The 72,089-nt window shown below is 38.6% G+C and overlaps 3 protein-coding genes and 2 pseudogenes across 3 annotated transcripts; all 5 read right to left on the minus strand.

The window, feature by feature from the left end:
* Positions 1-11,364: 11,364 nt before the first annotated feature.
* On the minus strand, positions 11,365-12,585 carry LOC110642015 (ankyrin repeat-containing protein NPR4-like; annotated as a pseudogene).
* A 5,299-nt stretch (positions 12,586-17,884) lies between these two features.
* Positions 17,885-21,251, minus strand: LOC110641996 (uncharacterized; annotated as a pseudogene).
* Positions 21,252-25,421: 4,170 nt separating this feature from the next.
* LOC110673695 (serine/threonine-protein phosphatase 7 long form homolog) lies at positions 25,422-31,866 on the minus strand. The gene is made up of 6 exons (XM_058129435.1): positions 31,331-31,866; positions 31,152-31,239; positions 30,639-31,037; positions 29,749-30,525; positions 25,599-25,739; positions 25,422-25,475 (listed from the first exon to the last, which is right to left on the minus strand). Exons 1-6 carry the CDS (start codon positions 31,864-31,866, stop codon positions 25,422-25,424), a joined length of 1,995 nt encoding a protein of 664 aa, XP_057985418.1.
* Positions 31,867-34,097: 2,231 nt separating this feature from the next.
* Positions 34,098-34,787, minus strand: LOC131170387 (uncharacterized). The gene has a single exon (XM_058129436.1). The coding sequence runs from the start codon at positions 34,785-34,787 to the stop codon at positions 34,098-34,100; it is 690 nt and encodes a 229-aa protein (XP_057985419.1).
* A 32,336-nt stretch (positions 34,788-67,123) lies between these two features.
* On the minus strand, positions 67,124-69,932 carry LOC110653058 (plastid-lipid-associated protein, chloroplastic). The gene is made up of 3 exons (XM_021808676.2): positions 69,136-69,932; positions 68,112-68,307; positions 67,124-67,668 (listed from the first exon to the last, which is right to left on the minus strand). Exons 1-3 carry the CDS (start codon positions 69,609-69,611, stop codon positions 67,354-67,356), a joined length of 987 nt encoding a protein of 328 aa, XP_021664368.2. The 5' UTR covers positions 69,612-69,932; the 3' UTR covers positions 67,124-67,353.
* Between the last annotated feature and the right edge of the window lie 2,157 nt (positions 69,933-72,089).

Genomic DNA, 72,089 nt, shown 5'->3' on the forward strand with positions numbered 1-72,089 from the left:
CTATAGTCCACACCACATCACACGCACGCCAACGCACGCACACTGCTCCAAATTACCACAACAACATCCATGGCACTTTAACAGTTATGAATGCAACATAAATCGTGCCTAGAGTTTAAATACATAAATATATGCATATAAGTGATGCATGGGCATGCTTGAACATATAATAATATCGAAATTACAATTAAAATTAATATTTTACTCACAGACTTGACGGTGGTCACTGAGGCGGCTGGGCGGAGGAAGAAGGCTGTCCCGGCTCACCTGACATTTACATTACAATTATTTAATACAATTGACTCATTACAAATCAAGAAAAGACCAAATACGTCCTAAGTCGTGCCGAAAATCCGGCAGAGTCTCCCCTATACTTAGGACCTACCCAACCTGCAAAAGGGCTCAAAACACACTTCTATATTCGTAATCCATATATCCACAACTCAATCACATCACACAGCCCCTCCTGGGCCCATCAAATCAGTCATCCATCACAGTATGTAAAATTTTAATTTAGTCCTTATAATTGATCATTCTTGCAAAAACTGCCCAAACAAACTCTAAAAATTCTAAAACTTTGCCCCGCGGTCCTTAGCAATATTACTAGGCTATTGCAAAAAGAATCATAATTTTCTGAGCTACCACAAATATTTTATGGATTTTTAATCCTATTTAAGCACTAGAAAATTACAAAAAAGCAATGTTCGGGTTTACCTTTGCCGATTCCGACTTCGGGAACGCGCTCGAGACGTCTGACAATGGTGGGGTAGGCAAAACCTCAATCCAATTCGGAGACTTTTCCAGAATCAAGTGCATCGTGGAAATTCACGAACCGGACAAGCTGTAATTTTCGCGAATTGAAGATACCTACACGAAGCCCACAACACGGGGGTTAGTACATAAATTTTTTAGAATTTTCTAAGCTCATTTAATGCTCGGAAAAACACTGCGAAGTTCCGTGGGACCCACCGAAAAACGGTGTCGGAAAATTTTGAAATTTATATCCCCGCGAAGCTCTCGACGAGTGGAGCGCTTTGGTACTCTCGGTTTTCTCGTGGGGTTTACGATTTGTGAGAAATCTAGCCCAAAAGTCAAAATGGGCTAAAAACTTCCCGGGCAAAAATTGGACAAACTGCTCGATGGATTTCGGTGTTCTTGGTGTCTATGGAAAGCTCTCGACGAGTAGATGAGTTTAGACACAAGACCGGGTCTGATTGGTGGCCAGATCGGCCGGATTTTGGCCGGGAAGACGAACGGTCGCGCGCGCGTGCGCGTCGTTTCAGGAGCCATTTTCCGGCGTTCCAGGCGGCGGCCGGTGGACTGGGACGGCTAGGGGTGGGCGCCGGCGAGCTGGGGTGGCAGAGGAAGCGGCGGCGCGGCAAGGGGAGAAGGGAGGAGAGAGAAAAACGGGAGAGAAGGAGAAGAAGAAAAATGCGCGCGGGAGAGGAAGAAAAGGAAGAAGAAGGGCCGGTCCGATTCGACCGGTCCGGTTCAATTCGGCCGGTTCGATTCAGGATACAAAATTTTGAATTTTTACTCTACCTCGGGACTGAAAACGAGGTCCAAAAATTCTGAAAAAATTCCTAAAAACTCAGAAAAATTCGTAGACTCCAAATATATTTTTAGTTTTGCCACGTGGTCTTTAAATTAATTTTTAAAAATCATCAAAGTTTTTATTTTCGGAAAATCGAACCCGATTTCTAAAATCCAAAAAATTCCAAATAATTTCCTAAAATTTAAATAAAATTAAAATATCAATATTACTCATAAAATAATAAAATTTAAAATTTTTTGGGGTGTTACATTCTTCCCCCCTTACAGAAAATTCGTCCTCGAATTTTACACAAGGTAGAATAAAGTACATGATTACACATTGAACAGATAAGGGTACTTGCTACGCATGTCCCGTTCTGACTCCCAGGTGCACTCTTCCACTGACTGGCTCCTCCACAAAACCTTCACCATAGGGATCTGTTTTGATCTTAGTTGTCTCACTTGGTAGTCCACTATGGCTACAGGTTGCTCCTCAAATGTCAAGTTCTCCTTTAGTTCTATTACATCCGGCTGTAGTACATGAGAAGGATCTGGAATGTATTTCCTGAGCATGGAGATGTGAAACACGGGATGAACGTGAGAAAGGTTGGGTGGTAGCTCCAACCGGTAGGCAACTGCTCCAACTCTATCAGTAACCTCAAAAGGTCCAATATACCGAGGTGTGCCAACTTGCCCTTCTATCCAAATCTCATGACTCCCTTCATTGGAGAAACCTTCAGGAATACATAGTCACCTACTGCAAACTCCATATCCCTCCGTCTAGGGTCTGCATAACTCTTCTGCCTACTGAAAGCTGTTTTCAGTCATTCCCTGATTAAAGGAACTATCTCTGAAGTGTACTGCACTAGGTCTATATCATGCACCTTCGCTTCTCCCATTTCTGTCCAACACAGAGGAGACCTATACTTTTTTCCATATAGTGCCTCATAGGGTGCCATCCCTATGCTGGAGTGATAACTGTTGTTGTAGGCAAACTCCACCAAAGCTAGCTGATCATCCCATTGACCTCCAAAATCCAAAACACTCATGCAAAGCATGTCCTCCAGTGTTTGGATTGTCCTTTCGGACTGTCCGTCTGTCTGAGGGTGGAAAGCAGTACTAAAGTTCAACTGTGTGCCAAGTGCCTCCTGCAACTTCTTCCAAAACCGAGAAGTGAATTGGGGCCCTCTGTCAGATATTATGGAAGCAGGAACTCCATGCAATCTAACTATTTCTCGAATGTAGAGTCGGGCATACTGTGCAACAGAATATGTGATCTTTACTGGTAAGAAGTGAGCTGATTTAGTTAGGCGATCTACAATCACCCATATCGAATCATATCCTCGTGTGGTACGAGGCAACCCAGTCACAAAATCCATAGTAATCATTTCCCATTTCCATTATGGGATAGGGAGCTCTTGCAGCTTCCCTGACGGTCTCTGGTGTTCAAACTTCACTTTTTGACAAGTCAAGCACTTGGACACGAAGTCTGCTATGTCTCTCTTCATGCCATTCCACCAATAGCTATCTTTCACATCGTGATACATCTTGGTGGAGCCTGGGTGGACATTGTACAGTGTATAGTGTGCCTCTCGCATGATTTCATTTCTGAGATTGTCCACATCGGGCACACATATCCTAGAACCATGCACTAGGGCGCCATCATTGGCAAATCCAAACTCACCATCTTCACCTTGCTATACTCTTTCTATGATTTTCATCAATTGTTGGTCTCTGTGCTGGGAAACTCTAACTCTGTCTCTCAAGTCTGGCCTCACTGAAAAATGAGCCAACAATACCCCCTCATCTGAAAGATCTAGGATTAAACCTTGATCCATCAACTCATGTACTTCCTGAATCAACGGTCTCTTCTCTGCTGAAATGTGCGCCAAACTGCCAGAAGATTTTCTGCTCAAAGCATCTGCTACTACATTGGCCTTCCCAGGGTGGTACTGGATGGTGCAGTCATAGTCCTTTAGAAGCTCCATCCATCTCCTTTGTCTCAAGTTTAAGTCCCTCTGTTGGAAGATGTACTTCAAACTCTTATGGTCGGTGTATATCTCGCACACTTCACCATATAGGTAGTGTCTCCAGATTTTTAGTGCAAAGATTACAGTCGCCATTTCTAAGTCATGGGTGGGGTAGTTCTGCTCATGCCTCTTCAGCTGCCTTGAAGCATAAGCCACTACTTTCCCATTCTGCATCAAAGCACACCCTAGGCCAACTCTGGAAGCGTCACAATACACGGCATATCCTTCATCGCTCATAGGTAGTGTCAACACAGGGGCAGTGGTTAGACACTCCTTAAGCTTCTGGAAACTCTCCTCACAATCATCTGTCCAAATGAATGGAACATTCTTCCTGGTCAACTTAGTTAGGGGAGCCGCTATCCTGGAGAAATCTTGCACAAAACGCCTATAGTAGCCAGCTAGACCCAGAAAACTTCGCACCTCAGTGACTGTTGTAGGCCTAAGCCAATCAGTTATAGCTTCAATTTTCTTGGGATCCACTTGAATGCCGTCACTAGAAACCATGTGTCCCAAGAATGAGATGCTTTCTAGCCAAAATTCACATTTTGAAAATTTGGCATATAGCTGATGCTCCCTGAAAGTCTACAACACCATCCTCAAGTGCCACACATGTTCTTCCTCGGTCCGAGAGTATACCAAAATGTCATCTATGAATACGATGACAAAACGGTCCAAAAATGGCTTGAACACCCGGTTCATCAAATCCATGAAGGCTGCTGGTGCATTAGTGAGTCCAAAAGACATCACCAAGAACTCATAATGACCATATCTTGTCCTGAATGCCATTTTGGACACGTCCTCATTCTTGATTCTCAACTGATGGTAGCCTAAACGCAGGTCTATCTTGGAAAAGAATCTAGCTCCTTGGAGCTGATCAAACAGATCATCGATTCGAGGAAGTGGATACTTGTTCTTCACAGTCACCTTGTTCAGCTGTCTGTAGTCAATACACAACCTCAATGACCCATCTTTCTTTCTCACAAATAGAACAGGAGCACCCCAGGGTGAAGTGCTCGAACGTATGAAACCCTTATCCAAAAGCTCCTGTAGTTGCTCATTTAGCTCTTTCAATTCTGCTGGTGCCATCCTGTAAGGTGGCATTGAAATGGGGTTCGTACCCGGCACAACATCAATGCAAAACTCTATTTCCCTTCCTGGTGGCAATCCTGGAAGCTCTTCAGGGAAGACATCCATGAATTCTCTGACAACAGGAACATTTTCCATGTTGACACCTTCTATAGAGGTATCTCTTACCAATGCCAAATACCCTTGACATCCACGCCTCAACATTTTTCTAGCACTAATTGCTGACACCAAATTATATGGAGCCACACTCCTGTCACCATCAAAATTAAACTCTTCCACACCAGGTATGTGGAAATACACCTTTTTGTTCCTGCAGTCTAAAGTGGCATAATGAGTTGCCAACCAATTCATCCCCAATATTACATCAAAATCCATTACTGGTAAAGGAACCAAATCTGCTGGGAGGATCTTTCCATCCACTATTACTGGGCTACCTGGAAAAATCATAACTACATCTATGTTGTCACTAAGCGGGGTAGCTACAGACAAAGGGCATTCTAAAGTTGTAGGGTTTCTACCCAACCTCATGGCAAACACAGGGGAGACAAATGAGTGCGTAGCACCCGGATCTATTAAAACACGAGCCTCATAGGAACAGACCAGAAGAATACCTGCCACAACTGCATTGGAAGCCTGAGCATCCTAGTGGGTCAGGGTGAAAACCCGAGCTTGACCCCTACCCTGAGTGGCGTAACCACGATCATCGACTTCTACCTCCCGACCGCCTCCAAATCCACGTCCCCCTTGTCCTCGGCCTGTTGTACGAATCGACTACCGCCATGCCGAAGCACCAGGATACAACTGACGAGGAACATTTGCAACAGAACCTTGTGACCCCATCTGTGGCTCGCTGAACACGGGGCATTCCCTAGCAAAGTGACCTGGTTGGCCACACCTGAAGCATACTCCTGAACCCATCAAACAAGGTCCTGAATGTCCTCTTCCACACTGTGCACAAGGTGCCAAGGAGGATCCTGAACCAGACCCAGAACTGCTGTACCCCGAACTGTGACCACTGCTGGATCCGTACCCTGGCCTGAATCCTCAAGGTTTGTGTCTAAAACCACTCTTCTTGTTCCTACTCTTTCCTCTGTAATTACCCTGGCCACCACTATCCGAAGCACCCATGTGGGGAACACCTGAAGAACCCTCTGCTCTGTTTTTCTTCGCTCTTCCGCTGTCATCCACAGCATAGCTAATCTCAATCTGTCTGGCTCGATCAACCACCACATCAAAAGACTGATCAGACATCATGGCCAGGTTTGCATACTTCCTATCAAGCCCCTTTGGGAACCTCTTCACCTTCATAGTTTCTGTAGCAACCATCAGAGGGGCATACCGCTCAACTCGAATTGCAGAGCATATTTATCTACTGCACTGCCATTCGTCTTAAGGCCTCAAAGGCCCACCGCTTCGATCTCAAGCTTTACGCACAAACCGATTGATGAACAGTTCCACAAACTGAGTCCACGACAAATCCTCCATCCGAGGTAATATGTAGTCATTCATCCATTGTCTAGGCATAGGCCCCATGACATGCTGCATACACTCTATAAGTCTTCTATCGACCAATCAGACTACATTTCTGCCTGTGCGAGAATCCAAAAACCGATATGCATCGTCTGACACATCATAAGTACCAGGCACCAACTTCTTAAAATTGATTATCTGTTTGTAAGTTTCCCCTCTTGGTGCGGTGGATTGCTGCTGCTGTGGAGGGTGGACCATATACTGCGCCATCATATCGATGGTCCTCTGCAAACCAGCTAGAGTAGCTGCCATGGGGTCCATGGGACCCTGTGCCATAAAAGACTGATCCTGAACTGTTGGCAGCTGCTCTTCTACTTGAGCAGCTCTAGGCCTCCTACCCCGCCTCTTGGGCGGCGCCTCATCTATGGCGACACCTCGTCGAGCACATCCGGTTACAGTGCGTGCGACTCTCACCTTCTACGCATTTTCCTGAAATTCAACAGCATTAGCCCACAAAATTCAAAACTGCACATTACACAGCTCTATAGACTCATATTTACACATAATATATGAAGCAGAGACTAGAAGCAAAGATGACTATGCAAGACGAATGTGGACCCTATTTTCCGCATGTGACTCCTAGTAGACTCTTCCCAACACTTTGGACAATTATTCCCTATGAATCTGGAGCCTAAGCTCTGATACCACATTTGTCACGACCCAACCTATGGGCCGGACTGGCACTAGGACCTGGGCCAGCCTAAAGCCCCCGAGGCCCGTAGTAAGCCTAACTATTCATTATCCCAACTCTAAGGCCCATTTGAGCCCAATTTCAAGAAATCAACCGGACAGAGTCCGACCATAAAATGGACCTTTCAATGGGGAGTTTTTGACTCATCCGACCTATAAACACAATATATAGTCAATTGGGGAGCTCAGCTCACCCTCCACATACTTATATCATCATAAAAATAAATGAGTGCTCAGCTCCCTCATCCAGTCCATCAACATGCATAAAATATTAAGTTTACAGGTCCAATTTAGCACTTTATATTACAGACCATGATCAAATAAATACTTCTAACACATGCGAAAATTCTAGGAGTAAATAAAATTACACAAATATTGATAAACAACCTGCGAAGGAGAAAAGCAGGTTAACCACAATAAAATCCTCCTGTAGCCTGAAAAAATATTGAACAGGAGTGAGCGTTCGACTCAGAGAGTAAAATATCAATTTTAACCATAATCTCTATAACTATCTAAAACTAATGCACCCTGTAGAGTGAAATGCAACATCAACAACATTTTCACATCATAACATCAAAAAGGTAATTTAGAGCACTCACGCACCCTGTAACATCAATCATAATATATGGGAGCTGATCCCCTATACAGCCCTCTTAAAATCCAACCTGGTGCCAGTGAAGAACTCAAGCCGAACTTTCGCTTAATAAACCAAATCGGGGTCCCAGCGAAGAACTCAAGCCGTGACTACCCCCGAAGGATCGGGTCCCAGCGAAGAACTCAAGCCGTGACTACCCGTCCTGTCCATAGTCCACACCACATCACACGCACGCCAACGCACGCACACTACTCCAAATTACCACAACAACATCCATGGCACCTTAACAGTTATGAATGCAACATAAATCATGCCTAGAGTTTAACTACATAAATATATGCATATAAGTGATGCATGGACATGCTTGAACATATAATAATATCGAAATTACAATTAAAATTAATATTTTACTCACAGACTTGACGGTGGTCACTGAGGCGGCTGGGCGGAGGAAGAAGGCTGTCCCGGCTTACCTGACATTTACATTACAATTATTTAATACAATTGACTCATTACAAATCAAGAAAAGACCAAATACGTCCTAAGTCGTGCCGAAAATCCGGCAGAGTCTCCCCTATACCTAGGACCTACCCAACCTGCAAAAGGGCTCAAAACACACTTCTATATTCGTAATCCATATATCCACAACTCAATCACATCACACAGCCCCTCCTGGGCCCATCAAATCAGTCATCCATCACAGTATGTAAAATTTCAATTTAGTCCTTATAATTGATCATTCTTGCAAAAATTGGCCAAACAAACTCTAAAAATTATAAAACTTTGCCCCGCTGTCCTTAGCAATATTACTAAACTATTGCAAAAAGAATCATAATTTTCTGAGCTACCACGAATATTTTACGGATTTTTAATCCTATTTAAGCACTAGAAAATTACGAAAAAGCAAGATTCTGGTTTACCTTTGCCGATTCCGACTTTGGGAATGCGCTCGAGACATCTGACAATGGTGGGGTAGGCAAAACCTCAATCCAATTCGGAGACTTTTCTGGTAACCGGTCTGTCTGGCTGGAAATTCACAGACCCGGACAACTGTCGAATTTCTCCGAATTGAAAATACCTACACGAAGCCCACAACACGGGGGTTAGTACATAAATTTTTCAGAATTTTCTAAGCTCATTTAATGCTCGGAAAAACACTGCGAAGTTCCGTGGGACCCACCGAAAAATGGTGTCGAAAAATTTTGAAATTTATATCCCCGCGAAGCTCTCGACTAGTGGAGCGCTATGGTACTCTCGGTTTTCTCGTGGGGTTTACGGTTTGAGAGAAATCTAGCCCAAAAGTCAAAATGGGCTAAAAACTTCCCGGGCAAAAATTGAACAAACTGCTCGATGGATTTCGGTGTTCTTGGTGTCTATGGAAAGCTCTCGACGAGTAGATGAGTTTAGACACAAGACCCGATCCGATTGGTGGACGGATCGGCCGGATTTTGGCCTGGAAGGCGAGCGATCGCAGCGCGTCTTGCGTAACCAGCCGTTTCAGCGTTCGGTGATGGCCGGTGGGTGGGACGGCTAGGGGTGGGCGCCGGCGAGTTAGGGTTGCAGGGGAGGCGGCGGCGCTGCAAGGGGAGAAGGGAGGAGAGAGAAAAACGGGAGAGAAGGAGAAGAATAAAAACGCGCGCGGGAGAGGAAGAAAAGGAAGAAGAAGGGCCGGTTCGATTCAGCCGGTTCGATTCAGGATACAAAATTTTGAATTTTTACTCTGCCTCGGGACCGAAAACGAGGTCCAAAAATTTCGAAAAAATTCCAGAAAACTCAGAAAAATTCGTAGACTCCAAATATATTTTTAGTTTTACCACGTGGTCTTTAAATTAATTTTTAAAAATCATCAAAGTTTTTATTTTTGGAAAATCGAACCCAATTTCTAAAATCTGAAAAATTCCAAATAATTTCCTAAAATTTAAATAAAATTAAAATATCAATAGTACTCATAAAATAATAAAATTTAAAATTTTTGGGGTGTTACAGCGCGAAGCTGCAATTTTTTTTATATATTTATTATATTAATATAATTAATAAATAAAAATATATATGTAAAAAATTCAATTTTATTTTATAATAATAAAAATATTATACTTATATTTTATAAATAAAACCATTAATTTTATCATAATTATTAAAATCCTTTAGTCAATTCAATTGAAATATAATTTTAAGCATTCATTATATTGCATAGTAAGTATTAGTATATGATATAGTTTAAGACCAACTGATATTAATAATATAATATTTATTATTTACTTGCAACATATAATAAAACAAAATTTTATACTAAAAAATATTTAATTTTACAGTTTAATTATAAAAGACTATAATAATAATATTACTTAAAAAGGTAAAATTAATTAACTTATCTAAAAAAAGTATAACACTATAAAATAACGTATATACACATTACTTTAAATTATTTTTAATTATTAATAAATAAGTTAAATATATTTTAAATTATATCAAAATTTAAGATTAAAGTAAATTTAATTATTTGTTACTTATAAACCAAATTCATACATTTATTAGACAAACACCTGATTATAAAAAGTATATTTTTTTACATAAATGAACAATTTACAATATTATTATTCTTTTTTGTAATGAGATGAAAATATAATATTTCATTAATATAATGTTGGTGTATAAACTAAAAATTATTTTATCATAAAATAAAGTCATCTTAAAATTATTTTTAAAAAATAATAATTAACATAAATTTAATAATTAATATTCAAATAATTCAAAACAATTAAAATGCCAAAAACAGCCAAATAAAATAGCAAAAAAATTTGAATTCATATATGAACACTTAGGTGGTTTAAAAATTGAAATAAATAAATAGAAATTTAAAATTTAATTAATAAAATAAAACACCTAAATAAAAATTTGTAGGAGATTCAAGGAAAAATAATGAGTTAGCATGTCAAAAAGTTCCAAAATATATCATATATAAAAAAAAAAAAGAAAAAGTCTCTATTTTCTAGTAATAAAAAAGTTTTAAAAATAAAGACATCAAAAATAAGAAAACGCATCAAGGTAAATAATGACAAATTTGTTATTAAAATAGTGAATTACATTTTATAACAAATAAAATTATTTAAAAATTCTTTCAATGCAATTAATAATGATAATTAAATAATTTTAAACGTAATTGAAATTAAAATAAAAAAATTAATTTAAATTATATATATTAAAATGGAAATTAAAAATAAAAGAAAAGATAAGGGTCATGGATAAAGAGGTACTTATAATGTTCTAAATAATAGGAAAACTTAATTAAATAGTTTAAAATAGAAATTAGACAAAAAAAAATAGAGATAAGAGTAATTCAGATATTCTAAGGTTATACTCTTTTTAATATATTAATATAGTATAATAGGAAATAAAATTAATAGTTTTTTAAATATCGATGTAGGAAGAAAAGCTTTTAATTAAAAATAAATGAGATAGATTTTAACACTGACAATTTAATTTTTAATAAAATATAAAAGAAAAATTTTTATTTTTTTTAAAATAAAACATATTAGATATTTATTTTAGTTGGTCGTGTGGGTGTATTATAGAAATAATGCTCAAATTAGTGATCATTATAAGAAAATGACAAATCTAAGATGCCAATTCTGCTTGCCTTTTTAGCTTTTCTAAGGGCAAAAGGGTACTTTTGACTGTTTTTAGTGATAGTAAAAATGTGCTCACTTTGGTATATTAGTATAATAACAATAATTGTACTCTCATAGTTATATAGATCTTTTTACCGCAAGCTGAAATCTCCCATTTATAATACTTGTTGAATTGCAGAACATGCTCTCAATTGACCATCTTACGAATGGATAACTTGGTGTTCCGATACAAACAAAGAATGAAACTCCAAGGTAGAGCCTTTCTGAGGGCTTTGAGAGAGCTCTTGATAATACCAGCAAATGCAAAATACAAAGGGAATTGCAAGATTGCAAATGCTGTCACTGGAAGGAAAGCGACGGTGTAAATGAGACTTCTAGACCACTGTTCCTTCAAATGAATTTCCAGGACAATTGCTGCCGCAAATGCAAGCATGGTGGCTGCCACTGAGATGAAGAGAAATGTGAAGCCAAGTGTTAGTTTCCGAGGGAGAGAGATTAGGAAGTCTTGAAGCCGAAATGGAGATGTAAGGATGGAAAGGAACATCACAACCGAAGTTAACGAGCTGGCGAGGGAGATGATATCCAAAACTGTGAAAACCACAAAGAAAGGATAATGGAGAAGGACGGGAAGCCCAGTCTTTTCATCGGTACCTCCTGGAACAGTGTAGATAGCTGTGAAACCAACGGTGGCGATGAGAACAGCAATAACAGAGCAAGACTCGGATGTCCGTTTTAGCCAGCCTTGTGCTTCTTTGTGAAGCTTGGCATGTGTCTTCTCAAATAATTCGAAGGCAGTCTTATCATCGTTGTTGTGGTGCATGATGTAGTAGGAAGGGATTATCTTCTTTACACTCTGCATAATGATGTAGATAGATATGACTAACAAGAAAAACTGCATATGGGTGCAATTGAAAGAAGAGAAACTGACCTCAAACCAGCGCAGCTCCCCATGCAATTGGGGCACAGGATTAGATTTAGGTCCTTCAAAATGTTTATGCATGTCTTTTTTAAATTGCCCTGCAGCATGATGCAACAAGGTGTAGCCATTATTATCAATTTTGCGGACTAACATAGTCATTGGGATTTTCATCTTTTTTACGCGACGAAATATCTCCCTTTGGCGGTGCCTTATAGCCACGTGTAATATGTTCTGCCCCGTACCACTAACATGCGAAACGGCATAAGGGTATGCCTTAAGCATCTCATCCACAATCTCAATTATACCAGTGCTAGATGCAATCAGCAATGGCGTAGAAATTGGATCAATTGTCTTCTTTACGGGATTGTCAATTGTGTCTTCTTTATCATCTTCAAGTGAGCTATGTCCTCTCCCTTGCGTTGTCGGTCTAAATCTTTCTGCTTTGCCAAGGGAAATTGTACCTATATCCGGCTCTACAAGACTGGTCTCCCATGATTTATCTAACCTCACAAGCAGCTTTGTTAATTTCATAACGGATTCATGCCTTCTCTTTTCTTTCCAGATTCTATCCAAAGCTGGCCATCCTGTGCATGATGAGAGAGTGACCAAGCAGAGCTAGCCAATTAAGAACATGATCAATATATTGCATTATATTTATATACATAAAACAGAACGCACCTTGAGCCAGGAAAATCCATATTGTATGATTCATCTTTGAAATCGCTGCAGTTCATGTGTATTTGGTAATCAATGTCTATTGTTGATTAAAACTAATAGAGTAATCAATTTCAAAATAAAGTTTCCATTGTTTCTTTAATCAAACTTGGAGTGCGCTTAAGATCACACGGAGTGACTATGGTGACTTGTTCTTGATATCGAAAGTATTACGAGATTTATTTTTTTTTTAATTATTAGGGATAGTTTGTTGCATAGATGAGAAGGGTTATTATTATGGTCATGACAGGGCTTGGAATCATGCGATGCGAGATAGGACATTACCTTTACGAAACCTTGGATAGGCGAATGGGAGGAAATGATTGGTTGTGGTTCCACTCTCCATGTCATGCTTTTTACTGAAAGATACGGTATCTTGGTGATCCTCTTCATACTCATTGTCATCAGGAAGACCTGCACATGGATCAACCTTTTATATATATATATATATATCCTTCCAGATTCTAATATATATTCAGCACTATCTCCTATTGAGATTAATTAAAAAATGAAGATTATACAAGCATGAAAGTTTCCAAATTCTGAGGACAGATATGCATACATCTATAGAGAAATCCCTTCAATTTGCCCATGGATTGATTGCTTCTGTAAGCTGAGCGCATCCCAGCTAACAGATGAAGACACGTCCTGCCACTTTCATCTTTCAACTGTCCAAGTGCTTCATCAGCTCTCTGCAGATACAAAGCTGTTTCTGCATGAATTCAAAATCCAAGGAAAAAGTAATTAAGCACTGTTAATTTCACTTCTCTTCATCTAATTAAAGCAGCAATTATATAATAGCAATTACATGTCAATTTTCGCATGGATAGGTATACATGTCTATATGAAGAGAGAGAGAGAGAGAGAGAGAGAGACCAAAGTGTTCAGCTTGGACAGCAATGTGAAGAATGGAGGTTGAATCATATCTCCTGCCATGGAAGCTCATGACAGAAGGGCCTTTTTGTCGATGAGTTGGTAATATTTCTTCTCTATAGCTCAACACTTCACTAACCAGGAACTTCACCATTTCTGTCTTGCCAAACGCCGCAGCTCTATAAAGCGGCGTTTCGCCTAATTTATTCTTAATATCTAACAGAGTCCTTTCATAATCCAGTAAAAGTTTTGCTGCTGTGACATTTCCCGCAGCAGCCGCCTCATGAAGAGCAGTGTTTCCGTACTCATTTCCTATCAATAAAGGACTCTGCTCTGATCCTTTTGATACTTCTCTTGCAATTTTGACAATACTTTCGACCAGACTCGTACTTCCACTGTATATTGCAATATGGAGAACGGTGTCTTTGTTAACTGTCAGTGGAGACACCACAGCTTCTGTGTTTTGTTCAAAGAAGCTTTTCAACCTTTCCCAATCTCCATCTAAGAATGCTTGATAAGGCACAGACATCTCTGCAACGATCACATCTCTCCCGATTTCTTGCATCACCCTCTTTTCCCCTGCAATGCTTACATCTCTTTCTTCTTGGATTCCTTCATTTTCAGTTCTTTCATCGCTACTCATCTTTCCGCTAGATGCTTCGGTTTCTTGCATGTCCCTCTCTCCCAACTTTGTGGATTGGTATTACTTGTAGCTCATGATTACCATCGTTCAAATTAAGATTATATACAAGTAGAAAAATGAACAAGAAGAAAAAGAAAAAAGCAAGAATTAAAGCTGCCTCCCTCATCCGTCCCAAGAGGGATAATAAGGATGAACCATAGCAATCAAATGTTATTAAATTGACAAGTAAAGTACGATTCCTGTTTGCAAAGTACAACACATCGTCTCAGACAAAGAAAAAGTGTCGTTTTCCGGGCAATGCCCGTTTGACTGCTGAGCTGTCACAAGCTAGTAAGGGAGAACTTATTTTATACAACCCTGATTTCTTATCAACGGATTAGCTTTGTCAGGAAAAAATTGCATTTCGTTGCCATATAGCATCCACAAATTTCGTTATTAATTGTTATTACTAATTAGATAATAATAATAATAATAAATAATTGAAAATAAAATAATAATTTATCAATAAAAAATACTATAAAAATATTATTAAGAAACAAATTACTAATACAACTACCAATAAAAAAAATCATAAGTGTATTATAGTGAAAAATTACTAAAGAATGAAATACTAATAAAAATATTATTAATAAATTATTAACAAAAAATTAGGACTAAAAATTAATATAATAGTATTATTATTAAAAACAAAGTACTAATAAAAATTACAAAAAAAATAGCATTATTATATTATAATAAAAAAATTACCAGAAAATAAATTACTAATAAAAAATAGTATAAACACACTATAAAAAAATTTACTAATAAAAATACATTAGAAAAATTTTACTATTTTATTATTAATAAAAATCAATATAAATATATTATTAAATTAGTGTATTAGTTGCTAATGAAATTAGTAATTAAAATAAATTGCCAATAAAATTTACTGCTGAAAAATAAAATACTAATAAAAAAAAGACTATGAAGACATTATTATATAAATAAATTATTAGTAAAAATATTACTAATAAATTACCCATAAAAGAATAAAAATAGTATTAGAAATACCATAAAATATTTTTAAAAATAAATTACAAATAAAAATTACTAACAAAGAAATTATCATAAATATATTATGACAAAAATTACTAAAAATTAAATTATTAAAAAAATATATTCTGAATAAATTATTATTAAAAAATAAATTTCTAATAAAAAAAATGATATTAGCAATTAAAATCTATTGATAATTTCAATTAAGGTTGAAATCCCTAATTCTCCTTTCGCATTTCTTGTCCAATCTTGACAGGGGAGCTCTTCCTTCTGTCATTTCTGACCGATCATCTACTCTTCTCATCGTTGGCAACAACACACGCATGAATAAATGATTCAGTCCTAGTCGGTGTGGTCACCTCATTAGCACGGGAAAGAAAACGCGGAAACAAGAAGACAAAGCTTTTAAAAATATAGGAAACGGGAATTATGAAGGAATGTGTAAATATAAAAAGAATAAAGTGATATTTATAAATATTAAATAAAATAATATATAAGTAAAATAAATATATAAAATTAATTTAAAATTAATAAAATTATTATATTGATAATTTAATTATATTTAATTTATCATTGTTAGCATTTTTATTGTTAATATTAATAGTATATTTAATTTAGTTTATTTAATAATTGAGAAAGAAATTTAAAATGAGTATGGTACAAGTAGACAAGATAATTGCTATTTTATTATAATCTATTATATTTTATTAAGTTTTGAAAATTAAAAAAATAAAAAAAGAAAAGAAATTAAAAAAAAAAACAAATTAAAACCTAAAAAAAAAAAAAAGTATATGGTGCCACCCATCTCTCTCTCTCGTCCTAACTTCCTTACCCACTATACAATACTGGCGAAGTAGTTGGATCGATCCAATAAGCTCTAGTAAAATGGGATTAACGGTGGCTTTGGTCAGTTTCACGATACATGGGTTTTGCGAAAAGAATTAACAAATGCTAATTCTAAGTTAGAAGCCATTTCCGACCATCGAAAACAGGTTTTCAATGTGGAAACGCGTTTCCAGATTTTGGTTTTTTTTGTTAAGGCTCTAAAATGTGTCATGAGTGTGTGTGTCCTGACGAAAACGTTTTTGAAAATGGGGAAATGCCAGTGATCAGAGTTTCCATACTTCACATCAAAATTATGAATAGAGAGAAAAAGGGATGATCTAAGTAACTGCTGGAGATGATTCCAAATGTAATCTAGATTTTAAACCGCAAATATAGAAAGAAGAGAAAGACTCAAGGTTTGTTAATTGATGTTTAGGTTTCTTTCCATTAACCGTTTGGTTGCTGAGAAAAAAAAATATTGATGAAAATTGCTAAATAATTGAGAAAGGAATGAACGAAAATTGCGAGTCTTATGTATGAGTAATGCTCTTCTAGTTGCCAAGTTATGCCATGCTTGGGCTGCAAATAAATGCTCTTTCAGTTTTTTTTTTCCCCTATATTTTTCTTAAACAAATATTCGAAGATATTAATTTATATGATATTTGTGAGACACTTGAAATTTGATTAACTATATATATATATATATATATATATATATATATATATATATATATATATACAATTCATTAGCTTTATTTGATATTCATCATCTCTATTGAGCTTATCTTTCAACAAGCTTGTACAACGACAGCACGTTTTGGATAAAAGCTTGGAGTCCCACCGTATTTCTTCTTCTCTCTTCTTTTTTTTTAAAGTAGTACAAGCTTGTTGAAAGATAAGCTCAATAGAGATGATGAATATCAAATAAAGCTAATGAATTGTATATATATATATATATTGTACTACTTAAAAAAAAAAAAAAAGAGAGAAGAAGAAATATGGTTGGCACTTTGGAAGATTAATGGTGGGACTCCAAGCTTTTATCCAAAACGTGCTGTCGTTGTACAGATTAATCCTTGCGTGAAACATGGCTTTTTTAAAAAATAATAATAATAACAAGACATGGCCTTCTTAATTTCTGCTGATCTCTCTCATAGGGAAGAATAACAAGATGCATTAAAATTATGGACAGTGCTTCAACAAAGTTGAAGTTGAAATGCTTCCTTAATTAATAAATAAGCCACGCTGATTAATCGCCAAAAGAAAGTCATTCAATCTTTTGTTAAAATTTGCAACTCTAATTTTATATACACACACGCACAATCTTTTGCACTGTAGTGCCAATCATGGCAGATTTAATTTGAGACCTGTTCCTAATCCGCGCAGAATATAAAGTCTTCCCCCTGCCGTAAATGGAGACCATTCATCTTACCGAGAGACTGAAGACCAGAAGAAAAAATTTGATAGAAACTTTCTCTCTAAAGAGTGGAAACTTCATATGTTGCAGAAATTCTTGTTCATTTCATGATTGGTACAATGAATTAATATATATTTGAGATGCAACTCCTCATTCATCCGGAGAAACATTGGCACACTTATATACAAGAATTTAATTAGTAATTATTATACACTCACAATTATATGCATCTCTTTGCTACAAGATGAAATCTCACATTTATAATCTCTCGTTTTATGGTATACACTACCCAATAGGATACTCTATATTATATTTAGATATTCATATTGCATGCGTGTGTAACACAAGTTTTCAATTCTCTTTGTTTATATATATATATATACACACAACAGCTAAAGATTAATTTACACAAAGTACTTGAATAAATTTTCTTATTGACCTCATTTTCCCCCTTCCGTACAAGTTCACCACAGTACACTCCACAGGAAGCCATCCATTCATATATATATATATATATATATTTTTTTTTTTTTTGTGAAATATCATGAGGAGCAGTCCACATAAATCCAGCCATTAGTTTAAAGAAAGCAACTGACTATGTACAAAAGGAAAAAAAAAGCAGTTGATGACTGATTGAATTGCAGAAAATGTTCTCAGCGGACCTTCTTACGAATGGATGACTTGGTGCTCCTATACATACCGAGAATGAAACTCCAAGGTAGAGCCTTTCTGAGGGCTTTGAGAGAGCTTTTGATAATACCAGTAAATGCCAAATACAAAGGGAATTGCATGATTGCAAATGCAGTGACTGGAAGGAAAGCGACGGTGTAAATGAGACTTCTTGACCACTGTGCCTTCAAATGAATTTCCAGCACAATTGTTGCAGCAAATGCAAGCATGGTAGCTGCCACTGAGATGAAGAGAAATGTGAAGCCAAGTGTTAGTTTCCGAGGGAGAGAGATTCGGAAGTCTTGAAGCCGAAATGGAGATGTGAGGATGGAAAGGAACATCACAACTGCAGTCAATGAGCTGGCGAGCGAGATAATATCCAAAATTGTGAAAACGACAAAGAAAGGATAATGGAGAAGGATGGGAAGGCCAGTCTTTTCATCGGTACCTCCTGGAACAGTGTAGATAGCAGTGAAACCAACGGTGGCGATGAGAACAGCGATAACAGAGCAAGACTCAGATGTCCGTTTTAGCCATTCTTGTGCATCCTTGTGAAGCTTGGCATGTGTCAGCTCAAATAATTCGAAGGCAGTATGACCTTTTTCGTTGTGGTGCATGATGTAGTGAGAAGGGATTATCTTCTTTACACGCTGCAAATTGATATAGATATATATAACTAACAAGAAAAACTATATGTGGAACAATGAGGTTTAGCTTAAGAGTTATCTCTAACTTTGAGGAATGGAGTTCGAGCTGTGAGCCAATTGTACTAAACAAAAAAAACTAAACTATTTATGGGCGGCAGTGAAAGAAGAGGAACTGACCTCAAACCAGCGCAGCTCCCCTTGTAGTTGGAGCACAGTACTAGGTTTGTGTCCTCCAAAATCATTATGCAAGTCTGCAGCATGATGCAATAAGCTGTAGCCATTATTATCAATTTTGCGGACTAAAATAGCCATTGGGATTTTCATCTTTTTTACACGACGAAAGATATCCCTTTGGCGGTTCTTTATAGCTACATGTAATATGTTCTGCCCCATATCGCTAACATGCTCAACAGCCTGAGGATATGCCTCTAGTATCTCATCCACAATCTCAATTATACCAGTGCTAGATGCAATCAACAATGGCGTAGAAGTTGGTTCAGTTGTCTTGTCTGCAGGATCGCGGTTCTTTATAGCCACATATAATTTGTTCTGCCCCACATCGCTAACATGCTCAACAGCCTGAGGATATGCCTTCAGTATCTCATCCACAATCTCTATTATACCAGTGCTATTTGCAATCAGCAATGGCCTAGAAGGTTCAATTGTCTTGTCCACGGGATTGCCATTTGTGTCTTCTTTACCACCTCCAAGTGAGCTAGTTCGTCTGCTTCGTACTGTTTCTCTAGATCTTTCTGCTTCGCCAAAGGAAATTGTACCTATATCCGGCTCTCCATGACTGGTCTCCCATGATTTATCTAACCTCACGAGCAGCTTTGTTAATTTCATAACAGATTCATGCCTTTTCTTTTCTTTCCTGATTCTATCCAAAACTGGCCATCCTGTGCATGATGAAAGAGTGAAGTAATTGAACCAAGCAGAGCATTTTTTTTTTCTTTTTTGAGGGAATTGAAACAAGCAGCGCTAGCTAATTATGATCATGATCAATATATTGAATTAGATTTATATTCGTAAAACAGAACGCACCTTGAGCCAGGAAAATCCATATTGTACGATTCATCTTTGAAATCGCTGCAGTTCATGTGTAGTTGTTACTTAATAAGGGTTATTAATAAAGTTGAAACAGAATATGGTCACGAAAGGGCTTGGAATCATGCAACAGTAGGACATTACCTTTGCGAAGCCTTGAATAGGTGAATGGGAGGAAATGATTGGTTGTGGGTCCACTCTCCAAGTCATCCTTTTTACTGAAAGATACAGTATCTTGGTGATCCTCTTCATGCTCATTGCCATCTGGAAGACCTGCGCATGGCATGAGTTACAGATATCCTTCCAGATTTTGATATATATTCACCACTATCACCCATTGAGATTAATTAAAGAGTGAAGAAAGTTTCCAAATTCTGAGGACAGATATGCATACATTTATAGATCAATCCCTTCAATTTGCCCATGGATTGACTGCTCCTGTAAGCTGAGCGCATTCTGGCTAACAGATGAAGACACGTCCTGCCATTTCCATCTTTCAACTCTCCTAGTGTTTCATCTGTCGTCTGCAGATACAAAGCTGTTTCTGCATGTGTTCAAAATCAAAAGAAAAGTGATGAAGCACAGTTGATTTCATATATATTAGCAATTATATGTCAATTTTCGAAAGGATTGGTATATATGTGTATGTGGAGAGAACGAAAGAGAGAAACCAAAGTGTTCAGCGTGGACAGCAATGTGAAGAATGGAGGTTGAATCATTTCTCCTGCCATGGAAGCTCATAACAGAAGGACCTTTTTGTCGGTGAGTTGCTAATATTTCTTCTCTATGGCTCAACACTTCACTAGCCAGGAACTTCACCATTTCTGTCTTGCCAAACGCTGCGGCTCTATAAAGCGGCGTTTCGCCTAATTTATTCTTAATATCTAACAGAGTCCTTTCACAATCCAGCAAAAGTTTTGCTGCTGTGACATCTCCCGTAGCAGCAGCCTCATGAAGAACAGTGTTACCGTACTCATTTTGTATCAATAAAGGACTCTGTTCTGGACTTGATATTCGTCTTGCAATTTGGACAATACTTTCGACCAGACTCCTGCTTCCACTGTATATTGCAATATGGAGAGCGGTGTCTCTGTTAACTGTCAGTGGAGACACCACAGCTTCGGTGTTTTGTTCAAAGAAGCGTTTCAACCTTTCCCAATCTCCATCTAAGAATGCCTGATAAGGCACAGACATCCCAGAAATGCTCACGTCTCTGATCGGGGGATTTTCTTGCGTTCCATTTGCTGCAACACTACTCATCTTTCCGCTAGGTGCTTGGGTTTCTCGTACCTTCCTCTCTCCCAACTTTGTAGATAGGTATTTGCGGGTAGGTCATGATTACCATCACTCGTTCAAAGATTATATACAAGTAGAAAAATGAAGAAGAAGAAGGAGAAAGCAATGTATGTTCCTTGCTTAATAACTGCTAAAGCTGCCGTACTCGTCACAAGAGGAATAATAATAGTTAAAGATGATCCGCAATCAAAGATTATATTCACATATAAAGCATACTTCCAGTTAGCAAAGTATAATAAACGCCCAACCACCCAACCAATGAGGATAATCTCAATGTTTTCATAAAGTGCAGAAAAATAGAGAGATTTTAAGTTGAAATCTCCCCGTCTATATATATATATATATATATATATATATATATATATATATATATATATATATTCGTTGGACCATCATGTCAGTGTAAATTCTCTTTAAAATATCTTGTATAACAAATCACAATATTTAAAATTGGTAGGATTAGTCTTAAAGAATTAGTACGAGATAAAAAGAGTCTTCCATCGATAGGAGAATGATCTAAAGTAAACGTAATTAATTAATTTCATTGTTGTTTTCCATTCATACAAAAAGGGTTTAGCTTTTTCACTTTATCATCGAAGTGGACACCATGAAAGCTAGGGTCTCTAACACCGTGTTTGGTTCAATTAAATCATAAATTTGGAATCCTTTTCAAATAAATTCTAACTAAATGTAAAATTTAGATAAATTTCATTTATTTCATTTGGTATAATATGTAAAATTCAATTAAATGCCATGTAATTTATATTTTTGTATAATTTTGTAATTGAAGTACATTGTCCTTGTTTCATAAACTATCCTCAAGAATAAAATAAAAAAAAATTATTATGGACATTGAGTAGAGATAGCTCAAGGAGTCAGCATCCAACCCAAATCCTTTCTAGTGCTATTACGCTATAAAATGTTAAAATTACACTCCTTATTTATGGTTTAAACTTTTAACATAATGATAAACGCTGGATCCTATAATTAGTATCAGAGCTGAAGTCATGGTTTAAATTCTTAGCAAGTATTGGAAGATTATTGGCATTGAGTAAGGATAGCTTAGTGGGTTAACATCATGCCCAAATCCCTTTGGCCCAATTGAGCTTGCTTCACAATAAAAGTTTAGGATTATGTCTCTATTAATAATTAAAATTTTTAATACGAATGGTAAGCACTCAAGCCTACACTTATAGTTTTCTACTCTATCAAAAAATCTTATATTTAATAAATTTGTAATAAATAATAATATATAAATCAATTAACAATATATTAATAAATATAAAATAAATTTAAAATGTAAAATATTTATATAACAACATAAAATAGTGTTATTATTAAGAGCAAATTCTTATTAGATCATTAATAATTTTTTAAATTAATTAACTAATGATATTTGGTGACTGTAGTAAATTTTTGTTGACCACATTGGCGATGAAAGTTTCAAAATTAAAAATTTTAGCAGATGAGTATATAAGGAGATGGATGAATTGAGAGAAAATTTTTAGATGGCATTTTAATAAAAAAAATATTATTATATAAATTTTGTGAAATTTATTTAAAATTTTATTAAATTTAATAAGAATTTATTTAAGTTATAATTAATTTAAAAAATTAAATTTTTATAATTGAAATCCAATTTTTATTCAATATGGAATTGAATTCAACCTAACAAACTCTAAATGTTTTCTCAATTGCAAGTCATTGATTATTGTGGTGAACATGGAACGAATAAGAAACTATGGAGAATTAACCAATGCTTGAGAGATCATTCCAAAAAATCAAAATACCAAAACATGTGTCAAGCTATGCCGCAAAGTTCCGATGAAGGGATCCCTCCGGTGGTCAAGCAATTGCACAAGACCTAGCAACTCAGTAGTAGGAGCCCATCCCAAACAATAATATATAGCTCCTTACTTAGGCGACCAGAAATACCCAACTTCAAATAATTCTACTGATGTGTTAGTAGCACTACCATTTTAAAGGAACTCTGAAACACAAGTGGCTGTACACATTTTAACAAGCCCAAATATAGCTAAAGCTTTAACTAGGATTATTGCATCCATCCATGCTGAAATGACACCAATCCAACCTAACCAGTACTGAATCTCTTTATTATTTATCCTATTGCCAGTACTTTCTTCACTCTCTTTCTTAGTTTTAGAGAGAGAGAGAGCTTCTCCTTCTCTTCTCTTCTGTTTTGGTCTAGGGTTTTCTTATCCTCTCTATTGGATTTCGCGGTCTCCCCTGCCCCTTATGGGTAGGGGGCTCCTCCTCCTACCTGATGTGGGTTAGTTCCTCCCTGCCTCTGGGTAGGATGCATAGTTTTGTTTTGTGCTATTTCTTCTTGTCCAGATCGGAGGATAATGGAAAGGGCTAAGGTTTTTGGACCAACTTCTTATCGCTATTTGGGTGGTTGATCTCTGGTTCCGCACTTCAACTGGGAGTTATAGGAGCAAGGGGTTATTCTTAGGGTCTTTCTATCGATACCCATGGTGTCCTTCTAAGTCTAAAGCTCTGACTCTCTTCTCCATTAATAGCATAGAGGGCAAGCTTGCTACAATATCTGGAGTCTATGGGTTTTGTGATGAGTTGGGGTTCCTCTTTGAGTTCAATCCTTGCTTTGCATGGTTGCTAAAGCAAGGTTCCCGTGCTTCTTGCTCCATTTGGTTATTTTGGCATCACCTCCATGGCCGATTATTTGGGTGTTCTGTTGTTTCTAGCTTGTTTTCTTTGTCACCGTGGGTTGCAGTTTCTGGGGATTCTTCTTCGAGCAAGTTAGCCGTATTTGGTCCCCTGTATGCATCAGTTCATCTTCATCACCCACCGGTGGTTGTGTGGCTGGATCCGAGGGAGGCGAACTCCTCTTTGTCGGAAGGAAGCTGTATGGTGCAATGGGAAATCTCTGTCGAGCTACAATCCGGTCTGGCTCTTTGACTCGTTCTAGGCTAAGATTTTTTTTTTGGCTTTTGGGGCTTGAGCGTCCTATTGTCCTGGATAGAGTTTACTTCAAATTACTTTTTCTTCGTTTTTTAGTGAGAGGATGTGTTCATGTTTATTGTCTTTTAAGCCTCTGCTGTAATGGGCTACAAACTACAAGGATGTTCTATTAATGACATTCATCTATCTTCCGATAAATTGAAAAAAAAAACGAAAATATAAAAAAAAAAAACCTCCATTGGGGCATATGTCTTGGTGATAAATTTGCAGAACTCTAATATTTTTTTGGGATACAAAGGAAGAAACTGACTAATTGTGTTGTGCCGAAGCAGCTGAGGCCATGGAACGCTATGGAGATCTGACTCCAATAACTCTGTAACTTGCACGGTGGGACTATACATTATTATTTAAACTATTATTAGAAAAAGTTAATTATTTTAAAATATTTATTAAAATTTTTTAAATTTAAATTAAATATATTTAATTAATAAAAATTTAAAATAATAAAATAAATTTTTTAATTTTTTTTTTTTGACATTTAAACTAGATATATATTTTTTAACATCATCTAAAAGAGCTTCAAGCATTTTAAGGATTTAATGGGAGGTGAGAACAAAAACCTTCATGCTTGGCAGACTTACCAAAATATTGAGAACTCTACCGTGTAAAATTAGCTTACGTATAAGACTATTTAATGGAATAACGTGCATTATACCCATTTTATATATTTGTGATTTAAAATATTAAATTTTATAATTTTTTATAATAAAAATTAAAAAATAATTTTTAGTTAATTTTTTTTTAATTTTCTCATAATAATAACAATAATTATTATTATATTTTTACAATTTTAAAAAAAAAATAGAAAATACAATAAATCAATAGATAATTCTCTCGCATGTATATTAACTATTTTATTTCTACAACTTTTCTTTTATATGAATTCTCATTTTTCTAAATTATATATATATTCACCCCTTGTTAAAGATTAGTTGGTATTCTACACATTGGAATCTGAAAGTTTTTTTAATTTCCATTTTAACATGTCCTGTATTTAGGGTGTTTTAAAGAATAATATATATTTTTTATTTGTTATAACCTGTTAATATGTGATTAAATAGTAGTTATATATTCAATATTATTATTGCCTTTCACCATTGAGTGTGGTAACCCCGTAACTAATTAGGTGGGATGATTTTATCTCATCTCAGTTTGACTCTTCATAATAATATGATATTTAAATATTGTCTCCATTTAAAAGTGTAATACGATGTTATTCAATTGTTTGCCTTATATATATATATTATTGTTGCCTTTCGCCTAAAACCAAACCCCTACGACCCACCCACCGAGTATTCTGCAGTAGGCTTTGAAAAGCTTAATTGCTCAATACCATAACAACATATTTCATGTGTCTTGAGAAAACCACAAATTGATGTCTAGACTTAGGCATCAAATCACCCAGTACACAGAAGCATACCTCAACTCGTCTGCCGCTAGATGGATGCGCTTCGTCTTTCTCCTGTTTATCTCCTTTAGTAGCAGAAGGGTTGGCTCTCCGAGCAGCTCTTAATTTTGCATCTAGTCGAGAGAAATTGACCGTACAAGGGTGAATTGGAAACTAAAATTATTAAAAATGGGTGTGATGTGTAAAATTTACCAGATAGGGGTGAAGAAAAGTCAGATCGTAAAAACGCTATTATTAGTAGCGTTTTAATGTCCAAAACGTTATTAAAAATAGCGTTCCAAAATAAAATAGTATTTTAGTATAAAAACACGACTAATAATAGTATTTTAGTATAAAAATGCTACTAATAATAGCGTTTTGATTCAAAACGCTAGTCACGCCAGCATTTCTACCAAAACGCCATTGACAATAGCGTTTTGACACAATTTTCTACCAAAACGCTACTATGAGTAGCGATTTTCACAGCATTTCTGTCAAAAAAAAACTTTAAATATAATAGTTTTATAAATTAAAAATATTAAAGTGTGAAAACTGTCACGACCCAACCTATGGGCCGGACCGGCACTAGGACCTGGGTCAGCCTAAAGCCCCCGAGGCCCGTAGTAAGCCTTAACTATTCATTAACCCAACTCTAAGGCCCATTTGGGCCCAATATCAAAAAACAAACGGACAGAGTCCGGCCATAAAATGGACTTTCCAACGGGGAGTTTTCGACTCACCCGACCTGTAAAACACAATAAACAATCCATTGGGGAGCTCAGCTCACCCTCCACATACTCATCAACATAATAATAAATGGGAGCTCAGCTCCCTCATCCAATCCATCAAACAGACTTAAAATATTAAGTTTACAGGTCCAACATGAATATAATATTACAGACCAATTTCAAATAATTACTGCTAACACATGCGAAAATTCTAGGAGTAATTAAAATTACACAATATTGATAAACAACCTGCGAGGTAAAAAGGCGAGTTAACCTAACAAAATATCCTCCGTGGCTGTAAAAATTTTTGAACAGGAGTGAGCGTTCGACTCAGAGAGTAAAATATCAATCTTAACTATAATCTCTATAACTATCTGAAACTAATGCAACCTGTAGAGTGAAATGCAACATACACAACATTTTCACATCATAACATCAAAAAAGTAATTTGGAGCACTCACACACCATGTAGTATCAATCATAACATATGGGAGCTGATCCTATACACTCTCTTAAATCCAACCCGTGCCGAATTACTCAAGCTCGGACTTCCACTTAATAACCAAATCGAGGGTCCCATAATTACTCAAGCCGTGACTACCCCTCTCAAGGAACGTCCCAGAATTACTCAAGCCGTGACTACCCCGGCCCTATCCATAGTCCACACCACATCACACGCACGCCAACGCACGCACACTGCTCCAAATTACCACAACAACATCCATGGTACATCAACAGTTATGAATGCAACATAAATCGTGCCTAGAGTTTAACTACATAAATATATGCATATAAGTGATGCATGGGCATCTTGAACATATAATAATATCGAAATTATAATTAAAATTAATATTTTACTCACGCACTTGACGACAAATTACTGTGGCGGCTGGGCGGAGGAAGAAGGCTGTCCCGGCTCACCTGACAATCATATTACATTTATTTAATACAATCTGACTCAATACAAATAAAGAAAAAGACCAATTACGTCCTAAGTCGTACCGAAAATCGCGAGTCTCCCTATACCTAGGACCTACCCAACCCGCAAAAGGGCTAAAAACGCACTTCTATGCTCACAATCCATACATCAACAGTTCAATCATATCACACAGCCCTCCCGCCCATCAAATCAATCATCCATCACAATACGCAAAATTTCAATTTAGTCCTTATTATTGATCATTTTTGCAAAACCGCCAAACAAGCTCTAAAAATTATAAAACTTTGCCTCGCGGTCCTTAGCAATATTACTAAGCTATTGCAAAAGAATCGTAATTTTCTAAGCTACCACGAATATTTTATGGATTTTTAATCCTATTTAAGCACTAGAAAATTACGTAAAAACTAGGTTCGGGTTTACCTTTGCCGATTCCGACTTCGAACGCGCTCGACGTCGACAATGGGGCTAGCCAAAACCTCGCCCAATTCGAGACTTTTCCGGCCACGTCCGTTCGCCCGAAATTTGCGTAATTGGTCAATCGCCGAATTTCCGCGAATCGAGGATACCTACACGAAGCCCATAACACGGGGTTAGCACATAAATTTTTCAGAATTTTCTAAGCTCATTTAATGCTCGAAATTACACCGCTGGTTCGTGGGACCCACCAAAAACGGTGTCGGAAAAATTCGAAATTTATGTCGCGCGAAGCTCTCGGCGAATGGAGCGTGCTGGTGGCCTCGGTTTCCTCGTGGATTCACTTGCCGAAATCTAGCCCAAAAGTCGAAATGGGCTAAAATCTTCCCGAGCAAAAATCGGACAAACCGCTCGATGGATTTCGGCGTTCTTGGTGTCTATGGAAAGCTCACGAGTAGATGATTTTAGACACAAGACCCGCCAATCGGTGGCCGGATCGGCCGGATTTGGCCGAGAAATCGGAGCGACGCAGGGAGGGGAGGAGAGAGAAAAGAGAAAGAGAGGGACGACGCGGAGAAGAAAAAGGAAAGGGAGCCGGTTCGATTCGACCGGTCCGATCCGTCCGGTTCAATTCGGCCGTTCGATTAAATACAAAATTTTGAATTTTTATCGCCTCGGACCGAAAACGAGGTCCAAAATTCAAAAATTTCGTAAAACTCGTAAAAATACGTAGACTCCAAATATATTTTTAGTTTTGCCACGTGGTCTTTAAATTAATTTTTAAAAATCATCAAAGTTTATATTTTGAAAATCGAACCCGATTTTTAAAATCCAAAATCTCAAAAAATTCCTAAAATTTAAATAAAATTAAAATATCAAAAATACTCATAAATAATAAAATTTGGGGTGTTACATTCTTCCTCTTACGTAAAAATTCGTCCTCGAATTTTTACACAAGGCGTAATAAAACACATGATTATGCATTGAACAAGTAAGGGTACTTGCTACGCATGTCCCGCCTCGACTCCCAGTGCACTCTTCCACCGATCGACTCCTCCACAAAACCTTAACCATAGGGATCTGCTTTGGATCTCACTGTCTCACTTGGTAGTCCACTATGGCTACAGTCGCTCCTCAAATGTCAAGTTCTCTTTTAGCTCTATCACATCCTAACAAAGACATGAGAAGGATCAGAATGTATTTCCGAGCATGGAGATGTGAAACACGGATGAACGTGAGAAAGGTTGGGTGGTAGCTCCAACCGTAGGCAATCGCCTCCACTTATCAAGAACCTCAAAAGGTCCGATATACCGAGGTGCCAACTTGCCCTTCTTTCCAAATCTCATGACTCCCTTCATTGGAGAAACCTTCAGAATACATAGTCGCCATCGCAAACTCCACATCCCTCCGTCTGGGTCCGTGCATAACTCTTCTACGCCATCAAGCCGCCCTCGCCGTTCTCGATTAAAGGAACTACCTCTGAAGTGTACTGCACTAGGTCTACATCATGCACTTTCGCTTCCCCCATTTCTGTCCAACACAGAGGAGACCTACACTTTCTTCCATATAATGCCTCATAGGGTGCCATCCCTATGCTGGAGTGGTAACTGTTGTTGTAGGCAAACTCCACCAAAGCTAGCTGCTCATCCCATTGACCTCCAAAATCCAAGACACTCATGCGAAGCATGTCTTCCAGTGTTTGGATTGTCCTTTCGACCGTCTGCATGCGAGGGTGGAAGGCATCTTGAAGTTCAACTGTGTGCCAAGTGCCTCCTGCAACTTTCTCCAAAACCGAGAAGTGAACTGGGGCCCTCTGTCAGATATTATGGAAGCCGGAACTCCATGCAATCTGACTATTTCTCGAATGTAGAGCCGGGCATACTGTGCCACAGAGTATGTAGTCTTTACAGGTAAGAAGTGAGCTGATTTGGTCAAGCGGTCTACAATTACCCATATCGAGTCATATCCTCGCGTGGTACGAGGCAACCCAGTCACAAAATCCATAGTAATCATTTCCCACTTCCATTCTGGGATAGGGAGCTCTTGCAACTTCCCTGACGGTCTCTGGTGTTCAAACTTCACCTTCTGACAAGTCAAGCACTTGGACACAAAGTCTGCGATGTCTCTCTTTGGGTTGGCTAGCTTGCCCTTGATGTTGTCCTGATGATTCCCCGCCTGCAGTATAATGCATAGCACTTTGTTCATGGTATCCAAATAGACCCGCAGCAGATGGAATATGGCCTAAGGCACCAGAATGATATGGTGCAAAGTATTGTTCTGACCCATATCCACTAAATTGACCTGACGTATACTGTGATGGCCCAATGCTTGATGGTCTGCCAAATGGAGCAAATAAGCCGCCGAATGGTGTTTGCGGCTGTTGACTCTCAGTAAAGTCGAATGTGCTTCTATTTTGCATTTGAGTTTGATATGACATCCATGGTGCTGATGGGCCAGGCATTGATGGGGTAGCCATCCAACCAATGTAATGAGCAGGGTCAGATAGTGCAGGAGCCGAGGGAATAGGATCAGAATGATCAGGCGCTGATGTGATGCAGTAAGGGTGGAATGCAACAGGTGAGGGCAAAGCATCATCGGGAGGAGAGGCTGGACGCACTGGATGTTGACGACTTCGAGCAGGACGTGATCGGCGTCGTGCTGCTCTATGTGAGGGCTCAGGCTGGTTGATGGGTTGGTCCTCTTCTAATTCATCATTAAAGGTTGTTGCTTGAGGTGCGGATTGAGCAGGTGGCATTTGGCAAAGCCGACTTTCTTCCTCTAGAGCAATCATCATTTTTCTTAATGTACGTTTAACTTCAGCCACATTTTCTGTTGATGGGTTCTGTAATTTTAGCAAACAATCCTCAATTGCATCCTCCTGTAAAAATATGAAGTCCATGTATTATGTTACAGTTTGTGTTAAACACTGTAATTAAAAATTATTATTACTAAGTATTTAATAATGAAAAAATATGTATTGTAAATGATTACCACACAACCAATGGCAGCTCCACTTATTGAGATCCAACGTCTTGCAACTCGACGATACCACTCCATATATTCAGAATGATGGTGGAGTGGTTGTGCCATTTCTTGCCCTTGAACAATGTAATGTTCTCGCCTATTCCAACGATTAATGTACGTCGCATGATGGTGCGCCCAATTACTCTCACTAAATCGGAGAGTAATCTCATGTAACTCATCTGTTTGCATCGGTCGTCGTGGAATAGGTTGGGCCAAACCAAACTGCCTCATCACTCTATCAGGCTGGTGCCATTCAATAATATGGAAGTAAATTAATGGCACCACTGCCTTCCATATGGGACGACCCTGTATGCACATGTCAGGCAGCTCATCCAACAATTCCTCATTATATGGTTCCCATGTAATCTGCAAGTGAAAATGAGCAAAACATGAAGTATTAAATTTGCAAAACATAAAGTGATTAATATAGGAAAAAAATATAACACTATTTTAAGTCAGATTTTGAGAATTTTGATTTACATCTTCAGGTCGCATTCGATCAAGATTGTATCGAATTTGTTGTAGTACATGGGTTGTAACTTTAGTGATTTGTCGAGCTCTACTCCACCTGTTAGTTGATAAGAAAATTTAAAATATAATGCAATAAAAATCAATTTTTTGATTGTTTAATGGAAAAAAATATAAATTTAATTACATACCTAGCACCTAGGGGTGCATCATGAGGTGCCGATGGATCTCTTATTAATGGAGAGATTATTTTAAATCTCTCCCAAGCCCAGATTTGCAATATGAACGGGGGTCCTGAAATCTCCTTTGCTTCAGTAACTGCAACACGACAAAGCTCAAGATAAAGGAAGGCTAAGCAAGCTCCACCCCAACTGTATGTCGCAGCTTGCCTCAAGTCTTCTAATAGGGGTAGGAACATCAAGTTCACACGTGAGTTTGTCTTGTCGAGAAATATCGAACCGATGAGTCGTAATATGAATGCTCTTGCATGCCATAACACTGTTAAATCATTAACTTCATGTGGAATAGCTCCAAACTCATCAGTTAGCCATGATAATTTTAATGTATTTCCTCGAATCATTTCTGGAGGTGGTCTAACTCCCAACAAGAGCTCACAAACTTCTAGCCATTCTACTCGTGACATTCCAGTTACTGCAGAACCATGTATTGGCAATCCGGTGATAATGCCAACATCTTGAAGACTGATTATGCACTCCCCAATTGGCATCATAAATGTATGAGTTTCCGGTCGCCATCGCTCTACAAAGGCACTAATAAGGTGCCAGTCAAGGGGAAAAAAATCCTAATCTAGCAATTCCAAAAAATCCAGAATCGTGGAGATGAGGAACAATTCGGTTATCAATGTCAGCATGCAATATGTTCCCCTGCCTTCTACATGTAAGCACCTCATGCTCCATTGTACCAGTCCAAATCCCTTCAGAACGGTGTTGTGACTGGAGTCGTAGAAGCTCTGGATCAATTGGACATGGTACAATATAATCTCTTCTTGTTTGTTGATTAGCCATACCTATTCATTAAATTAAATATACATTTTCATTTTGTATTTGTGACAGGTAAAACAATGCACATATTTTCCTTATACAGTAAATAAAACATGAATGGTAAAAAAAATATTTAATACACATATAAAATGGTATAAATAAAAATTTCTCATTCAATGCATTAATTAATAAGTCTACATTACATAGTCAATGCAAAGATAAAAGTACATCATTGTTTACTACATCAACTAATTAGGTCAGCCTGACTATTTGATTTACAGGACATGATCTAATTAGCTCGTCATAAATATCTTTCTCTAATGTGTAGTCGATTTTAGGTAAACAGGGCTTTACCAGAGTATGTTTCTTCCTATCACGCATTTTTATACCACTCGCCCGACACATTGTCCTTGTAGCGACCCGATTAGCATATTCTTTGACAAATCCTTTAAGAAGTAGTAAATATGATGGGGTACGGTTAGCTTCTAATTTTTGCCATACACTGTCAAGTATGCCTTTATCCTGGACACAACTAAAAGTTGACTTTAAAGCCAAATATCTAGGTTTATCTGTTAATAGCTCTCCTTCCCATATAATTTGTTGAATTAGCCCATTCACCCTTATCATATGCTTAACAATGCAGAGTAGGTAATCTCCTATAGTTGATGGTGTTACTTCCATAGGTAGATTAATCAAATTCCTAATTAAACCATGTACTCTTGCCCGCTGTTGTTGATTGATAATTCTTTTTGGAGTGTTCATTATACAAGCCATTATTTTATCTAAGTCATAAACAAAAGAGAGCATAAATAAATATATACGAAATAAATCATAATGCAGTAATTATATTAAATAATGCAATAATTTAAGATAAAATTGAAAAGTACGTAACCTACCAACAGGGGGGTAATAATACACATAAAATGAAAACATAATAATGAAAATTGTGTCCAACAATTTATGATAATAATACAAAGTATTTGAAAATAGTGTCCTTCAAAGGATTTTAGATGGATCCCCTCTCTTTTGAATCACCATCCAATCCATTTCATTCGTCTTCCTTAAAGAAGTTGGTCTTCCTTTAGACCTTTTCCGATTTGGGTCAGGTACAAGGATTGGATCATTGTCTGTTGGCCAATCATCATGATGTCCAAGTGCATGAAACTGCCACTCATAGCACTTAAGCGTTCATTCCAATGTATAATAATTTGAAACGTATTGCTCATAATTAATTGACATTGATTGGCATGCTGCTATGACATGAGAACATGGAATACGTATCTCTTGAAACTTCTCGCATGTGAATGTCCTCTCATAAAGTTTGACGATGTGGTTGTCCCCAGTTCTATCCTTCCAAACTTAAAATTCACCACAATCACGATTAAATAATCGAACATTAAGTGAGTTTGCTTCATTCAAATTTTCATTCAAAATTTGACGACATGCCGGTGTTAAGTTGAAGCCCAACTGCAATTGTTCACGGAAGGTCGTGCGGCGTGTGTCAAAATATTGGACACATTGGAAAAATATTTTCTCTACCATTATAGTTATTGGTAGTGCACGAATCCCCTTAAGCATTCCATTAACTGACTCAACGGTATTGGTTGTCATGGAGCCATACCTTTTTCCTCCATCATGAGAACGTGTCCATTTCTCCAATGGTATATTTCTAGCCCATTCAAACGTATCTGGATGCTCGCTCTTGATTGTGTCCATGGCATCATAAAATTTTTTTTTTCTGAATTTGGTGAGCTGTTAAAAAAAAATTGACATTTTTGTATTATATAACATTGAAAATGCAATTAATGCTTGCAAAAATAATATTCTTTGGCAAAAACTAACCTGCCTTTCGGAGAGCTTCTTTCATGTCGGGATTTTTAAACTTTGTATTATAATTGCTCAGTACGTGTCTTAAGCAGTATCGATGATGTCCATTAGGAGGCTGCCACCAATCTTGCTACATTGCTTTTTTAATGGCAATATGTCTGTCTGATATAACACAAATATCAGAATGATCAGTCACAAACACCCGTAAACAAGACATGAACCAATCCCAGTTCCTTGTATTTTCACAATCAACTATTGCCCATGCAATAGGAAAAATATGGTTATTGTCGTCCAGTCCCGTAGCACAAAATAAACACCCTTTGTACTTTCCATATAAAAATGTGGAGTCTATAAAAATAACTGGCCGACAGTGCTTGAAACCTTTAATTGTTTGTTTGAATGCCCAAAACATCCTATCGAAAACCCGATTCTCAGGTTTTAATTTATTATTAATAAATAGAGGGTCATCTTCAATCAAGAACGAAGAATCGGGGTTGTGTTTGCACAACGCAAGCATGAATTGACGCAATCTTGTAAAAGATTCCTCCCAACCACCAAATATCTTAACAACTGCATCGTGTCTAGCCTTCCACATCTTCCGATAACTCGGCATATATCCAACCTTATCTTTGATTTCTGCTTGTAACGCAGATATCTTCACATTTGGCTGTTCTCGTACAATTGCTAGGATGAAATCAGATATAAATTTGCTATCCAATTGCCTATGATCTTGTGAGATTGATGGATTAACACATGTATGGGGTCCGTTATATCGAGTAATTTTCCATATATCAGATCCTTCTCGACGAGACGCACGCATTCTCCACTTACAATTGTTGTTTCTATATTTGCACCTTATAGCATACGTTTGCTCTTTGTCTCACATAAGAAAAGTCATGGTGCCTAAGTAAATGATATTCTTTGGCAGCTCTTTGGACAGCCTCTCTAGACGGAAATGTCATTCCAACTTCAAACTCATTCGATGGATCCCACATTGAACTATATTGCGGTTTTGACCATGGATCAACTGTTAGCAATGAAAAATCTAATTCACAGTAAGGTGGAGGATGGACAATAGGCATTATTGGGTTTGCAACATGAGTGTTATAGTATGAAGGCAAGTTGACTACTACCTCATTATCATGCTCAACATCTTGATTGAAGTCTGCCTCATCACTATCAATCCATCGTTCATCAGAATCCTATTCATCGACACCATTATTGGGGCAATAATGACTATCAGAAAAGTATGATTCGTTTGAATCGTACACCCATCGACGTTCACAAATATCTTCAGATTCATTGATAACCCCCAAAACTTTATCCTCAAAAGTACTACTATCAAGTTCAGACGATTGATAGCGAACAACTATCTCATCAGTAGTACCAACATTTGATGGTCCCGCTTCATCAACAACATTTCTAGATGCATCAGGTCGAAAAATATCAATATATAATTCTATCGATGACATACCTCCAATTTCATCAATAAAATTAAACATAATATTTACATCATCATCGTTAGTCAAACCCATACAGTCCCATTTCACTGAACCATCTCCTTCAATGGGTTGTCTAAAAAGATATTCGATATAAATTCACACCCAGCTTCAAGATCAATTGCACGTACTATTTTCATACCTAAAGTACCAAAATCCATGCGTCTACCAATGGTAATGACTGTTGATGAACCCCTACAATAGTCGCAGCCTTCACCATCAATAATAATTTCTCCATCTCAATATAAGGTAGCAAATGATGGAATTGACATTTTTCTGATTAAATATGAATCCTAGTTATTTGAATGACACATAAGAAAAATTATAATTAATAGTATTGCCTAACTTTGTAAAAAAAAAAAGGAATTCAAATAAATATGCAGTTTGGTTCTTTATTTCAGCTAAACCTATTAAATTTTTAATTTAAATCTAAAATTTTTAAAAAAAATCAAACCTAATGTTGCTGCGGTTTGATTCGGTTCACCTAAGAAATTCTATAAGTACTCGGATAAACTGTCTGGGTCACCTCATATATTCAACTAAATGTGTTGAAAAAAAATAATAAAATGAATCGAACCAATTTGGTTTTCTGGTTTGATTCATTTAATTATTTTTTGATTTTCTGAATTCTCATAATCGATTAAGTTAACCATAAATATTCAATTATTTTATTTTCTTTTATTTTTTTTATTTTTGTTTGAACTATCAACTTAATAATATTCATTTATATTATATATTCTCTACATTATTTATTATAAAATATTATAAACACTATTTTGCTTGAAATTTTTTCTTCTTTCTATAATTTTAACATTAAATATTTCTAATCTACATATTCAACTACTATATTTTAAAAAATATATATATTTTATGTTTTAACTAATATAAACTTTATTTCCGCTATTTATGGTATTTATTAATTTTTTTAATTATATTAAGAATATAATATTATATTATCTCTTTTATTTTATTCTTTAATATAATATATTATAAACTAAATTTCCTATTATTTTTCTCTTTTTTCACTAACTTTTACAATTTTTCAAAGTATATATATATATATATATATTCCTTTCGAATCTTAACCTAGTACTAAATTTTTTTTCAATTAAACCACTATTTAGATTAAATTAACTTTTCCTATTATCCTTAAATTTCTAATTTACATTAAATTTATTTTCTTCCATAATTAAACTTTTTATTAAGAATATACTATTATCTTATCTATTTCATTTCATTCTTTTATATAATATATTATAAAAGAATTTTCCTATTCATTTATTCTTTTATATAAAATTTTATATTTTTAATAAATTTCATCATTTATCAAAATATTATACTATTATATATATATATATATATATATATATATATATATATTGTTAAAAATATTTCCTTTAATTTTTAAGATTATCTATAAACTAGTTAAAAATTATAAAAATTAAATATATATTATTCAAAAAAATTCATTTCAAAATATTAATAATAAATCACTCATTTTTCTTCTAATATATGACAATATCACCTAACATTTGTAAAATATTACTCAATAACTACGTATAAATGCATACATATTTAAACAAATATAAACACTCAAATATTTAAATAATGCATGCATATTTAAACAAATATAAACACTCAAATATTTAAATATAATATATATTTATTTCCTTAAAAAACTAAAATACGTACCAGGGATACAAGCACAACAAAATTTCTTGGTCCACCGAACACCACCACCTGCTTCAACAAGCAGTTCCGCGAGAAGGGAGAAGCAGCTTGAACATGGGAGAAGAAAGGGAGTAAAAGAGAGGGACGAATGAGAGAGACGAGAGAGGCAGTTGGTGTTTAAATCAGGATTGAGTGGGAGCTTGGGACGCTAGTTTGAGAAGCGTCCACTATTCATTCTGCCTTGACGGGACGCGACGGGACGCCACGGGCATGCGACGCAGGCGACGGGGCTGCATGACCAACACGTAGGCGACGGGGCTGGTTGCTGCAGAGAATCTCTGCGTCCAGCTGCATGAACAACACGGGCCGTTGTCGCAGAATCACCGGACGCTTGTGTTAGTGACGCTACGTGGACGCTGGGACGCTAGTTTGAGAAGCGCCCACTATTCATTCTCGCTTGACGGACGCCACGGACGCCACGCATGCGACGCAGCGACGGCCGCATGACCAACACGTAGGCGACGGCCGTTGCCGCAGAGAATCTCTGGCCCACCGCATGAACAACACGGCCGTTGTCGCAGAATCTGGCCGACGCTTGTGTTAGTGACGTCCCGCATTTGGATGCTTGTGTTACTGGCGTTCTGGTGTTGGTCTGACGTGAAACTCTGCTGGACGCTTCTGTTAGTGGCGTCCCTGGCGTTCTAGAGTTGGTCTGGAGTTGGACGCTTCTGTTGTTAGCGTGCAGCAGCTAGCGGGACGCTTCTTTGACTAGCGTCTGGGCTTGCTGCCTCTCTATACGCTATCTTTGATAGCGTCCCACTCTAAAACGCTACCTTGACTAGCTTCTTTATTTTCTCCCCACCCCGTTTAGGTAAAATTTGGATTATCGACCCTTTTTCCGTATTTTCGTTCTCACGGCACACTTCTACGGTAATTAACCCTCTAGTCGAGGGCTCTCCCGGGCTATTTTTGAGTCTGATTCTCTGCAACTGGTTTAGCTCATTTCCCCTTTGAGTTGCCAAATTCCATGAGAACTCGAGGCCATCATCCATGATATCAAGTGTGTTCTATCAAACTATCCATTCTTTTATATTTGTCATGTATCTAGATCAGCCAATGCTTGTGCTAATTGGATAGCTATTCAAGTAAGGAAGGGCCTTCTGTCTTCGGGTTGGTTGTCTTCTCCTCCCGATCAACTGGCCCTTCTGTAGGCTCAAGATAGTTTGTATTCACATGGTTCTTCATGAATGATATTCTCTTTTCGCTAAAAAAAAAAAACAACTCGTCCATGTAAGACAATGATCTTCTCAGATAAATTATTTGCCTGTACTGCAATATCACCTGCACCCACTGCATATACCCGTTTTGCACCAGCTTGAGCACAAAATATGGAAAGAATTCCTGTGCCACTGCCAACATCCACAACAAGTTTGCCTTCAATGTAACTTTGTAGTTGCATGATTCCAGCCTTATAAGTATCTGTTAGTACACGATCCTTGATCAGCAGCAGATTGTACCTGTGAACTTTCAATTGACATCCAAATATAATTTCTTGCAAACCACAATCTTATATAAATTCTATCTTAATAAAATTTATTTATAAATAGAATTTTACTTAATTTAAAAGTAAAAAATTACTGTAGAAAAAACTTTTATTAATAATTGTAAATTATTATAATTATTAAAATATTTAACATTGTAATTATTATAAAAGATTAAGGGACATTTTTAACAATGCTAATATGCCTCTCCTCCGTACGTATTTATGTATAGTATAGATTATAAATTAATTATATTTTTTACACTTATTAATTTTTTATTTTAGTTAATTATTTTTTATGAAATTTTATATTTAATTAAAGTTGCGCATAAGTAAGATTAATAATTTTAAATTTATATAAACTTTATAATTAAATTTTAAATTTATATAAATATAAAAATTAATTTAAATAATAAAAATACAATTATAATTAATTTAAAAAATAAAAGGCATTTTTAATAAAGTTAATATATCCTTCCCCTTCCCATATATAAATAAATAAAGTTCAAAACGCCCCTCTATTTTTAGACAAAGTTTAATTAAATTTAAATTTAAGTTCTAATTCTAGCAATTCCACACCTCTTGATTAAACGCTAATTGCACTTAAATTCTAACAAGAAAAGCCAGTAATTTACATGCCTAGAGAATAATATTGTCACGACCCAACCTATGGGCCGGACCGGCACTAGGACCTGGGCCAGCCTAAAGCCCCCGAGGCCCGTAGTAAGCCTAACTGTTCATTAATCCAACTCTAAGGCCCATTTGGGCCCAATATCAAGAAATCAATCGGACGGAGTCCGGCCATAAGGTGGACCTTTCAACTGGGAGTTTTTGACTCACCCGACCTGTAAACAAAATATAACATCAATTGGGGAGCTCAGCTCACCCTCCACATACTCATTGTCGACACCATATTTTGGCCGATCCCTAGAATCAATAAAAATTCTTCTTTGAACAGCTAATCACGTTTCCGATCCCTCTTTGATAGGCGGTCACATTTCCGATCTCTCCTCACAAAGAATTGAATTAATGCTGAGTCCTCATATTCATTAAGGCCTCGCCGATCTCTCAAATCATTTACCGACCTCTCAAACCCGTTGTCGAATTTCCGGACCTGTCAAGTATATTCCTGATCTCTGTTGATAAATAAAATGAATTGGCACTAGATCTTTTCCTACCAGTTTTATTGCCGACCTCCTTTTTCGGAAGATTAAGAGCTAAAGTTTTGGTTCGGTTTAACGAGGGTTCCGATCTTAAGTGTTCAAGTTAAATTTTCAATTTTAATCAAGTCCCGTTCAGCATTTCTCCCCCACCGATCTCATGCTTATTGTGCTTTCCGATCTTTTATACTTAGATCAATAATGGCATTTAGTTCATGTTTCGCTATGCTCATACAATCAAATACTTAGGCAATTCAAAGATTTTCCAATCACATCCATTCATTGAACAAAAGAGATATTCCATTTCATTTCATAATTTGTACAAGTTATTCGGCTGGGGGTGCCCCCAGCCTGATTTACATTCTGCTCACTCTCTCTCTCTTCCTCGCCCTCCTCCTCACTATCTTCACCATCGCCCCGGAGCCGTCGTCCATCCAAGAGAAGTCCTCTTCAGGATAGCGCTTCTGGAGTTCGGCCAAGAGATCTTTATGAGCATTCACATAGGCTCCGGCTATTCCCGACACCATCTCTTCATCCTTTTCCTTAAGCTCTTTGTCTTTCTCCGAAAGCTCCTTATCCTTCGCGTTAAGCTCCTCTACAAGTTGAGCGACTGAAGCGCCGTTGGCCTGAAGTGCCTGGACTTCTCTCGAGAGCCCGCTCACTTTCACCAAGTCACGAGACCTTTCGCCACCGGTCTTCATGGTACTTCGCCCGTCCCTAAACTTGAGATAAATAATCTTGATCTGCTGAGAGTTGAGATAGGAGGGAAGCCACTCGATTTTTCTTCCCGACCTCCTTACCAGCGCCGAATCTTTTCCTCAATCATGGTCCGTTCACTGACACTCCCCTTTTAGGCTCATGGTTCGAGTCAAGATATCATCGAGACCACTCCGGGATAGCCTGTCCCGATCCTCCCGAAAGAAGATGGTAGATCCTGTGACTTTGGCAAAATCGGGTTCTCCCTAACATCAGGTTATTCTTCAAGCGATCGATCAGCATTTGAGCGCCACGAGAAGAGGTCCTCCCAGAAGCTTGAGGAGGCCCCCCTTCCGTGCTTGGGACAACTGAGAGAGGAGGGGGCTGCTATTCCTATCTAGGAGGAGATCTGACAGCTTCAGTGGTCGGCGGACCCGAAGGTTGAGGTGGGTCTCTTTGTATCTCCCCAGGTTCGTGACCGAGTGTTTGAAGACGTTCCGAACGCTTCATCTCCTTTACTTTCCGTAAGATCTCTTTGTCCTTCTTCCGCTTCCTAGAACACTAACCACCCGCCATACATGCACAAACCAAAGTTTAGAGAGATCAATAAGGTCATGAGAACTGAGATAAAGAAAATAACAATGCAGAGGACAGAGAGCGGAAGTTCGCGAGCTTGGCCTGATCGCTGCATGGTCCAATGGTGCGATTCGCAGTCACAGCATTTGGACAGGAATATTTTAAAGTGGCGGCCTGACTTTTCAGCTCCATCACTATTGAGCTTTCCTCTTGACTCAAGGTAATGTTCTTCGGAAGTAGGGGCCCCTGGTACCACCAGATACGAGGAAAGTCCTCAAAGCGGCTCGGATCTTTACTCCTCGTAATGAAGAACCTGCTTCTTCCAATTCTTAAGGGATGAGGCGATCGAAAAGAGTCCGCAACGAGGCTTCACCAAAGAACCAAGTGTTCGCCATCCTTTCGCGAGTTAGTCCGTAGCTCGGCGAACACCTTAGCCGTAGGTCTGATTCACTTAGCTCGGCATAGACCTCGGAAAGATACCAAGATCTGCCACGAGTTTGTGTGGATTTGAACAATGGATGCTCGGTTAAGTTTTAGGACCTCCTTATAGAAATCGGCTAGAGGGAACCTCGGACCGCCTTTAACTGCTCCTCGTACACCATGACCATGTCATTCTCTTCAAAAGAGTGATCGACACGAAGATAGCCATGGCACTTGATCACCATATGAATCAGACAAATGTTGTATTCTTGAACAAACGATTGCAGATCGGATTCTCAAGAACCGACTAAGCTCGTCTATAGGAAGGGTCTCTCTCCTGAAGGTGGTGCAAGCCTTGATGGTATGACCCGACCCGACTGGAGCAGACCCTAGGGGTTTAGGTTGCACGCTGGGCCCGATCGCCTCTTCTTCATCGACGATGACCATGAGAACCGAATGGAAGGAGGGCTCGCCGCTCGACCTTCTGCACCGCTCATTTTCAAAAACAAAGAACTTAAACTAAAAAGAGGATTAAAGCCCTTACGAGTCCGATCGGCCTAAGAACTGGAGAAAAGGAGAGAACTTCGAAGTTGCGAACAAGAGGCTGAGAAAGGAATGAGAGAACAACTGGCTAACCCTCCCACCCCTATTTATACTAGTCCGAGCATTTAATGCTCGCGAAGTTCTAGGCAGCGCATCGATTGGTGGGACTCGACAGCTGTTCTCAAATAACCGAATGTTCTGAGATCGGTTAATTAGAGATCGGCATAATAAGTTAAGTATTTTGAATAAAGGATCAGTTAAGTGTCATTCAGGTAAAGAACCAGATCGGATAACCACATTAGAGATCGGAAAAATAATCAATGCAAAAATAATAAGATGATAACCGACAAGATAAAGTCTTTATTTTCAAAAGATCGGATTACATCATTTGGGCGATCTCTAGGGATCGGATTACACTAACATTGGATCACATCATTTCTGTGATCTCTAGAGATCGGATTGCATTGAAAATAAAATACATCATTTGGGCGATCTCTAGGGATCGGACTACAATAAAGGTCTAACTACATCATTTGGGCAATCTCTAGAGATCTGATTACATTTCAGGATTACATCATTTGGGCGATCTCTAGAGACCGGTGGAACATCCTATCTAAAAGGCCTATGTCAAAGCCTAGTCTTGTGGCTGAATCAAAAGATGTGTTTGACCAGGAGACCGGCTGTTGGCATCGGATAGATGTGCAGCTCAGATGGGGTGACTATGACTCCCATGAAGATGAGAGACATCGTCACCGATGTTACCACTCGAACCGACCGCCGGAACACCCAATGTGGAGGAAAGACGCCGGAACACCCAATGCGATGAGAAGCCGAATGAACTCGCTTGAGCGACTCGAGATCGGTACAACCAAAGTCCGCAATACAGATCGGTCAAATCCACCCTCTCACCATCATCAAGAAGGTCATTCGATCACCGGATCGTGAATTTTCACGGTAAGTAAAGAAGTTCATCGGAAAAGATCAAAGCCACGCTTATAGCCGTAACTTCCACCGAGCAAATGAACAGGAAAGTAAGAAAAGAAGAGAGGAAAGTCGATGAAGAAAATGTCTCCGCGTGGGTATATATAGGGGAAATGGGCATTTAATGTCGAGGAAAACGGCGGACGCCGAGAATCGAGATGTAATTAATGCTTGGACCGAATCCAGATCGATTAAGGGATAATAGAGATCGGAGATAGGAGATCGCATGAGAGATCGGAATAGGAGCTAGGGAGGATCGGAAGACAAAAAGAATAAGACAAATCCCAATAACCGCTGCCAAAATCGAGCCGAGGTAGTTAAAGCGTGGCGCACGAGATCTCCACCGCACGCCTAAGAATCGCCCGCACGCCGACAGTGCCGTGGTATGTCATGACACCCCAGACATCCCAATCTCCACCGTTGATCCCACTTGTAAGGACAAACCCGAACCCTTAGATCAAGAGAGAAGACGACAATACCAAAGATCTTTCACTCTTAGCCCTGATCGTTCCGACAAGGAAATTTGGGACCGCGGATGAAAAGAAGAAAATGACAAATATTATCAAGAGTCATCTCAACCATTCATTTAGATTCTCATTAATTCCTGAACCTCCGATCATGTCCTTAGAGATCTCGACCCTCCATCTCCCTCAAATAAATACTGACCCATCACGAAGAGCACCCGATTCCTATAAATACCGGCATGAAAAACTGTTCAAGGACGGACAAAAATATAGACTAGAGGTCGCTATTATCGTGGAGGAACTCAAACTTCATTCAGCTTTGTTACTCATTGCTTTGTAGTGATTAAAAGACTTTTGAAACTAGTTTTCAGGAGTGTTTTTTTGTAAAAGATTTTGAATACTGGAACTCTACATTTCCAGCTTGTTCATTATCCGTCATACTCTCGCCATCTCTCGCTTTCTTTTCCTCTGCTCAAGCTCAACTTCCTTCCACCGTTCTTACCGTTACCTTTTAGCTAAAGCATCTCTCGGTTTCACGACAGACATCAACTCTCAGGCTGATCAATCCGCCATCTTCATCACTATTTACCACCTCATAGTTATTTCAATACATTTGGCTCCTCACAGACATCAACTCTCGATCGATCAATCCGCCATCTTCATCACTACTTACCACCTCACGCTTATTTCAATATATTTGGCTCCTCAGTAAGAGTTCATATTATCGCTTTATTAAGTATTTGCGCTTACTTTTCGCACTTTCTTTGTTCTCTTTACGCACGCGTTTTCTCTAAGTTTATTCTAAGCAAAAATCTCAAAGAACGTTACTCTCGAATTATCTCTTTAGTGATCGGTCCATCATTTCGCCAATTTTCGCTATTTCGAATACGAGCTTTTAGCTCCTAGTAGCGTGTAAGTGGTCGTGCAAAATATAGGTATTCTGCAACTTAAGGGCCTCTTTTAAAAGAGAAAGCTTGAATAACACGTCAGAAAATAGCCAAACTATTAGGTCGACGTGAACGGAATTCGCAAGATTCCATGAAGAGGAATAAAACCAAAATAAACTAGACGTAATGATCGGACATTAATAGGTATGCGTGAAATGACTACATGGAAGGTCGGTAAATCAGTTTAGTATTACCCATTTAGTCATAGGGTATCAAGAAACCTTATCTCCAGATTTTTGAATGCCGTAAACCTTAGTTTTAGGTTCTTGTGACATGTAGCTGAAATTGAAATTCGAGATCGGCAAAGCCCCTTCCGTGCTCATGCTAATCCGAAAGAGATCGGAGGAGAGTTCTTATCCTGGTCTCACTAAAATTTTAATAAATACTTAATAGAGATCGGAGGAGAGTTATTATACGTTCTCATATTAAAAATTTAAAAAATGCTTAATAGAGATTGGAGGAGAGTTCTTATCCTGGTCTCACTTAAAATTTTAATAAATACTTAAAAGAGGTCTGAGGAGAGTTCTTATCCGATCTCAAATTAAAACCTCTAATAAATATTTATTAGGATCTAAGAGAGTTCTTATCCGATCCCCAACCAAAATTTTAATGAATATCTAAAATAGGTTCTGAAGAGATTTATTATACGATATTCTAAATTAAATTTTAAATAAAACATTCCTTTTCAAGTAAAATTAACATACAAAAGTAATTCACTAAGGTTGTCTCATTTACTTATGTATCTGGGTGATTCTAATCAGTGAAAAATCAAACATTCCTTTTACCAAAAGGACTAACATTCCCATCCGAGCCCTTCTAACTAATTTATAAAGGACGCAAAATTAAATCTACTTACCCTTATTAAGGGACGAGGTGGGGTGCCTAACACCTTCCCACCCGCTTACGGACCTCAACCTAGAATCTCTGTCTTGAAGTGGTTTCATTCTTTATTTATCTTCTCAAATGGTTTTCTTTAGTTCCCCTCAAAACTAAGGTGGCGACTCCTCACTCTTTCCCACTTCGGTGAGTGATCGTCCGGGCGACCGCAAAAATCCCATTGCGACAGCTTGGCGACTCCACTGGGGAAGTTATTGACCCAACCCCAGTCTAGAGGTCCAAAAGTAGGCTTAATTTTTGTCCGATCAAATTATATTTAGAGGGGCTCACTCGGCGATGTCTTATATGCTAATTATTATTGCTACTAACTATTTTGTTTTGCCTGTTCTATCTCCTACAGTGCTCTTCATTTCAAAGAAAAAGAAAAAAGGAAAAAAAATGGAAAAATAAAATCCCCCTGAATTGGGAAGAGGTAAAAGTGTCCCTTCACACACTGAACACTTACACAATGTCCTCACACACTATGGTCCTAACCCGGGCTTTCTTACCCTTTTAGGAAAGTAGGAGGGGGTCATGTAGCGGGACACGTGGGTTTTACCCCGTTAGTATCCGTGAAGGCTTCTGCTCAAATTGAAACTCGTTCTATTTACCGTGATACCCGTGGAATTTTCCCGATAATATCATGGGGGTAGAATGGGGCTCTACTGTTTACAGTAGGGGCAATTTGGGAACCTGTGGCTATTAGAAAATTAGATCCTGAGCTAAACCGTCACGATAGCTGAAAGCCGTAGTAAACTGCCTCATAAGATAGAACTATCCAGATAGGTAGCGCTACTCCTGTTAGAGTCTCCCTACTATAGGACAAAATGGGCATACTTATTCTTAACATATTCTGCTTTAATTTCCTTTTGTTCATTTCTTTTGAGGGTTATCTTGAATCCTACTAATACTCCTACACATTTTCCTACTTTGATAAATGTGTACGTGTCACCTCACAACAAGATGATTCAAAATTACCCTAATTTGTCTTACTAACAAATTTTCACAGCGTTACCAAACCAAGAGTCTATATAAGGATAGGCATCATTTTTATCATGGCATCCTCGAGTCGATCGACGTAAGAGGCTCAAGATGCTAAACTTTGGTCCAAATCACTCATTGGTCTGCACTTCGCAAAATGACGTTTCCAAGGCACACATTAGCTCAATACCTTCACCGGATCCGACAAAATAGAGGTCAAAATGAACAACCTCGAGGGTCTGTAATAGATGGAGGTTGCTTCCGACTGTGTCAAGGTACGCTTGAAGAGAAGTACGGAAGGATTGCAACCTTAATGCAAGTCAAGGTCCAAATCCTCGCATTAAAAGCCATGTTGACGGTTTGGAATCCTGGCACGGAGTGTTCTCTTTCAATGACATTGATACGGCCCCCACTATGGAGGAATGTCGTGCATTGTCGGGATCCCATACTCATTGCGTAACCGGATCTACTTACACCTCGAGCATAGGCGCACTGAAACGGTTGGCACATATGTTGGGTTCTCACCCGTAAGAAGTAAAGTCCAGAGAACAACAAAGGGAACACGCATGGATGGCATTGGACGACCTTGAAAAGCGCTAGATCATCACCTCCAAGAGAAACAAAGGATCAAGCTTCCGTGGCACTCGCCTTGGGAATCTATGGTCCGATCCTGCTCCCGGGGCCATTGGGGATCATCACTTGCAGCAAAGGAGGTATTTTGGACAAGAGAAAGGCGGGGATCAATCCGACACGGCAATTCTTGCCGAAACCTTGTTAACCCTAACTTACTCGCATAACAGGAAAGGGTCCATTAAGTGTTGCTCGCTATTATACCTCCGGACTATCACCACATGTGTCCTGTGGAGACAAAAGGATTGACTTGGTACCTTGACCAGCCTCCCATTGAGAAGATGATCCGTTAGTGATCACCAAGAATGAAAAACAGATGGAACGGATTTTGAGTTTCAATAGCCATGATTATCGTTGGAGGAAGTCGTGGACGCCAAGCCAACCCGCCTTGATTGGTACAGAGGTATTCATCGGTGTCCCCGATTGGAATAACCGGTATACAAGTTACACTCCAAAGACCGTAATGAGGCAGTTTGGCTCAACACAGTCCATAATCAACATTAAAGAATACCACCAAGGTCACTTCTACCATGAGCTCAAGGAAGAAGAAGGGTTGAAAATGGCTCGCAAGTCCTGGGAAAACATCACTCTAATGGAGAGATCACCCAAAGGCCCAAGTGCCTCGGCGACACCTTAAATGGAGAGCTGATAGGGACCAAGAACGCCCTACCATAGAATTCAAGGATGACAACCCTCGCCAAGATGCCCTATTAGAGGAAGCTGATAATTGCCTGGTTGACTCTCTACAAAAGGCAAATACCGAGAACTCACAGCTGCAAGAACGAATGAAACAATTGGAGGACCAACAGCAGAAACTTAAGAGAAGGGTAAGAAAGCTCAAGGAAGAGGCAAGGGCCGAAAGGATAGGGTTCGAAGAGCAAGAGGTACAGTGGGAAAAAGAAAGAAACTCTCTCCAAGCTGAGGTCAAAGAGATGAAAGGGCAGAATAGTAAGCTTCAGGAAAGGATGAAGTACCAAGAGGTACTCGTTGAAGAGTATAAACAGGAAAACAAGAAGAAGAAGCTTGAATTAAAAGAACAAGCACTCCTCATCAACGACATCTTGAAAGAGTGTGCTAAAGAAAGGAAAGAGATATAGAAAGATGCTGCACTATATCAATTACTGAATGATTATGTGGACCAGTTGGAGAAAATGATAGCACAAGGAAAAAAGGAACTATTACCTGAATCCGAGTATGCTCTGAAAGTGTTCGATCCTGCCAAACAAGAGGAAAGGTTATATGAATATCTCAGAAAATGTCATCTTATTATAAGGAACCTTCCAGAGCCTAGGCCAATGTAAAAGATACGATATACAAATTACTCAGTTAATGAAGTGATTTTTGGACCATTGTTTAGCAAAATTTGTGAATGAATAGTATGACTCCCGTAGGAACTCCCTCGCTAGGGTTATGTGAAAAATTGAAATGCGCTATATGGACAGGTATCATAAATGCGCATTCAATCCCGTCATTCACGGTCAGACTATCGAACGATGCCATGATAAAGCTGAGGCGATTATCCTTTGCGATTCCAACCTGCTCTCAAATGCCATCAGATCCTTCGCCCGCATCAGACTTTTAATTTCTTTGCAAAACTCAAATTCATTTAAATTTTTTTTATCCTCACAGGAAATCAATATTGATTCAAACAAGGCAAGTCTGACCAAGCACACGATCCAACCCAAGCGAGTGTACTTAACAAGATCTCGAACGAGGAAGATAATGGAAAATCAGGAGCAAGTACAGAACCTACAGGGACAGGTCTCCGAATTGAAAGATCAGCTTTCTGAAATTATGAGACTGATGAAGGAAATGTCTCAGAGCAAACCTGCTTCAGAACCTAGCCCACCATTACCTCCTCCGCCTCCTACAACAAATGATCCTCAGCAAGCTTCAACCTCTTTTACCTTTCAGTCTCCCATTCCGACCGACAATCATCACAATCCGGTGACCATAAATAATGACCCACCTTTTTCCTATTACCCATTGCCTCAAATGCCGAGCCTCACCATTCAATCCCGATCCTCCAGCTTACTCCACCCTCGCCTCCCGTTGGAGGAGCGTATCATACGGTGGAAGGAGAACATAAGGTGAGAGAAAACGAGAAACTATCTGCCCTAGAAGAAAGATTGAGAGCAATAGAAGGGTTGAACATGTATGGCTCAGTCGATGTGTCGTCATTGAGATTGGTGCCAGATGTGGTGGTACCACCCAAATTCAAGGTTCCTGATTTCGACAAATACAGCAGAAACTCAGATCCCCGCATCCACCTGGCAACCTACATTGCCAAAATGTCTGCCTTAACAGAAGACGATAGACTTCTCATTCACTTCTTTCACGAGAGCCTCTCCGGAGCAGCTCTGAGATGGTGCATACAATTGGACAGGAGCAAGCTGCACTCCTGGAAGGACTTAGCCGATACCTTTCTAAGGCAGTACAAATTCAATTGTGATGCGGCACCCACAAGGAGGGACCTCCGTAACTCCGGCACAGAAAGACCGGAAGGTTTTAAGCGAGATGCCCAACGATGGAGGGAGAAGGTCGCAAGTATATCCTCCTGGATCGACAATGAACTCTGCTCCCTATTCATTGAAACATTGAAGGCTCCCTACTTCAACCTGATGATCGGAAATACCTCCAACAGCTTCTCAGATATCATCCAAGCCGGTGAGAGAATTGAAGCTAATCTGAGAATAGGAAGGCTACAGGAGTTGGCTGAGAATCCTGTGAAAAAGACTGTCAATTTTGGCAAGAAAAAGGAGAGTGATGTGCATTCCATCACTCGACAGAATAATTTTCCCCAATTCCCCCAAAATCACTACCGCCATATCCTCCTCTCATGGCCCAACTATCGCAAACATCCCACCCCCTTTCCCTAATTATTCACAACCACGCCCACAATACGCCCCGCCTGCAAATTTCCAACCAAGACCACCTCCTCCTCCAGCTCAACCACGACCACCACAAAATAACCCAAGACCTCCAAGGAATCCTGATCCACCCCTTCCCCTCCCTCTCAGTGAAATATACCGATACCTTGTCGATATAAACCAAATCATACCAGTCCCTTTAGACCCAATCCAGCCGCCATATCCCAGGTGGTATGATGCCACCGCCTGCTGTGAGTATCATGGAGGAGCACAAGGGCATTCAATCGACAATCTGGGGCACTCAGAGGAGAGTGCACGCCTAATCCGAACGGGTGGTTGAAGATCGAGGGAAATGGTTCCTCCCCAATGTCACCTCAAACCCACTACCTAACCATAATGCGGGTAGTGGTGTGAATATGATTGAGTCCGAGGGAGAAGGATCAACACCTAAGTGGACAAGTTGGTCCCTTATTTCAAAGAAATTTTTGCCATATCGAAGAGAAGGTCACCTTTGCCCTCAGTAGCAGGATTTGAAGAGAGTACGGTGTCCTTACCATGGAGGGGCAATGACCATAAGTCGCAAGATTGTGAGGGGTTCTGCAAGAAGTCCGAAATTTGTTATCTCTAAAGTTCGAGATGCCGCACAAAGGCGGAAGGGGAAGTGAACACCGCTAGACTCACCAAACCGCTTCTACCTCCAAGCCTAATCACTTTCTCACCCCAGAGCCTCACCGCCAAGAATAGCTTATCCGAACTACGCCCGACTTCCTGTCACCAATACTCACGCAATCCCTTGGAACTATAATTTCCAAGTTTTTACTCGTGGAGCGCTGGCACAAGATTCGCCTCTAGCCTTGCCTCACCTCCGACACCACCAAAACCATGTTTCGCTTCCTCACGAGCATTTCAGATGACTTATGCTGGACTCGCTAGCAACATTACTCCCAAGCCGCTTCTCGGCCCGTTATTGCAACAAAACCTTCTCCACTGAGCAAGAAGTCGAGTTTATAACTCAAGTGGGAGGTGTTACGAACGAAGAAAGAGAGAAGAAAAAGGGAAAGTAAAATGGGAGAGTCATCAAGAAACACTAAGAGGAGGTTGAGAAAGCAGAGGAAGCAGAGCCTATTGAGCGCAAGGAAGATGAAGAACCGCTGCTCCAAATAATGAAGCAGAGCGAGTATGACGTGGTGGAGCAATTGAGAAAACCCCGCCCGAATTTCATCAAGTATCACCGATCCTCGAGCTCTAAGTCCACCGACAAGCCCTACAAAGAATCCCGGATCAGCCTTTGTGAACCCCGACATTACTCCGGCGCTTTGAGAAAATAGTAGGACAAATCCTGCATCCAGCTGTAGCCTTTTCTCAAGAGGAGGTAGACTCGCGGGCTTAGGGCACAATAAAGCTCTACATGTAATCGTGAAGTGTAAGGGTTGTATAGTGGCCAAGGTTCTCATCGATAACGGATCGCCCTCAATGTATTGCCTAGCGACCTTAGCCAAAGCTATCGGTTGACCAATCGCATATACGCCGAGTGCAATGGTGGTAAGAGCCTTTGATGGTACCAGAGAGAGGTACTGGGAGACATTGACTTGCCAATCCAAGTCGGGCATGTACTTTCAACGCCACGCTTCAAGTGATGAACATTGAGCCGCTTACACTATGTTATTAGGAGGCCGTGGATCCACTCGCGAACGCTGTTCCTTCAACCTTACACCGTAAGATCAAATACATTAAGGACGGCAAAATCATCACGGTAAGGGGCGAAGAGGCCATATCGTCACTAAGCCGCAATCACTTCCTTATGTGGAAGCGCCGAGGAATCATTGGAGAGTTCTTTCCGTGCCCTTGAATTGCAAGATACCTGGAAGGAAGGGGCTATGGCTATGGTGGCCAAAGTAATGTCAAGAAACGGTATCAAGAGGGGAAAGGCTTGGGCACCGCTTGCAAGGAATCGTCGAGCCTATACCGCTATTCGTAAGATAGGCCGTTGTGGTTTGGGGTATGAGGAGGATGCCCTCGTGGATGGGCGATTCTGGATGAGGAGGATGCTTCGGATCGGAGGTTCGACCAGAGACGGAAAATGAAAATAGTCCCGAGAATTACGAGATCTTCACCAAACCGGTCATCCAACATCCGCAAGTACGTAAGAATCACCGGATGATCCATCCATAGATGTCATCCAACCGATTCCTTGTATGAGGCCCTAGTTTCACCCATGGCCGAGGAGCAGAGCTTGACAACCGACAACGGAGGATATCCCGTACTCAATTTCGAGTAAAGTACCTCTGGTTATCTACACTTGATCATTTTGTCCATGGTGACAAGTGTAATAATCAGAATGGACCTTTTCTTATGGCATTAATATTAATGAATTGATAGCGCATTTTAAATCCAATACTCTCTTTCCTTTTAATTCCATCCTTATAACATGTTCTATTCTTTATTCATTCAGACCATTCATCAATTAACACCTAATAATCCAATAGACTCGTAAATTCCTCCGTTAATTTTGAAATCCCCATAACCGCCATTACTTCAAGTAATTCGAGGAAGACCTTACGTAAGAAAGCAATGAAAAGATGAACCCTCCTCGTGCCTTGTGAAGATGAAACGCGCACAATAAACTTAGGCTCTAAGAAGTAAAAAGGGAACTTAAGGTAGTGGAGAGTGAGGAATTGGGAGATATGATCGGTCCGCTAAGGAATTTCTCGACGATTTTCATGGAGCTATGATGATATGGTTGGTTTGGACCCCGATAGTGACGCACAAGATTCCCTTAATTCCGTGAACGATCCCTGAAGCGTAAATCGAGGAGAATGAATCCCACACACCGCTTCAAGGTTCGGATGAAGTCAAGAAACAAGATGACGCCGATTCTTGGAAGTAGTCAAATATCCCCAATGGGTGGCTAATGTCGTCCCAAGAATGAAGAAAGACGGAGAGTCGGGTGTGTGTTGACTACAGGACCTTAATAAAGCAAGTTTGAAAGATGATTTCCTCTCCTCACATTGATGTGTTAGTTGACAATGCCATGGATTGGGTAGGTGTTCGTGTATTGATGGGGCATCGTGGTACAATCGATTCCAATGGACAAGGAAGACAAGGATAAATCGCTTTCATCACCCAATGGGGGTATTTTGCTATCGGGTCATGCCCTTCGGGTTGAAGAATGCCGGCTACTTACCACAAGAATGGTCACATTATTCCACGATATGATGCATAAAGAAGTGGAGGTATATGTGGATGATATGATCATTAAATCCAGGAGAAGAGAGCCACGCTCAGTGATGAGGAGGGTGCTCAAAGGCTCAGAAATACAAGTTGAAGTCAATCTCGCTAAATGCATCTTCTGAGCTAGATCGGAAAACTGTTGGGATTCATAGTAAGCGAAAGGGATAGAAGTGGATCCGCATAAAGTTCGAGCTATTCAAGAAATGCCGCCCCAAAAATGTAAAGGAGGTGCGCAGCTTTCTAGGAAAGTTGAACTACATTTCAAGATTTATTTCTAATCTCACCGCCAAAGCCGAGCCTATTTTCAGACTACTCTAAGAACAATCCTACCCAATGGGATTCGGATTGTCAAAAGGCTTTCGAGACAATCAAACAAGATTTGTCAAACCCACCAAGATTGGTCCCGCCAGGCGTGCGTGCCTCGATCCTGTACATGGCAGTCCAACAGAGCTCTATGGGATGTGTTTTGGGACAGATGATGATACCGCCAAAAGAGAGGGCCATTTACTACCGAGCAAGAAGTTCAATGATTGTGAGTCAAGGTATTCTTTCTTAGAAAAGACTTGTCACAAGTTAGCTCAGACAAAGAAATCGCCTCAAGCACTACATGTTGAATCACAAGACATGGCTTATCTCCTGATGGATCCTATCGACACGTATTCGAAAGCCCATTCGTGCGGGAAGGATAGCCAAGTGGCAAGTTATACTCTCCCAGATGATATAGTCTACATGACCCGGAAGCGGTGAAAGGTAGCGTAATTGCGACCTCCTAGCGGAAAACCCTATCCCGGATTATGAAGCTCGATTTTGAGTTCCTGATGAACATATTAATGAAGTAGATCGCAAGAAGAGGGCTCACTGATGTGTGGGAAATGTATTTTGATGGAGCAACAATTTATCCGGAATGGAATTGAGCCGCACTAGTATCCCTGCATGAAAGCACTTCCCAATAGCCGCTAAGTTGGGATTTGACTGTACCAACAATGTCGCAGAATATGAAGCTTGTGTAATGGGTCTACATGCCGCTATAGAGATGAAAATCGTAAAGTTGGAGGTGTATGGAGACTCGACTGATAATTTATCGTGTCAAGGGAGAATGGCAAACCAAGGATTCCAAGCTAATCCTCTACCGTAAATACTTCATCGAGATGATCAGAATTCAAGAAATCTCTTTCACTCATCCGAGTAGAGACAAGAATCAATTCACGACGCCTTAGCTACTCTAGTCATTATGGCTCAAATCAAGAAGGGCGACGCTTTGGATGTTGAAGATTAAAGTAAGGGATGAGCCACCTATTGCTTCATGATTGAAGAAGAGCTCGATGGAAAGCCTTGGTATCACGACATCCCGGCTCATCAGAGAACTGCAGAATTCCCTTCAGGCAAGCAAAAATGAAAAGAAGATGATTCGAGGTTAGCATTGGGGTACTTTCCTGGGGAAACCCTATACAAAAGAAGCTCCAACGGTGAATTATTGAGATGTGTGGATGCAAAGGAGGCAAAGAGAATCCTTTTAAAACTCATGGGGAAATTGTGCAACTCACGCCAATGGACACATGATGGCCAAGCAAATCATGCGCGTGGGTATTTTTGGACCACAATGGAAAAGGATTGCATCGAGTATTTCCTGGTGCCACAAGTGTCGATTTACGCAGATCCGATAAATGTGCCACCTCACAAGTCGCTCAATCTCGCCTCACCGTGGCCTTTTGCAATGTGGGGCATAGATGTGATTGGTCCCATCAATCCCAAAGCATCCAATGGGCACAGATTCATCCTTGTAGCCATCGACTATTTCTCCAAATGGGTCGAGGCGACATCCTATGCTCACATCACGCAGAACACGCTTTCTCAAATTCTTCAAACAACATCATATGCCGCATGGTCTCCGAATGAAATTGTCACCGATAACGCCAAGAACTCGAACGGTCCAAGATTCGAAGTTGTGTGATCAATACGTAATCCGACATCTCAATTCCTCCCCATACCGTCCCAGATGAATGGAGCGGTGGAAGCCGCGAACAAAAATCTAAAGAGGATAATCCGGAAAATGACGGTCACATATAGGGATTGGCATGACATGCTCCCCACGCTCTTCATGCATACCGGACTTCCATAAGAACCTCAATCGGGCAACTCCATACTCACCGGGTCTACGGATGGAAGCAGATACTGTTGAGGTTGAAATTCCTTCCCTAAGGATTCTGAAGGAATCAGGGATTGGTGAGTCAGAAGGGATCCAGTCAAGGTGGGATCAGTTAAACTTGCGGGATGAGAACAGGTTCACAGCAGCAGGTCACGCAATTATATCGAGGAGAATGGCCGAGCATTTGATAAAACGCACGCCTACCGGAATTCCTACCCGGGACTTAGTTCTAAAGAAAGTACTACCAAACCAAAACGATCCCCGGCAAATGGTCACCAACCTACGAGGACCCTATGTGGTTAAAAAGCATCGGAGGAGCCTTGATCTTGACCCACATGGACGGTGAAGAATTCCCGAGACTGTGAATGCCGACATCACAAGAGATACTATGCATAAAAAGGAGAAGGGATGAAACCCGAAAAGGCGCCCTAAAAAAAAAATAAAAAAAAAAAAAAAAAACATGGTTGGGGTGAAAACCAAAAAAGGGCGGCCCAAGAACCAAACTGGAGGAATAAGGAAGGGGGCATGAAACCGCGGATAGAGAGGCAACCGTCACGGCAAGGGACTTCAGAGAACTTGGAATATGGCAGTTAAAAGACTTCAAAACCAACTAAAAGGAATATATGAGATCTATCCTTGTACCTTTCCTTTTCCTTTGAAAGTCTATTTTTCCTAAAGCCATGATAAAGTTATACTCCATTCCTTCTGCTTTTGTTTTCCTGCTTACTCACTTTTTAATACTATCCTTTCTCTTTGACTAATGCGCTATTGATTAGTTAAATTTCTGCCATATGATTTGAATTTAAAAATTGATAACCTCGCGTACTTTACTATGAGATTTGCAGGGAATAGCCGCCAAAAAAAAAAAAAAAAAAAAAAAAAAAAAACTAGAGGTGAAAACCCGAAAGGGCTCTTCTGGTCGAATGGACGAAAAGAAAGTGAAAACCCACAAGGGCCCTTTCCCAAGAAAAAGGAGAAAGTCGAACTAAAAGGGACATCCGAAAGAACGGGGTCATAGGTCAGGCCTTACAACTCCTCCTCCATTAATCGTCCGCCTTCATTATCTTGTTAAGTACACTTTGTCAGGGAATAACTTCATGTGCCAAAGTCAGATTTGTTTTGTGAGTTGATTTTAATTTCATGCAATCTACATTTCTGTTATCAACCTCTGGTTCCTTGATCTAAGTTGATTTTAATTTCTGCAATTTACATTTCTGTTATCAACCTCTGGTTCCTTGATCTACGTTGATTTTAATTTCTTGCAATTCCACCATCAACCTCTGGTTCCTTGATCTAAGTTGATTTTAATTTTCTGCAATTTACATTCCACCATCAACCTCTGGTTCCTTGATCTAAGTTGATTTTAATTTTCTGCAATTTACATTTCTGTCATCAACCTCTGGTTCCTTGATCTAAGTTGATTTTAATTTTCTGCAATTTACATTTCTGTTATCAACCTCTGGTTCCTTGATCTAAGTTGATTTTAATTTTCTGCAATTTACATTTCCTGCTATCAACCTCTGGTTCCTTGATCTAAGTTGATTTTAATTTTCTGCAATTTACATTTCTGTTATCAACCTCTGGTTCCTTGATCTAAGTTGATTTTAATTTCATGCAATTTACATTTCCTGCTATCAACCTCTGGTTCCTTGATCTACGTTGATTTTAATTTCTTGCAATTCCACCATCAACCTCTGGTTCCTTGATCTAAGTTGATTTTAATTTTCTGCAATTTACATTTCTGTTATCAACCTCTGGTTCCTTGATCTAAGTTGATTTTAATTTTCTGCAATTTACATTTTCTGTTATCAACCGCTGGTTCCTTGATCTAAGTTGATTTTAATTTCATGCAATTTACATTTCCTGCTATCAACCTCTGGTTCCTTGATCTAAGTTGATTTTAATTTCATGCAATTTACATTTCTGTTATCAACCTCTGGTTCCTTGATCTAAGTTGATTTTAATTTCATGCAATTTACATTCCTGTTATCAACCTTTGGTTTCTAGATCCAAGTTGATTTTAATTTTCTAGGTCATTAACTTAGGTGTACTTTAGTTCCCTAATTTCGAACACCTAATCGTCCAAAATATGAGTCTGAATCTTTACATAATTCCTATACGGAAATTTTTCCTTTAATAGAAATTATGTAAAGAGGGGCAGCTGTCGACACCATATTTTGGCCGATCCCTAGAATCAATAAAAATTCTTCTTTGAACAGCTAATCACGTTTCCGATCCCTCTTTGATAGGCGGTCACATTTCCGATCTCTCCTCACAAAGAATTGAATTAATGCTGAGTCCTCATATTCATTAAGGCCTCGCCGATCTCTCAAATCATTTACCGACCTCTCAAACCCGTTGTCGAATTTCCGGACCTGTCAAGTATATTCCTGATCTCTGTTGATAAATAAAATGAATTGGCACTAGATCTTTTCCTACCAGTTTTATTGCCGACCTCCTTTTCGGAATATTAAGAGCTAAAGTTTTGTTTGGTTTAACGATGGTTACGATATTATTTTTTCAATTTAAATTTTCAATTTTAATCAAGTCCCGTTCAGCATTTCTCCCCCACCGATCTCATGCTTATTGTGCTTTCCGATCTTTTATACTTAGATCAATAATGGCATTTAGTTCATGTTTCGCTATGCTCATACAATCAAATACTTAGGCAATTCAAAGATTTTCCAATCACATCCATTCATTGAACAAAAGAGATATTCCATTTCATTTCATAATTTGTACAAGTTATTCGGCTGGGGGATCACCCCCAGCCTGATTTACATTCTGCTCACTCTCTCTCTCTTCCTCGCCCTCCTCCTCACTATCTTCACCATCGCCCGGGAGCCAGTCGTCCATCCAAGAGAAGTCCTCTTCAGATAGCGCTTTGGAGTTCGCCAAGAGATCTTTATGAGCATTCACATAGGCTCCGCTATTCCCGACACCATCTCTTCATCCTTTCCTTAAGCTCTTTGTCTTTCTCCGAAAGCTCCTTATCCTTCGCTAAGCTCCTCTACAAGTTGAGCGACTGGCAGCTTCATGGCCTGAAGTGCCTGGACTTCTCTGAGAGCCCGTTCACTTTCAGCCAAGTCACGAGACCTTTCGGCCAGCTGGTCTTCATGGTACTTCGCCCGTCCCTCAACTTGAGATATATAATCTTGAGCGGATGAGAGTTGAGATCGGAGGGAAGCCACTTCCTGATTTTTCTTCCCGACCTCCTTACCCAGGCGCTGAATCTTTTCCCGAATCATGGTCTGGTTCACCAGACACTCCACGTTTAGGCTCATGGTTCGAGTCAAGATATCATCGAGACCACTCCGATAGCCTGTCCGATCCTCCCGAAAGAAGATGGTAGATCCCGTGACTTTGGCAAAATCGGGTTCTCCCTAACATCGGTTATTCTTCAAGCAATGATCAGCATTTGAGCGCCACGAGAAGAGGTCCTCCCAGAAGCTTGAGGAGGCCCCCCTTCCGTGCTTGGGACAACTGAGAGAGGCGGGGGCTGCTCTTCCGATCTAGGAGGAGATCTGACAGCTTCAGTGGTCGGCGGACCCGAAGGTTGAGGTGGGTCTCTTTGTATCTCCTGTGTTCGTGATCGGTGTTTGAAGTCGTTCAACGCTTCATCTCCTTTACTTTCTGAAGATCTCTTTGTCCTTCTTCCGCTTCCTAGAACCCTCACCACCCGCCATACCGCACAAAGAAAAGGTTAGTGAGATCTCTAAGGTCCCGAACCGAGATATAGAAAATACCAATGCCGAGGTCGAGAGCGGAAGTTCGAGAGCTTGTCCGGTGATCAGTTGCATGGTCCAATGGTGCATTTCGGCAGTCACCGCATTTGGACAGTAATATTTTAAAGTGGCGTCCTGACTTTTCAGCTCCATCACTATTGAGCTTTCCTCTTGACTCAAGGTAATGTGCTTCGGCGGGGCCCTGGTACCACCAAATACGAGGAAAGTCCTCAAAGCATTTCTGATCTTTACTCCTCGTAATGAAGAACCGGTTTTTCCAATTCTTAAGGGATGAGGGCAGATCGGAAAAGAGTCCGCAACGAGGCTTCACCGAAAGAACCAAAGGTTCGTCATCCTTTCGCGAGTTAGTCATGCAGCTCGCGAACACCTTAGCCGTAGGTCCGATTCCCTTAGCTCGGCATAGACCTCTGAAAGCTACCAAGATCCGCCACGAGTTGGGGTGGATTTGAACAATGGATGCTCGGTGAAGTTTTAGGACCTCCTTATAGAAATCGGCTAGAGGGAACCTCGACCGCCTTTAATCGCTCCTCGTACACCATGACCATGTCATTCTCTTCAAAAGAGTGATCGACACGAAGATCGCCATGGCACTTGATCACCATATGAATCAGACAAATGTTGTATTCTTGAACAAACGATTGCAGATCGGATTCCCAAGAACCGACTAAGCTCGTTTATAGGAAGGGTCTCTCTCCTTGAAGGTGGTGCAAGCCTTGATGGTATGACCACCCGACTGGAGCAGAGACCCTAGGGGTTTAGGTTGCACACTGGGCCCGATCGCCTCTTCTTCATCGACGATGACCATGAGAACTGAATGGAAGGAGGGCTCGCTCTCGACCTTCTGCACCGCCATTTTCAAAAACAAAGAACTTAAACTAAAAAGAGGATTAAAGCCCTTACCGGAGTCTGATCGGCGTCGGAAGAACTGGAGAAAAGGAGAGAACTTCGAAGTTGCGAACAAGAGGCTGAGAAAGGAATGAGAGAACAACTGGCTAACCCTCCCACCCCTATTTATACTAGTCCGAGCATTTAATGCTCGCGAAGTTCTAGGCAGCGCATCGATTGGTGGGACTCGACAGCTGTTCTCAAATAACCGAATGTTCGAGATCGTTAATTAGAGATCGGCATAATAAGTTAAGTATTTTGAATAAAGGATCAGTTAAGTGTCATTCAGGTAAAGAACCAGATCGGATAACCACATTAGAGATCGGAAAAATAATCAATGCAAAAATAATAAGATGATAACCGACAAGATAAAGTCTTTATTTTCAAAAGATCGGATTACATCATTTGGGCGATCTCTAGGGATCGGATTACACTAACATTGGATCACATCATTTCTGTGATCTCTAGAGATCGGATTGCATTGAAAATAAAATACATCATTTGGGCGATCTCTAGGGATCGGACTACAATAAAGGTCTAACTACAACATTTGGGCAATCTCTAGAGATCTGATTACATTTCGTGATTACATCATTTGGGCGATCTAGAGACCGGTGGAACATCCTATCTAAAAGGCCTATGTCAAAGCCTAGTCTTGTGGTGAATCAAAAGATGTGTTTGACCAGAGACCTACTGTTGGCATCGGATAGATGTGCAAATCGGATGGGGTGACTATGACTCCCATGAAGATGAGAGACATCGTCACCGATGTTACCACTGAAACCGACCACTGGCTTAACACCCAATGTGGAGGAAAGACGCGAGGAACACCCAATGCGATGAGAAGCGAATGAACTCGGTTGAGCGACTCGAGATCGGTACAACCAAAGTCCGCAATACAGATCGGTCAAATCCATCCTCTCACCATCATCAAGAAGGTCATTCGATCACCGGATCGTGAATTTTCACTCGGTAAGTAAAGAAGTTCATCTAAAAGATCAAAGCCACGCTTATAGCCGTAACTTCCACCGAGCAATTAGAACAGGAAAGTAAGAAAAGAAGAGAGGAAAGTCGATGAAGAAAATGTCTCCGTCGATGTGGGTATATATAGGGGAAATGGGCATTTAATGTCGAAGGAAACGGCGGACGCTCGAGAATCGAGATGTAATTAATGCTTGACCGAATCGGCATCGATTAAGGGATAATAGAGATCGGAGATAGGAGATCGGCATGAGAGATCGGAATAGGAGCTAGGAGGGATCGGAAGACAAAAAGAATAAGACAAATCCCAATAACCGTCACAAAATCGTGAGCCGAGGTAGTTAAAGCGTGCGACGAGATCTCCACCGCACGCCTAAGAATCGCCCGCAATCTTGACAGTGCCGTGGTATGTCATGACATCCTGACATCCCAATCTCCACCGTTGATCCCACTTGTAAGGACAAACCCGAACCCTTAGATCAAGAGAGAAGACGACAATACGGCGTCTTTCACTCTTAGCCCCTGGATCGTTCCGGACAAGGAAATTTGGGACCGTCAGATGAAAAGAAGAAAAGGACAAATATTATGAAGAGTGATCTCAACCATTCATTTTGATTCTCTTTAATTCCTGAACCTCCGATCATGTCCTTCGAGATCTCGACCCTCCATCTCCCTCAAATAAATCCTGACCCTTCACGAAGAGCACCCGATTCCTATAAATACCGGCATGAAAAACTGTTCAAGGACGGACAAAAATATAGACTAGAGGCTGCTATTATCGTGGAGGAACTCTGAAACTTCATTCAGTTTGTTACTCTGCTGTTTTGTAGTGATTAAAAAGACTTTTGAAACTAGTTTTCAGGAGTGTTTTCTGGAAGAGATTTTGAATACTGGAACTCTACATTTCCAGTTTGTTCATTATCCGTCATACTCTCGTCATCTCTCGCTTTCTTTCCTCCTGTTCAAGCTCAACTTCCTTCCACCGGTTCTTACCGTTACCTTTTAGCTAAAGCATCTCTGGTTTCACGATGCACATCAACTCTCAGCCGATCAATCCGCCATCTTCATCACTATTTACCACCTCATAGTTATTTCAATACATTTGGCTCCTCACAGACATCAACTCTCGATCGATCAATCCGCCATCTTCATCACTACTTACCACCTCACGCTTATTTCAATATATTTGGCTCCTCACGTAAGAGTTCATATTATCGTTTTATTAAGTATTTGCGTTTACTTTTCACACTTTCTTTGTTCTCTTTACGCACGCGTTTTCTAAGTTTATTCTAAGCAAAAATCTCAAAGAACGTTACTCTCGAATTATCTCTTTAGTGATCGGTCCATCATTTCACAATTTTCGTCATTTCTGAATACGAGCTTTTAGCTCCTAGTAGCGTGTAAGTGGTCAGGCAAAATATAGGTATCTGCAACTTAAGGGCCTCTTTTAAAAGAGAAAGCTTGAATAACACGTCAGGAAAATAGCCAAACTATTAGGCTGACGTGAACGGGAATTCGGCAAGATTCCATGAAGAGGAATAAAACCAAAATAAACTAGACAGTAATGCATCGGACATTAATAGGTATGCGTGAAATGACTACATGGAAGGTCAGAATCAGTTTAGTATTACCCATTTAGTCATAGGGTATCAAGAAACCTTATCTCCAGTATTTTTGAATGCCAGAAACCTTAGTTTTAGGTTCTTGTGACATGTAGCTGAAATTGAAATTCGGGAGATCGGCAAAGCCCCTTCCAGGCTCATGCTAATCCGAAAGAGATCGGAGGAGAGTTCTTATCCGGTCTCAGCTTAAAATTTTAATAAATACTTAATAGAGATCGGAGGAGAGTTCTTATCCGGTCTCAGCTTAAAATTTTAATAAATGCTTAATAGAGATTGGAGGAGAGTTCTTATCCGGTCTCAGCTTAAAATTTTAATAAATACTTAAAAGAGGTCGGAGGAGAGTTCTTATCCGATCTCAAATTAAAACCTCTAATAAATATTTATTAGGGATCTAAGAGAGTTCTTATCCGATCCCCAACCAAAATTTTAATGAATATCTAAAAGAGGTTCTGAAGAGAGTTCTTATCCGATCTTCTAAATTAAATTTTAAATAAAACATTCCTTTTCAAGTAAAATTAACATACAAAAGTAATTCACTAAGGTTGTCTCATTTACTTATGTATCTGGGTGATTCTAATCAGTGAAAAATCAAACATTCCTTTTACCAAAAGGACTAACATTCCCATCCGAGCCCTTCTAACTAATTTATAAAGGACGCAAAATTAAATCTACTTACCCTTATTAAGGGACGAGGTGGGGTGCCTAACACCTTCCCCACCCGTTTACGGACCCCGAACCTAGAATCTCTGTCTTGAAGTGGTTTCATTCTTTATTTATCTTCTCAAATGGTTTTCTTTAGTTCCCCTCAAAACTAAGGTGGCGACTCCTCACTCTTTCCCACTTCGGTGAGTGATCGTCCGGGCGACCGCAAAAATCCCATTGCGACACTCATCATCATAAAAATAAATGAGAGCTCAGCTCCCTCATCCAATCCATCAATCATGCATAGAATATTATGTTTGCAGGCCCAAAATAACAATTTAGTTTACAGACTCAATTCAAATAATATTTCTATCACATGCGGAAATGCTAAGATTTAACAAGTTTATACAAATATTAATACTCGACCTGCGAGGAAGAAAGCAGGTTAATCTCAAAAATATCCTCCTGTGGCCTGAAAAAATATTGAACAGGAGTGAGCGTTCGACTCAGAGAGTAAAATATCAATTTTAACCATAATCTCTATAACTATCTAAAACTAATGCATCCTGTAGAGTGAAATGCAACATCAACAACATTTTTACATCATAACATCAAAAAGGTAATTTGGAGCACTCACACACCCAGTAAAATCAATCATAATATATATGGGAGCTGATCCCCTATACAGCTCTCTTAATTCCAACTGTGCCAGCGAAGAACTCAGCTCGGACTTCCACTTAATAACCAAATCGGGGTCCCAGCGAAGAACTCAAGCCGTGTCTACCCCGAAGGACCGGGTCCCAGCGAAGATCTCAAGCCGTGTCTACCCGTCCTATCCATAGTCAACACCACTTCACACGCACGCCAACGCACGCACACTGCTCCAAATTACCACAACAACATACATGGCACCTTCACAGTTATGAATGCAACATAAATCATACCTAAAGTTTATCTACATAGATATATGCATATAAATGATGCATGGGCATGCTCGAACATATAATAATAGTGAAATTACAATTAAAATTAATATTTTACTCACATACTTGACAACGGTCACTGTGGCGGCTGGGCGGAGGAAGAAGGCTGTCCCGGCTTACCTGACAATTACATTACAATTATTTAATTCAAATGACTCAATACAATAAAAAAAAGACCAAATACGTCCTAAGTCATGCCGAAAATGCGGCAGAGTCTCCCGTATACCTAGGACCTACCCAGCCTGCAAAATGGCTCAAAACACACTTCTATATTCACAATCCATATATCCACAACTCAATCACATCACACAGCCCCTCCTGGGCCCATCAAATCAGTCATCCATCACAATATGTAAAATTTCAATTTAGTCCTTATAATTGATCATTTTTGCAAAAACTACCCAAACAAGCTCTAAAAATTCTAAAACTTTGACCCGCAGTCCTTAGAAATATTACTAGGCTATTGCAAAAAGAATCATAATTTTCTGAGCTACCACGAATATTTTATGAATTTTTAATCATATTTAAGCACTAGAAAATTACGAAAAAGCAAGGTTCGGGTTTACCTTTGCCGATTCCGACTTCGGGAACGCGCTCGGAACGTTTGACAATGGGGGGTAGCCAAAACCTCGATCCAATTCGGAGACTTTTCCAGAATCGTCTATCGTAGGAAATTCTGCATCTTGGCCAATCGTCGAATTTCCACGAATTGAGAATACCTACACGAAGCCCACAACACGGAGGTTAGTACATAAATTTTTCAGAATTTTCTAAGCTCATTTAATGCTCGAAAAGACACTGCGAAGTTCCGTGGGACCCATCGAAAAACGGTGTCGGAAAATTTCGAAATTTATGTCGCCGTGAAGCTCTCGACGAGTGGAGCACTCTGGTACTCTCGGTTTTCTCGTGGGATTCACGGTTTGCGAGAAATCTAGCCCGAAAATCAAAATGGGCTAAAACTTTCTGGGCAAAAATTGGACAAACCGCTCGATGGATTTCGGTGTTCTTGGTGTCTATGGAAAGCTCTCGACGAGTAGATGATTTTAGACACAAGACCCGGTCCAATTGGTGGCTGGATCGGCCGGATTTTGGCCGGGAAGCCGAGGAGTCGCGCGCGTTGCGCGTTATTTCTGGGGCCGTTTTCCGGCGTTCCAAGAAGGCCGCCCGTGGGGGAGGGTTGAGGCGACGCGCCGGGCGAGGTGGGAAGGCAGGGGAGGTGGCGGCGCGGCAAGGGGAGGAGGGAGGAGAGAGAAAAGAGAGAGAGAGAAGGGGAGGAGGTCGGGACGCGCGGAAGAAAAGAGAAGAAGAAAAAGGAGCCGGTCCGATTCAACCGGTCCGATCCGGTCCGGTTCGATTCGGAATACGAAATTTTGAATTTTTACTCTGCCTCGGGGCCGAAAACGAGGTTCAAAAATTCCGAAAAATTTTCAGAAAACTCAGAAAAATACTTAGACTCCAAATATATTTTTAGTTTTGTCACGTGGTCTTTAAATTAATTTTTAAAAATCATCAAAGTTTATATTTTCGGAAAATCGAACCCGATTTTTAAAATCTGAAAAATCTCAAAAAATTTCCTAAAATTTAAATAAAATTAAAATACCAAAAATGCTCATAAAATAATAAAATTTAAAATTTTGGGGTGTTACAAATATTAGGTTATTATTTCGTATCTTAATGAACATATGCGTCTTATTTATCTATTTATATATAAAGTAGGTTAATTTTTTCTTAAAATTATTACGTGATAGCTTTTAAAAGTATTTTTCTTCTAAAATAATAACATGACATGCTATATAAAAAAATTAATCTATCAAAATAATAACAAATCAATTACTATTTATATTAATAAAAAATTTCATATTTATTACTTTTTATACAATAATTAATAAAAAATCTCATACATATATATATATATATATATATGGCAATTTTTTTTGCTAAAATTGAGACATGTCGCACTTTTAAAACATTTTTTTTTCTGAGACTTTCATAGGGTATGCTTAATTGATTTCATTTCTTTCCTTAATTAGTAAATTAATTTTCATTTGTATATAAAATATTTTCTTTAATTATTTTTATAGGCAGATGTGAATATATAAAAAAAATATATTTTATTTAATTTTTTACTTATTTTTTTACATGTATTAATAAATATATATATATATATATATATATATATATATATATATGGATTATTGTATATTGTAATTAACTTGAAATTAATTTAAAATTTAACCATTCCTTTTAAAATAAAATAAAAAGTTAATTATTATTTATTTTATTTTTCACATTTTAATTTTTTTTATTCTTTATAAATTTATAACATACTACTCTTAATTAATATAATTTAGATATAGATAAAATAGGTCATAAAATAAAATACAAAGTACTTAATTAAATTAAAGAAATAAAAAAAATATTCTTGCTACAAGGCTATCACACGATGACTTTAAGAAATTAGTTGAGGAGAATTGGGCAGGTTAATTAATTGTGATGTACAAAGCCAATCCCAAATTAATAATTTTTCAAATTATTTACTTTTTTTTTACTCAATATACTAAAATTTTAAGTTGTTTACTTTTTTTTGTTCGGAATATCAAACCATTCAGTACAATTTATTTTAATTTTTTTTTATTAATTCTATAATTTTTTATATTTATTTAATTTATTTAAATATCTAATTATTAAATTTATGTAAATAATATATATATATATATATATATATATATATAATTCAACTCAACTTTATCTTAAAAATTTAAAATCGAATGAGGTGGAATACATGAATTTGCTTTCTCCACTCTAAATGGGTTAAACCCTCATAAATGTGTAAATACTACTCTCCTTTTAGTCAATTTAAATCTATCTTTTTTTTTTCTTTCTATACTCTAATAAAACCTAACGTGCTCTACTTGTCTAACTAGAACATTAGTATGTCTACGCTTCACATTACCACATCACCTCAACCACCTCAATCTTCCTTCTCTCAACTTATCACACAACGCCTACCTTTTCTCTAATACTCTAATTAATAATATATATATATATACCAAAATCACTGTTAAATAGGAATAGTAATTTTTACATTATTTTTTTTTGGCATTTCTTTTATTATAAAAAGATAATAATAAGTTTATTGCTAATTATTACAAAATAAAAAAAAAAAAAAAAAAAAAACACATAATGATTTGTAAACCACATCTACTTTGCTTGTATACACAATCACATAATCCATTATATCATTGTAAAAGCAGTACTACTTTAATCAAGGGGAATCCTCATTCATGCCAGTTTATTCAGGGTGTCAAGAGTGGGCTGCCTTCCCTGATAAGAACAAAAACGCTGCCAGCATCACCTCTGGAAATACGAAGGTCTTCATCAAGGTATGAGGTCAGCAACCATGACTGAGCACTGTTGTTTGAGATGGGAAACTTCAATGGTGGTTGGCTGGAAATGGTCTTTGCTACCGATGATGCTGTATCTTGGACAGAAGTTACTAAACCCTTAATGGGTGTGAGGTCAATCTTTTGCCCTAGGAATTCCACATTTTCAGGTAATACTATAGAGTCTGTCAGTTGGGGAGTCCCAATGATGCCTTCTTCAAACTTGATCTAAACAATAAATAGAAACATGAACATGGTCAAGCTAAGCCATGAACATTAAAACAGATAGAAGGATAAAATCTTTATGTTTGTTCTTTCATAACAATTTCAAAACATTTAACAGTTTGAAGTTTTAAAGAAGTGAACAATGAGTCGAATAATCACTTCTAGAATGGTTTTGCCCAACCATATGAAAGATAAATTTGCAAAAATTACAGATGACAAGGAAGAATGTCAAATCATATCACAAAATCTTAAAAAGTAATTTATTGTCCAATATTTATCCATTCAATAGAGAGCAAAGACCGGTCTTGATTACATCAATTCCTGATAGATTCATCTTTCATCTTTAAATACGTTTTCAAGAATAATCTTTGCTCCGTGTATCCAAAGTTGCAGGTACAGTTTAGAATGGTTGATGGATGTGTATTAATAATGTAAAAACTACAAACCTGCACACGCTTTGGGCTTCGCACTTCAAATTTAGCATTGGTGCTGATGGAAGTAGTAGCTAGTGGACCAGCAAACTGAACAGAATTCTGGACAGTGAAAGTCTCCGAATCAATAATCTGGGATATTTCTTCCACCTTTACCAATGGAAAGGCACCCGTTGACAGCAGTGGAAATAAACGTGAAAAAGAAGTGTACCTGCACACAGTAGCATATTTATTATGCAGACGAACAAGTTCGCCTGTCGAGATCAGAGTACAATGATTATAGATTACAATGATTATGGTCATCTCTTATTGAACAATGCTAATGAGAAAATAATCAAAATCTCATGGAAAATTTTAATAGGACAACCTGTTATAAGCAATTTAGCTGATTAAATAACACCATATAGCAGCTTGATGTCAAATCAAAATCTATAGCAAGCATCCTATTAAAGGCCAAGCAAAACATGCACCAAAATGAGACTACAACCCCGATACCATATTACCATGCATGGCAATTAGGGAAACAATAACTAAGACAAATGTATTATTACGATTATTTCTTTCAGATTCACTATTTCACAATGAAAGGTTAAGTTTAGACGATAACTATGTCAATTGAATCCTATGCTGGGCTGGCAAATACTCTATATATATTGATGCCCAATTCCCAAAAATCAAGAATTGTGACAGTGCGAGACAAAGCTGCTCCTTGAATAAACTTTGGTTCCAAAACTTTTGATCTTTATCAGATGATAATTTTCAGAGATTTAGGTGATTATCTAAATCTTGATAACCATATCGTCACTAATCCGGAACCAGTCTGAGGATTTCTCACAAGAATATCACCAAATAACCAACAAACATAACAGGAAATGTTAAAAGTATGCAAATATGATTCAAATCGTCGAGCAATTAGTGTTTTCATCATCATCGTTTTTTCTGTGCTAGAAAACCCAACACGATCCACTCCTCTGAATTTTCTCAGCAATCAAAGATGGGAGAAAAAAAAAGAAAAGAAAGAGAAAAATAAAAAACTTACCCCAGAATCCATTTGCCGTTGAGCAGAGCCAATGCCTCAGTGGGCGCGGGGGTAGGGTTCTTGGCTTCAAGCTGCGTAATAAGCTCGACGATCTCAGCTCTAGTCTCACTGCTAGCACTCAATCCACGATTGGTCCCATAAAACAAATCCACCAACTGTTTCTTGAGACGATCAATCTCCGTTAACTCCTTAGGCTTGTCCTCCTCAGCCAGCGCAACCGTAGAGGCAGAACCAGAGCCATCCTCATCTGGACCCCATTCGTCGTCGTCTTCCACAGCCCGAACCAAGAAGAGGGGCCTTAGCTTGATAGGATATGTGGTGAGAAGTCTTGATTTGGAGGTTGAGTTGGTGGTGTTGATTGAGCAAAAAAGAGGAATTGAGGGTGTGGAAGTGGATTGAGAGTTAGGAGTTGGACGAGGCGTAGAGCTAGAGAGAGTGTTGCACGGAAATCGATTGAATTGAGAGATGGTAGCCATATCTAACTTTCTACGGTTGTTTGGCAGAAAGAGTTGCTCAACAGAGCAGGATTATGAAGAACAGAGTTGGATCAAGTCGACAAGGGAAAAAGACTATATTATCCCCGTTCTGATCTCTTATTTTTCTGCTGGGGAGAAGTTTCCAGAAGAAGAGCACGCCGAATTTGAGTTGGGTAGAAAGGAGCAACTGCTAAGGGCAATATAGGCCTCACGAAATAGTTGGGGGCCAGGAGGAGAGAAGGAATAGCATCCACGTGTATGACGAAGAAAGCGAAGCAAGCGTCTTGAGGTAGGAAATGATTTGGTGTTGTTCGCATGGAAATTGCATGCGGCAACTGCTGCTTGGATTACAAAATATCTTGAAGGCTTTATTAAGCAATTCTGGTGGACCCTCCCATGAGGTGTAAGAATTAAAATGATGAATATGAGATATAAGCTGCAATGAAGATGAATTTATTAATTATTTAGTTAAATTTTTATATTTAAATTTATATATTTTTTATATTTTTTAATTAATTATATATATTTTTTAATATAAATATTTAATTTAATAATTATTAAATTTATTTTTATTTAAATTTAAATTTATATTAAATATATTCATCATTTAAATTGTGTTTTAGTTAAATTAAAATTAATTTAAAACTTATCCATTTAATTTTATACTAAAAGAAAAACTTTTTATTTAAAATATTAAAAAAATATCCATTAAATTTGATTAAAAATAAATTAAAATAATAAAAAAGTATTTAGTTTAACTATTTACTTTTTAATTTTTGACTTTAATATATTTTTAAATTTATAAATTAATTTAAAAATAAATAAATAATTAATTATTTAATAAAATCATTTGAAATTAATTTTTAAATAGTTTAAGTAATTGACTAAAAAGTGTTTTAAAGTAACAAAAAAAATATATATCATCACTTAATGGTTATTAAAATAGAATAATATTGATATTTTAAAAAATTATTAAAATAATATTTTTTTTCTTATTAAAAATATAATTTTAAAAAAAATAAATTATGTAACACCCCTGATTTTTTATATATTATTATTGGGCTTCGTGTAGGTATCCTCAATTCGCGGAAATTCGACAGTTGTCCGGATCTGTGAATTTCCTACTGCATGCACCAGCTACCGGAAAAGTCTCCGAATTGGATTGAGGTTTTGGCTACCCCACCATTGTCAGGCATCCCGAGCGCGTTCCCGAAGTCGGAATCGGCAAAGGTAAACCCGAACCTTGCTTTTTCGTAATTTTTTAGTGCTTAAATAGGATTAAAAATCCATAAAATATTCGTGGTAGCTTAGAAAATTACGATTCTTTTTGCAATAGCTTAGTAATATTTCTAAGGACCGCGGGGCAGATTTTTATAATTTTTAGAGCTTATTTGAGCAGTTTTTGCAAAAATGATCAATTATAAGGACTAAATTGAAATTTTACATATTGTGATGAATGATTGATTTGATGGGCCCAGGAGGGGCTGTGTGATGTGATTGAGTTGTGGATATATGGATTGTGGATATAGAAGTGTGTTTTGAGCCCTTTGCAGTTGGGTAGGTCCTAGGTATAAGGGAGACTCACGATTTTCGCACGACTTAGGACGTATTGAGTCTTTTCTTGATTTGTATTGAGTCATTTGTATTAAATAATTGTAATATAATTGTCGGTGAGCGATGACCTTCTTCCTCCGCCCAGCCGCCACAGTGATTGCCGTCAAGTTTGTGAGTAAAATATTAATTTTAATTGTAATTTCGATATTATTATATGTTCAGCATGCCCATGCATCACTTATATGTATATATTTATGTAGTTAAACTCTAGGCACGATTTATGATGCATTGATAACTGTTAAAGTGCCATGATGTTGTTGTGGTAATTTGGAGCAGTGTGCGTGCGTTGGCGTGCGTGTGATGTGGTGTGGACTATGGATAGGACGGGTAGTCACGGCTTGAGTTCTTCATTGACCCGATCCTTCGAGGGGTAGTCACGCTTGAGTTCTTCACGGACCCTCGATTTGGTTATTAAGTGGAAGTCCGAGCCGAGTTCTTCACGCACGAGTTGGATTTAAGAGAGTCAGATAGGGATCGGCTCCATATGTTATGATTGATGCTACAGGTGCGTGAGTGCTCCAAATTACCTTTTGATGTTATGATGTGAAAATGATGTTGATGTTGCATTTCACTACATGGTGCATTAGTTCTAGATAGTTATAGAGATTATGGTTAAAATTGATATTTTACTCTCTGAGTCGAACGCTCACTCCTGTTCAAAAATTTTTACAGGCCACAGGAGGATATTTTATTCTGGGTTAACCTGCTTTTCTACTTCGCAGGTTGTTTATCAATATTTGTGTAATTTTATTTACTCCTAAAATTTCCGCATGTGTTAGAAGTATTTATTGATTATGGTCTGTAATATTATTATCATGTTGGACCTGTAAACGTATAATGATATGCATGTTTGATGGATTGGAT

This window comes from Hevea brasiliensis, chromosome 11, assembly GCF_030052815.1.
Source record: "Hevea brasiliensis isolate MT/VB/25A 57/8 chromosome 11, ASM3005281v1, whole genome shotgun sequence".
Classification (NCBI taxonomy): domain Eukaryota; kingdom Viridiplantae; phylum Streptophyta; class Magnoliopsida; order Malpighiales; family Euphorbiaceae; genus Hevea; species Hevea brasiliensis.

Bases quoted from the DNA above. Each gene is read 5' to 3' on its own strand.
- LOC110673695 (XM_058129435.1), bottom strand. From the start codon at position 31,866: ATGCCAATTGGGGAGTGCATAATCAGTCTTCAAGATGTTGGCATTATC. The intron at 31,240-31,330 runs GTATGTAATTAA...ATCAACTAACAG, and splicing joins GATGCACCCCTAGGTGCTAG to GTGGAGTAGAGCTCGACAAA. The intron at 25,740-29,748 runs GTGCTTGACTTG...TAATAATTTTAG, and splicing joins ATCGCAGACTTTGTGTCCAA to TTTCCAATTCACCCTTGTAC.
- LOC131170387 (XM_058129436.1), bottom strand. From the start codon at position 34,787: ATGCGTGCGTCTCGTCGAGAAGGATCTGATATATGGAAAATTACTCGA.
- LOC110653058 (XM_021808676.2), bottom strand. From the start codon at position 69,611: ATGGCTACCATCTCTCAATTCAATCGATTTCCGTGCAACACTCTCTCT. The intron at 68,308-69,135 runs GTAAGTTTTTTA...TACTGTGTGCAG, and splicing joins AACGGCAAATGGATTCTGGG to GTACACTTCTTTTTCACGTT. The intron at 67,669-68,111 runs GTTTGTAGTTTT...TTTATTGTTTAG, and splicing joins GAAGCCCAAAGCGTGTGCAG to ATCAAGTTTGAAGAAGGCAT.